Source organism: Balaenoptera borealis, assembly GCF_965194805.1.
Source record: "Balaenoptera borealis genome assembly, chromosome: 7".
NCBI lineage: Eukaryota > Metazoa > Chordata > Mammalia > Artiodactyla > Balaenopteridae > Balaenoptera > Balaenoptera borealis.
This window is the reverse complement of record NC_138864.1, coordinates 39,025,420-39,097,508: the sequence shown is the minus strand read 5'-3', so window position 1 is coordinate 39,097,508 and position 72,089 is coordinate 39,025,420.

Sequence of the window (72,089 nt, the reverse complement as noted above, 5' to 3'; positions counted from 1 at the left end):
AATCGAAAAGTCACAGCCTGGCAATCCTGCACTCCAACAATATTTACCATAGCCAACACTTGGAAGCAATGAAAATGTCCATCAACCGAGGAATGCACAAAGTAGAAGTGGTCCACGTACACAGTGGAAAATTACTCCAATAAAAAATAAAAATTAAATGTAAAAATCCAACAAAAGTAAGGAGACATCAGCTTGTGTGGGTTTGTCCGGGCACACTCCACTCTAATTTATAACCGAGAAACACCACAGGCCGCAAGGGCTTTTCCCTAGTTACCAGGGTGGGGGACCTAGAAAGGCTGCCGCCCTCTGGCAGTTACCTGCAAAAGCAGCTTTAAAGCCTGTGCTAATGGTCACTTCATAGGAACAAGTACTGCAGAACTGTAAATGAAACAGGCCCTCAAAATGTCTTGAGGGAGGTAAAGGCCAAAACATTTCAAAATGTGACACATACTTAAAGAGAACACTTTGAAGAACTAAGGGGTAATCACAGCTTGAAAAATAGCAAAGGACATGCCTTAAAGCTCAATTTCAACAGATTATGTGGCACATTCGAATTCAACCACAGAGAGGTATCAGCTCACACTTGTCAGAATAACCATCAGCAAGAAAACTACAAACAATAAATGCTGAAAGTGTTGTGGAGAAATGCATACCCTCAACTTCAAAGGGGACGTAACTTGGAAAGGGCCACGAATGAGAACAGAATGGAGGTGCCTTAAAAAGGTAAACATTGAGCTACTATATGATCCAGCAGACCCACTCCTCGACGTAAAACCTAAGAAGAGAGAATTGGAAAGACACAGGCAGGCAAATCTGCACTGCACAGTATTACAATAGCCAAGATATGGAAGTAACCAAAAAGTCCACCAACAGATGGATGGACAAAGAAGAACTCCTCCATGTACAGATGGAATATTCGCTAGTGAAAAAAATGAAACAATGCCGTTTGCAGCACCATAGATGAGTCTAGACGTAATCACGCCACGTGTAGTAAGTGAGAAAGCAAAAGACACATATCCTATCATATCACTTGTAAGAGTTACTTAAAAATTGATACCAATGAAGATATTTCCACAGAGAAAGGCAATCACAGATTCATTAAAAAACTTATGGTTCACCAAATAGAAAGGGATGAGGATTGGATACATTGCCACATTGGGGTTAACAGAGATATACAAACCATGTGAAATATATAACCACCAAAGACGTACGGAAGACCAGGAGAAGACTACTCAACATTGTGTCATAACCTACATGGGAAAAGGATGCGAGGAACAATAGATACATGTATATGTGTGAAAGAACCACATCTTGCACACCTAGAACAAACAAACCATTGTAATCATATTTACTGGGATAAAAAATAAAAAGTAAACTACAAATATGAACAAGAAGTAATGAGACATAAACTTAAAGGGCTTTTCCCTGGCACATTCCATTCTAATTTACAACCTACAACACCACTTCCATTAAGGCTCTGTTTCCCTAGTAACCAAATATGGTAAAGGGGAAATGCTGCCACCTTGTGGCCGTTTCCTGCAAGAACAGCTTTAAACTCACAGCTAATGGTCACTTAACATTCCCAAGGACTCAGGGCTGTAAAGGACACCTGCCCTAAAAAATTGTGCTGAAGGAGGGAATGGACAAAACAATTCAAAACAGGCAAATGTTTCAAGAAGAGAGTATGAAGAGTTAAGTTTTACTCACGCTCTTTTAAAAAAAAAGGAAAATGGATAAAAGCTCAACCTCAGGGAGTGTTAGACCCATGCAATCTAATCTAGAAAAAGTTTCAACTTACACCAGTCGACTGAACATGAGCAAAAAGTCTACAAACAATAAATGCTGAAGGGGTTTTAGGGAACTGTGTACCCTCTACCTACTGGTGAGACGTGAAGGGGTAACAGCCAATAATGAGAACAGAAAGGAGCTGTGTTTAAAAGTAAAACTGCAGGCACCATTCAATGCAGCAGGCGCACCATTGGACCTCTCACCTGAGAAGACAAGAATCGAGAAGACACAGGCCGCAAAAGCTGCAGTGCAGCCTTATTCACAATAGCCAAGACAGTGGAGCAATCAAAATGTCCAACAACAGGTGAATGGATAAAGAAGAAGTGGTCCATGTACACAATGGAATAGTAGCCATGGAAAACAATGAACCACTGCTCTCTGAGGCACCACAAATGAGTCTGGAGATAATCACGAAACATGAGGTAAGTCGGAAAGCAAAAGACCTATATTCTATGATATCCCTTATAGGCGTTATCTAATAACTGACACAAAGGAACATATTTCCACAGAGAAAGACACTCACAGACTTAGAAAACAAACTATGCTCATCTAAAAGGAAAGGTGGGGGGAGTGGATAAATTAAGATTAGTGTTACTATATGTATACAAACACATATTATATCCATATCTCAAAAAGACCAACCATATAGCAAGGGAGGTCTGCGGAACCGTCAGTAACATTTTACATGGGAAGAGGATCTGTACTTGAATAGACATCTATAATGTACAAACGAACCAGATGGTGTACACCTAGGACAAACAATATTCTCAGCTTTACCCCAATTAAAAAAAAACTTTAAAACCAAGAAGAAATAATGAGACATATACTTATGGGGCTTTCTCCATGCACATTCCAATGTAATTTACAAACTAGGAACACGACTTCCAGAAAGGCTCTGCTGCCCTAGTACCCAGATATGGGAATGGAGATATGCTGCCTGCTTGAGGCCACTTCCCACAACAGCAGATTTAAACCCATTGCTAAAGGTCACTAAATATTCACCAAACTTGCAGTTCGGTAAAAGACACCTGCTTTCTAAAAAAATTCTGGAGTGGAAAATCGACCAAAAATTTCAAAGGAGGGCAACCTTCCAAGAACACAATTTCAAGAGTTCTATTGTACTCCCAATTGTTTCCTTTTTTTTTAACAGAAAAGAAAACGGTGGAGAAAAATGATGAGTTTTACGAATTTTCAAAGACATGCAAACCCAAATTACAAAAACCTATCAGCTCACAGCAGGCAGAAGGGCCATTAGCATAAAAGCTGCAAACAATATATGCTGAAGCGATTGTGGAGAAATGCGTACCCTCGATTCTAAGGGGGACGTGGTAAGAGCCACTAATGAAAACACAAAGAAGGTGCTTTGAAAAGGGAAACACGGTGCTACCAGTCAATCAATCACACCCACTGCTGGGCCTATCACCTGAGAAAAAATGAGAATCGAAAAGTCACAGCCTGGCAATCCTGCACTCCAACAATATTTACCATAGCCAACACTTGGAAGCAATGAAAATGTCCATCAACCGAGGAATGCACAAAGTAGAAGTGGTCCACGTACACAGTGGAAAATTACTCCAATAAAAAATAAAAATTAAATGTAAAAATCCAACAAAAGTAAGGAGACATCAGCTTGTGTGGGTTTGTCCGGGCACACTCCACTCTAATTTATAACCGAGAAACACCACAGGCCGCAAGGGCTTTTCCCTAGTTACCAGGGTGGGGGACCTAGAAAGGCTGCCGCCCTCTGGCAGTTACCTGCAAAAGCAGCTTTAAAGCCTGTGCTAATGGTCACTTCATAGGAACAAGTACTGCAGAACTGTAAATGAAACAGGCCCTCAAAATGTCTTGAGGGAGGTAAAGGCCAAAACATTTCAAAATGTGACACATACTTAAAGAGAACACTTTGAAGAACTAAGGGGTAATCACAGCTTGAAAAATAGCAAAGGACATGCCTTAAAGCTCAATTTCAACAGATTATGTGGCACATTCGAATTCAACCACAGAGAGGTATCAGCTCACACTTGTCAGAATAACCATCAGCAAGAAAACTACAAACAATAAATGCTGAAAGTGTTGTGGAGAAATGCATACCCTCAACTTCAAAGGGGACGTAACTTGGAAAGGGCCACGAATGAGAACAGAATGGAGGTGCCTTAAAAAGGTAAACATTGAGCTACTATATGATCCAGCAGACCCACTCCTCGACGTAAAACCTAAGAAGAGAGAATTGGAAAGACACAGGCAGGCAAATCTGCACTGCACAGTATTACAATAGCCAAGATATGGAAGTAACCAAAAAGTCCACCAACAGATGGATGGACAAAGAAGAACTCCTCCATGTACAGATGGAATATTCGCTAGTGAAAAAAATGAAACAATGCCGTTTGCAGCACCATAGATGAGTCTAGACGTAATCACGCCACGTGTAGTAAGTGAGAAAGCAAAAGACACATATCCTATCATATCACTTGTAAGAGTTACTTAAAAATTGATACCAATGAAGATATTTCCACAGAGAAAGGCAATCACAGATTCATTAAAAAACTTATGGTTCACCAAATAGAAAGGGATGAGGATTGGATACATTGCCACATTGGGGTTAACAGAGATATACAAACCATGTGAAATATATAACCACCAAAGACGTACGGAAGACCAGGAGAAGACTACTCAACATTGTGTCATAACCTACATGGGAAAAGGATGCGAGGAACAATAGATACATGTATATGTGTGAAAGAACCACATCTTGCACACCTAGAACAAACAAACCATTGTAATCATATTTACTGGGATAAAAAATAAAAAGTAAACTACAAATATGAACAAGAAGTAATGAGACATAAACTTAAAGGGCTTTTCTCTGGCACATTCCATTCTAATTTACAACCTACAACACCACTTCCATTAAGGCTCTGTTTCCCTAGTAACCAAATATGGTAAAGGGGAAATGCTGCCACCTTGTGGCCGTTTCCTGCAAGAACAGCTTTAAACTCACAGCTAATGGTCACGTAACATTCCCAAGGACTCAGGGCTGTAAAGGACACCTGCCCTAAAAAATTGTGCTGAAGGAGGGAATGGACAAAACAATTCAAAACAGGCAAATGTTTCAAGAAGAGAGTATGAAGAGTTAAGTTTTACTCACGCTCTTTTAAAAAAAAAGGAAAATGGATAAAAGCTCAACCTCAGGGAGTGTTAGACCCATGCAATCTAATCTAGAAAAAGTTTCAACTTACACCAGTCGACTGAACATGAGCAAAAAGTCTACAAACAATAAATGCTGAAGGGGTTTTAGGGAACTGTGTACCCTCTACCTACTGGTGAGACGTGAAGGGGTAACAGCCAATAATGAGAACAGAAAGGAGCTGTGTTTAAAAGTAAAACTGCAGGCACCATTCAATGCAGCAGGCGCACCATTGGACCTCTCACCTGAGAAGACAAGAATCGAGAAGACACAGGCCGCAAAAGCTGCAGTGCAGCCTTATTCACAATAGCCAAGACAGTGGAGCAATCAAAATGTCCAACAACAGGTGAATGGATAAAGAAGAAGTGGTCCATGTACACAATGGAATAATAGCCATGGAAAACAATGAACCACTGCTCTCTGAGGCACCACAAATGAGTCTGGAGATAATCACGAAACATGAGGTAAGTCGGAAAGCAAAAGACCTATATTCTATGATATCCCTTATAGGCGTTATCTAATAACTGACACAAAGGAACATATTTCCACAGAGAAAGACACTCACAGACTTAGAAAACAAACTATGCTCATCTAAAAGGAAAGGTGGGGGGAGTGGATAAATTAAGATTAGTGTTACTATATGTATACAAACACATATTATATCCATATCTCAAAAAGACCAACCATATAGCAAGGGAGGTCTGCGGAACCGTCAGTAACATTTTACATGGGAAGAGGATCTGTACTTGAATAGACATCTATAATGTACAAACGAACCAGATGGTGTACACCTAGGACAAACAATATTCTCAGCTTTACCCCAATTAAAAAAAAACTTTAAAACCAAGAAGAAATAATGAGACATATACTTATGGGGCTTTCTCCATGCACATTCCAATGTAATTTACAAACTAGGAACACGACTTCCAGAAAGGCTCTGCTGCCCTAGTACCCAGATATGGGAATGGAGATATGCTGCCTGCTTGAGGCCACTTCCCACAACAGCAGATTTAAACCCATTGCTAAAGGTCACTAAATATTCACCAAACTTGCAGTTCGGTAAAAGACACCTGCTTTCTAAAAAAATTCTGGAGTGGAAAATCGACCAAAAATTTCAAAGGAGGGCAACCTTCCAAGAACACAATTTCAAGAGTTCTATTGTACTCCCAATTGTTTCCTTTTTTTTTAACAGAAAAGAAAACGGTGGAGAAAAATGATGAGTTTTACGAATTTTCAAAGACATGCAAACCCAAATTACAAAAACCTATCAGCTCACAGCAGCCAGAAGGGCCATTAGCATAAATGCTGCAAACAATATATGCTGAAGCGATTGTGGAGAAATGCGTACCCTCGATTCTAAGGGGGACGTGGTAAGAGCCACTAATGAAAACACAAAGAAGGTGCTTTGAAAAGGGAAACACGGTGCTACCAGTCAATCAATCACACCCACTGCTGGGCCTATCACCTGAGAAAAAATGAGAATCGAAAAGTCACAGCCTGGCAATCCTGCACTCCAACAATATTTACCATAGCCAACACTTGGAAGCAATGAAAATGTCCATCAACCGAGGAATGCACAAAGTAGAAGTGGTCCACGTACACAGTGGAAAATTACTCCAATAAAAAATAAAAATTAAATGTAAAAATCCAACAAAAGTAAGGAGACATCAGCTTGTGTGGGTTTGTCCGGGCACACTCCACTCTAATTTATAACCGAGAAACACCACAGGCCGCAAGGGCTTTTCCCTAGTTACCAGGGTGGGGGACCTAGAAAGGCTGCCGCCCTCTGGCAGTTACCTGCAAAAGCAGCTTTAAAGCCTGTGCTAATGGTCACTTCATAGGAACAAGTACTGCAGAACTGTAAATGAAACAGGCCCTCAAAATGTCTTGAGGGAGGTAAAGGCCAAAACATTTCAAAATGTGACACATACTTAAAGAGAACACTTTGAAGAACTAAGGGGTAATCACAGCTTGAAAAATAGCAAAGGACATGCCTTAAAGCTCAATTTCAACAGATTATGTGGCACATTCGAATTCAACCACAGAGAGGTATCAGCTCACACTTGTCAGAATAACCATCAGCAAGAAAACTACAAACAATAAATGCTGAAAGTGTTGTGGAGAAATGCATACCCTCAACTTCAAAGGGGACGTAACTTGGAAAGGGCCACGAATGAGAACAGAATGGAGGTGCCTTAAAAAGGTAAACATTGAGCTACTATATGATCCAGCAGACCCACTCCTCGACGTAAAACCTAAGAAGAGAGAATTGGAAAGACACAGGCAGGCAAATCTGCACTGCACAGTATTACAATAGCCAAGATATGGAAGTAACCAAAAAGTCCACCAACAGATGGATGGACAAAGAAGAACTCCTCCATGTACAGATGGAATATTCGCTAGTGAAAAAAATGAAACAATGCCGTTTGCAGCACCATAGATGAGTCTAGACGTAATCACGCCACGTGTAGTAAGTGAGAAAGCAAAAGACACATATCCTATCATATCACTTGTAAGAGTTACTTAAAAATTGATACCAATGAAGATATTTCCACAGAGAAAGGCAATCACAGATTCATTAAAAAACTTATGGTTCACCAAATAGAAAGGGATGAGGATTGGATACATTGCCACATTGGGGTTAACAGAGATATACAAACCATGTGAAATATATAACCACCAAAGACGTACGGAAGACCAGGAGAAGACTACTCAACATTGTGTCATAACCTACATGGGAAAAGGATGCGAGGAACAATAGATACATGTATATGTGTGAAAGAACCACATCTTGCACACCTAGAACAAACAAACCATTGTAATCATATTTACTGGGATAAAAAATAAAAAGTAAACTACAAATATGAACAAGAAGTAATGAGACATAAACTTAAAGGGCTTTTCCCTGGCACATTCCATTCTAATTTACAACCTACAACACCACTTCCATTAAGGCTCTGTTTCCCTAGTAACCAAATATGGTAAAGGGGAAATGCTGCCACCTTGTGGCCGTTTCCTGCAAGAACAGCTTTAAACTCACAGCTAATGGTCACTTAACATTCCCAAGGACTCAGGGCTGTAAAGGACACCTGCCCTAAAAAATTGTGCTGAAGGAGGGAATGGACAAAACAATTCAAAACAGGCAAATGTTTCAAGAAGAGAGTATGAAGAGTTAAGTTTTACTCACGCTCTTTTAAAAAAAAAGGAAAATGGATAAAAGCTCAACCTCAGGGAGTGTTAGACCCATGCAATCTAATCTAGAAAAAGTTTCAACTTACACCAGTCGACTGAACATGAGCAAAAAGTCTACAAACAATAAATGCTGAAGGGGTTTTAGGGAACTGTGTACCCTCTACCTACTGGTGAGACGTGAAGGGGTAACAGCCAATAATGAGAACAGAAAGGAGCTGTGTTTAAAAGTAAAACTGCAGGCACCATTCAATGCAGCAGGCGCACCATTGGACCTCTCACCTGAGAAGACAAGAATCGAGAAGACACAGGCCGCAAAAGCTGCAGTGCAGCCTTATTCACAATAGCCAAGACAGTGGAGCAATCAAAATGTCCAACAACAGGTGAATGGATAAAGAAGAAGTGGTCCATGTACACAATGGAATAGTAGCCATGGAAAACAATGAACCACTGCTCTCTGAGGCACCACAAATGAGTCTGGAGATAATCACGAAACATGAGGTAAGTCGGAAAGCAAAAGACCTATATTCTATGATATCCCTTATAGGCGTTATCTAATAACTGACACAAAGGAACATATTTCCACAGAGAAAGACACTCACAGACTTAGAAAACAAACTATGCTCATCTAAAAGGAAAGGTGGGGGGAGTGGATAAATTAAGATTAGTGTTACTATATGTATACAAACACATATTATATCCATATCTCAAAAAGACCAACCATATAGCAAGGGAGGTCTGCGGAACCGTCAGTAACATTTTACATGGGAAGAGGATCTGTACTTGAATAGACATCTATAATGTACAAACGAACCAGATGGTGTACACCTAGGACAAACAATATTCTCAGCTTTACCCCAATTAAAAAAAAACTTTAAAACCAAGAAGAAATAATGAGACATATACTTATGGGGCTTTCTCCATGCACATTCCAATGTAATTTACAAACTAGGAACACGACTTCCAGAAAGGCTCTGCTGCCCTAGTACCCAGATATGGGAATGGAGATATGCTGCCTGCTTGAGGCCACTTCCCACAACAGCAGATTTAAACCCATTGCTAAAGGTCACTAAATATTCACCAAACTTGCAGTTCGGTAAAAGACACCTGCTTTCTAAAAAAATTCTGGAGTGGAAAATCGACCAAAAATTTCAAAGGAGGGCAACCTTCCAAGAACACAATTTCAAGAGTTCTATTGTACTCCCAATTGTTTCCTTTTTTTTTAACAGAAAAGAAAACGGTGGAGAAAAATGATGAGTTTTACGAATTTTCAAAGACATGCAAACCCAAATTACAAAAACCTATCAGCTCACAGCAGGCAGAAGGGCCATTAGCATAAAAGCTGCAAACAATATATGCTGAAGCGATTGTGGAGAAATGCGTACCCTCGATTCTAAGGGGGACGTGGTAAGAGCCACTAATGAAAACACAAAGAAGGTGCTTTGAAAAGGGAAACACGGTGCTACCAGTCAATCAATCACACCCACTGCTGGGCCTATCACCTGAGAAAAAATGAGAATCGAAAAGTCACAGCCTGGCAATCCTGCACTCCAACAATATTTACCATAGCCAACACTTGGAAGCAATGAAAATGTCCATCAACCGAGGAATGCACAAAGTAGAAGTGGTCCACGTACACAGTGGAAAATTACTCCAATAAAAAATAAAAATTAAATGTAAAAATCCAACAAAAGTAAGGAGACATCAGCTTGTGTGGGTTTGTCCGGGCACACTCCACTCTAATTTATAACCGAGAAACACCACAGGCCGCAAGGGCTTTTCCCTAGTTACCAGGGTGGGGGACCTAGAAAGGCTGCCGCCCTCTGGCAGTTACCTGCAAAAGCAGCTTTAAAGCCTGTGCTAATGGTCACTTCATAGGAACAAGTACTGCAGAACTGTAAATGAAACAGGCCCTCAAAATGTCTTGAGGGAGGTAAAGGCCAAAACATTTCAAAATGTGACACATACTTAAAGAGAACACTTTGAAGAACTAAGGGGTAATCACAGCTTGAAAAATAGCAAAGGACATGCCTTAAAGCTCAATTTCAACAGATTATGTGGCACATTCGAATTCAACCACAGAGAGGTATCAGCTCACACTTGTCAGAATAACCATCAGCAAGAAAACTACAAACAATAAATGCTGAAAGTGTTGTGGAGAAATGCATACCCTCAACTTCAAAGGGGACGTAACTTGGAAAGGGCCACGAATGAGAACAGAATGGAGGTGCCTTAAAAAGGTAAACATTGAGCTACTATATGATCCAGCAGACCCACTCCTCGACGTAAAACCTAAGAAGAGAGAATTGGAAAGACACAGGCAGGCAAATCTGCACTGCACAGTATTACAATAGCCAAGATATGGAAGTAACCAAAAAGTCCACCAACAGATGGATGGACAAAGAAGAACTCCTCCATGTACAGATGGAATATTCGCTAGTGAAAAAAATGAAACAATGCCGTTTGCAGCACCATAGATGAGTCTAGACGTAATCACGCCACGTGTAGTAAGTGAGAAAGCAAAAGACACATATCCTATCATATCACTTGTAAGAGTTACTTAAAAATTGATACCAATGAAGATATTTCCACAGAGAAAGGCAATCACAGATTCATTAAAAAACTTATGGTTCACCAAATAGAAAGGGATGAGGATTGGATACATTGCCACATTGGGGTTAACAGAGATATACAAACCATGTGAAATATATAACCACCAAAGACGTACGGAAGACCAGGAGAAGACTACTCAACATTGTGTCATAACCTACATGGGAAAAGGATGCGAGGAACAATAGATACATGTATATGTGTGAAAGAACCACATCTTGCACACCTAGAACAAACAAACCATTGTAATCATATTTACTGGGATAAAAAATAAAAAGTAAACTACAAATATGAACAAGAAGTAATGAGACATAAACTTAAAGGGCTTTTCTCTGGCACATTCCATTCTAATTTACAACCTACAACACCACTTCCATTAAGGCTCTGTTTCCCTAGTAACCAAATATGGTAAAGGGGAAATGCTGCCACCTTGTGGCCGTTTCCTGCAAGAACAGCTTTAAACTCACAGCTAATGGTCACGTAACATTCCCAAGGACTCAGGGCTGTAAAGGACACCTGCCCTAAAAAATTGTGCTGAAGGAGGGAATGGACAAAACAATTCAAAACAGGCAAATGTTTCAAGAAGAGAGTATGAAGAGTTAAGTTTTACTCACGCTCTTTTAAAAAAAAAGGAAAATGGATAAAAGCTCAACCTCAGGGAGTGTTAGACCCATGCAATCTAATCTAGAAAAAGTTTCAACTTACACCAGTCGACTGAACATGAGCAAAAAGTCTACAAACAATAAATGCTGAAGGGGTTTTAGGGAACTGTGTACCCTCTACCTACTGGTGAGACGTGAAGGGGTAACAGCCAATAATGAGAACAGAAAGGAGCTGTGTTTAAAAGTAAAACTGCAGGCACCATTCAATGCAGCAGGCGCACCATTGGACCTCTCACCTGAGAAGACAAGAATCGAGAAGACACAGGCCGCAAAAGCTGCAGTGCAGCCTTATTCACAATAGCCAAGACAGTGGAGCAATCAAAATGTCCAACAACAGGTGAATGGATAAAGAAGAAGTGGTCCATGTACACAATGGAATAATAGCCATGGAAAACAATGAACCACTGCTCTCTGAGGCACCACAAATGAGTCTGGAGATAATCACGAAACATGAGGTAAGTCGGAAAGCAAAAGACCTATATTCTATGATATCCCTTATAGGCGTTATCTAATAACTGACACAAAGGAACATATTTCCACAGAGAAAGACACTCACAGACTTAGAAAACAAACTATGCTCATCTAAAAGGAAAGGTGGGGGGAGTGGATAAATTAAGATTAGTGTTACTATATGTATACAAACACATATTATATCCATATCTCAAAAAGACCAACCATATAGCAAGGGAGGTCTGCGGAACCGTCAGTAACATTTTACATGGGAAGAGGATCTGTACTTGAATAGACATCTATAATGTACAAACGAACCAGATGGTGTACACCTAGGACAAACAATATTCTCAGCTTTACCCCAATTAAAAAAAAACTTTAAAACCAAGAAGAAATAATGAGACATATACTTATGGGGCTTTCTCCATGCACATTCCAATGTAATTTACAAACTAGGAACACGACTTCCAGAAAGGCTCTGCTGCCCTAGTACCCAGATATGGGAATGGAGATATGCTGCCTGCTTGAGGCCACTTCCCACAACAGCAGATTTAAACCCATTGCTAAAGGTCACTAAATATTCACCAAACTTGCAGTTCGGTAAAAGACACCTGCTTTCTAAAAAAATTCTGGAGTGGAAAATCGACCAAAAATTTCAAAGGAGGGCAACCTTCCAAGAACACAATTTCAAGAGTTCTATTGTACTCCCAATTGTTTCCTTTTTTTTTAACAGAAAAGAAAACGGTGGAGAAAAATGATGAGTTTTACGAATTTTCAAAGACATGCAAACCCAAATTACAAAAACCTATCAGCTCACAGCAGCCAGAAGGGCCATTAGCATAAATGCTGCAAACAATATATGCTGAAGCGATTGTGGAGAAATGCGTACCCTCGATTCTAAGGGGGACGTGGTAAGAGCCACTAATGAAAACACAAAGAAGGTGCTTTGAAAAGGGAAACACGGTGCTACCAGTCAATCAATCACACCCACTGCTGGGCCTATCACCTGAGAAAAAATGAGAATCGAAAAGTCACAGCCTGGCAATCCTGCACTCCAACAATATTTACCATAGCCAACACTTGGAAGCAATGAAAATGTCCATCAACCGAGGAATGCACAAAGTAGAAGTGGTCCACGTACACAGTGGAAAATTACTCCAATAAAAAATAAAAATTAAATGTAAAAATCCAACAAAAGTAAGGAGACATCAGCTTGTGTGGGTTTGTCCGGGCACACTCCACTCTAATTTATAACCGAGAAACACCACAGGCCGCAAGGGCTTTTCCCTAGTTACCAGGGTGGGGGACCTAGAAAGGCTGCCGCCCTCTGGCAGTTACCTGCAAAAGCAGCTTTAAAGCCTGTGCTAATGGTCACTTCATAGGAACAAGTACTGCAGAACTGTAAATGAAACAGGCCCTCAAAATGTCTTGAGGGAGGTAAAGGCCAAAACATTTCAAAATGTGACACATACTTAAAGAGAACACTTTGAAGAACTAAGGGGTAATCACAGCTTGAAAAATAGCAAAGGACATGCCTTAAAGCTCAATTTCAACAGATTATGTGGCACATTCGAATTCAACCACAGAGAGGTATCAGCTCACACTTGTCAGAATAACCATCAGCAAGAAAACTACAAACAATAAATGCTGAAAGTGTTGTGGAGAAATGCATACCCTCAACTTCAAAGGGGACGTAACTTGGAAAGGGCCACGAATGAGAACAGAATGGAGGTGCCTTAAAAAGGTAAACATTGAGCTACTATATGATCCAGCAGACCCACTCCTCGACGTAAAACCTAAGAAGAGAGAATTGGAAAGACACAGGCAGGCAAATCTGCACTGCACAGTATTACAATAGCCAAGATATGGAAGTAACCAAAAAGTCCACCAACAGATGGATGGACAAAGAAGAACTCCTCCATGTACAGATGGAATATTCGCTAGTGAAAAAAATGAAACAATGCCGTTTGCAGCACCATAGATGAGTCTAGACGTAATCACGCCACGTGTAGTAAGTGAGAAAGCAAAAGACACATATCCTATCATATCACTTGTAAGAGTTACTTAAAAATTGATACCAATGAAGATATTTCCACAGAGAAAGGCAATCACAGATTCATTAAAAAACTTATGGTTCACCAAATAGAAAGGGATGAGGATTGGATACATTGCCACATTGGGGTTAACAGAGATATACAAACCATGTGAAATATATAACCACCAAAGACGTACGGAAGACCAGGAGAAGACTACTCAACATTGTGTCATAACCTACATGGGAAAAGGATGCGAGGAACAATAGATACATGTATATGTGTGAAAGAACCACATCTTGCACACCTAGAACAAACAAACCATTGTAATCATATTTACTGGGATAAAAAATAAAAAGTAAACTACAAATATGAACAAGAAGTAATGAGACATAAACTTAAAGGGCTTTTCCCTGGCACATTCCATTCTAATTTACAACCTACAACACCACTTCCATTAAGGCTCTGTTTCCCTAGTAACCAAATATGGTAAAGGGGAAATGCTGCCACCTTGTGGCCGTTTCCTGCAAGAACAGCTTTAAACTCACAGCTAATGGTCACGTAACATTCCCAAGGACTCAGGGCTGTAAAGGACACCTGCCCTAAAAAATTGTGCTGAAGGAGGGAATGGACAAAACAATTCAAAACAGGCAAATGTTTCAAGAAGAGAGTATGAAGAGTTAAGTTTTACTCACGCTCTTTTAAAAAAAAAGGAAAATGGATAAAAGCTCAACCTCAGGGAGTGTTAGACCCATGCAATCTAATCTAGAAAAAGTTTCAACTTACACCAGTCGACTGAACATGAGCAAAAAGTCTACAAACAATAAATGCTGAAGGGGTTTTAGGGAACTGTGTACCCTCTACCTACTGGTGAGACGTGAAGGGGTAACAGCCAATAATGAGAACAGAAAGGAGCTGTGTTTAAAAGTAAAACTGCAGGCACCATTCAATGCAGCAGGCGCACCATTGGACCTCTCACCTGAGAAGACAAGAATCGAGAAGACACAGGCCGCAAAAGCTGCAGTGCAGCCTTATTCACAATAGCCAAGACAGTGGAGCAATCAAAATGTCCAACAACAGGTGAATGGATAAAGAAGAAGTGGTCCATGTACACAATGGAATAATAGCCATGGAAAACAATGAACCACTGCTCTCTGAGGCACCACAAATGAGTCTGGAGATAATCACGAAACATGAGGTAAGTCGGAAAGCAAAAGACCTATATTCTATGATATCCCTTATAGGCGTTATCTAATAACTGACACAAAGGAACATATTTCCACAGAGAAAGACACTCACAGACTTAGAAAACAAACTATGCTCATCTAAAAGGAAAGGTGGGGGGAGTGGATAAATTAAGATTAGTGTTACTATATGTATACAAACACATATTATATCCATATCTCAAAAAGACCAACCATATAGCAAGGGAGGTCTGCGGAACCGTCAGTAACATTTTACATGGGAAGAGGATCTGTACTTGAATAGACATCTATAATGTACAAACGAACCAGATGGTGTACACCTAGGACAAACAATATTCTCAGCTTTACCCCAATTAAAAAAAAACTTTAAAACCAAGAAGAAATAATGAGACATATACTTATGGGGCTTTCTCCATGCACATTCCAATGTAATTTACAAACTAGGAACACGACTTCCAGAAAGGCTCTGCTGCCCTAGTACCCAGATATGGGAATGGAGATATGCTGCCTGCTTGAGGCCACTTCCCACAACAGCAGATTTAAACCCATTGCTAAAGGTCACTAAATATTCACCAAACTTGCAGTTCGGTAAAAGACACCTGCTTTCTAAAAAAATTCTGGAGTGGAAAATCGACCAAAAATTTCAAAAGAGGGCAACCTTCCAAGAACACAATTTCAAGAGTTCTATTGTACTCCCAATTGTTTCCTTTTTTTTTAACAGAAAAGAAAACGGTGGAGAAAAATGATGAGTTTTACGAATTTTCAAAGACATGCAAACCCAAATTACAAAAACCTATCAGCTCACAGCAGCCAGAAGGGCCATTAGCATAAATGCTGCAAACAATATATGCTGAAGCGATTGTGGAGAAATGCGTACCCTCGATTCTAAGGGGGACGTGGTAAGAGCCACTAATGAAAACACAAAGAAGGTGCTTTGAAAAGGGAAACACGGTGCTACCAGTCAATCAATCACACCCACTGCTGGGCCTATCACCTGAGAAAAAATGAGAATCGAAAAGTCACAGCCTGGCAATCCTGCACTCCAACAATATTTACCATAGCCAACACTTGGAAGCAATGAAAATGTCCATCAACCGAGGAATGCACAAAGTAGAAGTGGTCCACGTACACAGTGGAAAATTACTCCAATAAAAAATAAAAATTAAATGTAAAAATCCAACAAAAGTAAGGAGACATCAGCTTGTGTGGGTTTGTCCGGGCACACTCCACTCTAATTTATAACCGAGAAACACCACAGGCCGCAAGGGCTTTTCCCTAGTTACCAGGGTGGGGGACCTAGAAAGGCTGCCGCCCTCTGGCAGTTACCTGCAAAAGCAGCTTTAAAGCCTGTGCTAATGGTCACTTCATAGGAACAAGTACTGCAGAACTGTAAATGAAACAGGCCCTCAAAATGTCTTGAGGGAGGTAAAGGCCAAAACATTTCAAAATGTGACACATACTTAAAGAGAACACTTTGAAGAACTAAGGGGTAATCACAGCTTGAAAAATAGCAAAGGACATGCCTTAAAGCTCAATTTCAACGGATTATGTGGCACATTCGAATTCAACCACAGAGAGGTATCAGCTCACACTTGTCAGAATAACCATCAGCAAGAAAACTACAAACAATAAATGCTGAAAGTGTTGTGGAGAAATGCATACCCTCAACTTCAAAGGGGACGTAACTTGGAAAGGGCCACGAATGAGAACAGAATGGAGGTGCCTTAAAAAGGTAAACATTGAGCTACTATATGATCCAGCAGGCCCACTCCTCGACGTAAAACCTAAGAAGAGAGAATTGGAAAGACACAGGCAGGCAAATCTGCACTGCACAGTATTACAATAGCCAAGATATGGAAGTAACCAAAAAGTCCACCAACAGATGGATGGACAAAGAAGAACTCCTCCATGTACAGATGGAATATTCGCTAGTGAAAAAAATGAAACAATGCCGTTTGCAGCACCATAGATGAGTCTAGACGTAATCACGCCACGTGTAGTAAGTGAGAAAGCAAAAGACACATATCCTATCATATCACTTTTAAGAGTTACTTAAAAATTGATACCAATGAAGATATTTCCACAGAGAAAGGCAATCACAGATTCATTAAAAAACTTATAGTTCACCAAATAGAAAGGGATGAGGATTGGATACATTGCCACATTGGGGTTAACAGAGATATACAAACCATGTGAAATATATAACCACCAAAGACGTACGGAAGACCAGGAGAAGACTACTCAACATTGTGTCATAACCTACATGGGAAAAGGATGCGAGGAACAATAGATACATGTATATGTGTGAAAGAACCACATCTTGCACACCTAGAACAAACAAACCATTGTAATCATATTTACTGGGATAAAAAATAAAAAGTAAACTACAAATATGAACAAGAAGTAATGAGACATAAACTTAAAGGGCTTTTCCCTGGCACATTCCATTCTAATTTACAACCTACAACACCACTTCCATTAAGGCTCTGTTTCCCTAGTAACCAAATATGGTAAAGGGGAAATGCTGCCACCTTGTGGCCGTTTCCTGCAAGAACAGCTTTAAACTCACAGCTAATGGTCACTTAACATTCCCAAGGACTCAGGGCTGTAAAGGACACCTGCCCTAAAAAATTGTGCTGAAGGAGGGAATGGACAAAACAATTCAAAACAGGCAAATGTTTCAAGAAGAGAGTATGAAGAGTTAAGTTTTACTCACGCTCTTTTAAAAAAAAAGGAAAATGGATAAAAGCTCAACCTCAGGGAGTGTTAGACCCATGCAATCTAATCTAGAAAAAGTTTCAACTTACACCAGTCGACTGAACATGAGCAAAAAGTCTACAAACAATAAATGCTGAAGGGGTTTTAGGGAACTGTGTACCCTCTACCTGCTGGTGAGACGTAAAGGGGTAACAGCCAATAATGAGAACAGAAAGGAGCTGTGTTTAAAAGTAAAACTGCAGGCACCATTCAATGCAGCAGGCGCACCATTGGACCTCTCACCTGAGAAGACAAGAATCGAGAAGACACAGGCCGCAAAAGCTGCAGTGCAGCCTTATTCACAATAGCCAAGACAGTGGAGCAATCAAAATGTCCAACAACAGGTGAATGGATAAAGAAGAAGTGGTCCATGTACACAATGGAATAATAGCCATGGAAAACAATGAACCACTGCTCTCTGAGGCACCACAAATGAGTCTGGAGATAATCACGAAACATGAGGTAAGTCGGAAAGCAAAAGACCTATATTCTATGATATCCCTTATAGGCGTTATCTAATAACTGACACAAAGGAACATATTTCCACAGAGAAAGACACTCACAGACTTAGAAAACAAACTATGCTCATCTAAAAGGAAAGGTGGGGGGAGTGGATAAATTAAGATTAGTGTTACTATATGTATACAAACACATATTATATCCATATCTCAAAAAGACCAACCATATAGCAAGGGAGGTCTGTGGAACCGTCAGTAACATTTTACATGGGAAGAGGATCTGTACTTGAATAGACATCTATAATGTACAAACGAACCAGATGGTGTACACCTAGGACAAACAATATTCTAAGCTTTACCCCAATTAAAAAAAAACTTTAAAACCAAGAAGAAATAATGAGACATATACTTATGGGGCTTTCTCCATGCACATTCCAATGTAATTTACAAACTAGGAACACGACTTCCAGAAAGGCTCTGCTGCCCTAGTACCCAGATATGGGAATGGAGATATGCTGCCTGCTTGAGGCCACTTCCCACAACAGCAGATTTAAACCCATTGCTAAAGGTCACTAAATATTCACCAAACTTGCAGTTCGGTAAAAGACACCTGCTTTCTAAAAAAATTCTGGAGTGGAAAATCGACCAAAAATTTCAAAAGAGGGCAACCTTCCAAGAACACAATTTCAAGAGTTCTATTGTACTCCCAATTGTTTCCTTTTTTTTTAACAGAAAAGAAAACGGTGGAGAAAAATGATGAGTTTTACGAATTTTCAAAGACATGCAAACCCAAATTACAAAAACCTATCAGCTCACAGCAGCCAGAAGGGCCATTAGCATAAATGCTGCAAACAATATATGCTGAAGCGATTGTGGAGAAATGCGTACCCTCGATTCTAAGGGGGACGTGGTAAGAGCCACTAATGAAAACACAAAGAAGGTGCTTTGAAAAGGGAAACACGGTGCTACCAGTCAATCAATCACACCCACTGCTGGGCCTATCACCTGAGAAAAAATGAGAATCGAAAAGTCACAGCCTGGCAATCCTGCACTCCAACAATATTTACCATAGCCAACACTTGGAAGCAATGAAAATGTCCATCAACCGAGGAATGCACAAAGTAGAAGTGGTCCACGTACACAGTGGAAAATTACTCCAATAAAAAATAAAAATTAAATGTAAAAATCCAACAAAAGTAAGGAGACATCAGCTTGTGTGGGTTTGTCCGGGCACACTCCACTCTAATTTATAACCGAGAAACACCACAGGCCGCAAGGGCTTTTCCCTAGTTACCAGGGTGGGGGACATAGAAAGGCTGCCGCCCTCTGGCAGTTACCTGCAAAAGCAGCTTTAAAGCCTGTGCTAATGGTCACTTCATAGGAACAAGTACTGCAGAACTGTAAATGAAACAGGCCCTCAAAATGTCTTGAGGGAGGTAAAGGCCAAAACATTTCAAAATGTGACACATACTTAAAGAGAACACTTTGAAGAACTAAGGGGTAATCACAGCTTGAAAAATAGCAAAGGACATGCCTTAAAGCTCAATTTCAACGGATTATGTGGCACATTCGAATTCAACCACAGAGAGGTATCAGCTCACACTTGTCAGAATAACCATCAGCAAGAAAACTACAAACAATAAATGCTGAAAGTGTTGTGGAGAAATGCATACCCTCAACTTCAAAGGGGACGTAACTTGGAAAGGGCCACGAATGAGAACAGAATGGAGGTGCCTTAAAAAGGTAAACATTGAGCTACTATATGATCCAGCAGGCCCACTCCTCGACGTAAAACCTAAGAAGAGAGAATTGGAAAGACACAGGCAGGCAAATCTGCACTGCACAGTATTACAATAGCCAAGATATGGAAGTAACCAAAAAGTCCACCAACAGATGGATGGACAAAGAAGAACTCCTCCATGTACAGATGGAATATTCGCTAGTGAAAAAAATGAAACAATGCCGTTTGCAGCACCATAGATGAGTCTAGACGTAATCACGCCACGTGTAGTAAGTGAGAAAGCAAAAGACACATATCCTATCATATCACTTGTAAGAGTTACTTAAAAATTGATACCAATGAAGATATTTCCACAGAGAAAGGCAATCACAGATTCATTAAAAAACTTATGGTTCACCAAATAGAAAGGGATGAGGATTGGATACATTGCCACATTGGGGTTAACAGAGATATACAAACCATGTGAAATATATAACCACCAAAGACGTACGGAAGACCAGGAGAAGACTACTCAACATTGTGTCATAACCTACATGGGAAAAGGATGCGAGGAACAATAGATACATGTATATGTGTGAAAGAACCACATCTTGCACACCTAGAACAAACAAACCATTGTAATCATATTTACTGGGATAAAAAATAAAAAGTAAACTACAAATATGAACAAGAAGTAATGAGACATAAACTTAAAGGGCTTTTCCCTGGCACATTCCATTCTAATTTACAACCTACAACACCACTTCCATTAAGGCTCTGTTTCCCTAGTAACCAAATATGGTAAAGGGGAAATGCTGCCACCTTGTGGCCGTTTCCTGCAAGAACAGCTTTAAACTCACAGCTAATGGTCACTTAACATTCCCAAGGACTCAGGGCTGTAAAGGACACCTGCCCTAAAAAATTGTGCTGAAGGAGGGAATGGACAAAACAATTCAAAACAGGCAAATGTTTCAAGAAGAGAGTATGAAGAGTTAAGTTTTACTCACGCTCTTTTAAAAAAAAAGGAAAATGGATAAAAGCACAACCTCAGGGAGTGTTAGACCCATGCAATCTAATCTAGAAAAAGTTTCAACTTACACCAGTCGACTGAACATGAGCAAAAAGTCTACAAACAATAAATGCTGAAGGGGTTTTAGGGAACTGTGTACCCTCTACCTGCTGGTGAGACGTAAAGGGGTAACAGCCAATAATGAGAACAGAAAGGAGCTGTGTTTAAAAGTAAAACTGCAGGCACCATTCAATGCAGCAGGCGCACCATTGGACCTCTCACCTGAGAAGACAAGAATCGAGAAGACACAGGCCGCAAAAGCTGCAGTGCAGCCTTATTCACAATAGCCAAGACAGTGGAGCAATCAAAATGTCCAACAACAGGTGAATGGATAAAGAAGAAGTGGTCCATGTACACAATGGAATAATAGCCATGGAAAACAATGAACCACTGCTCTCTGAGGCACCACAAATGAGTCTGGAGATAATCACGAAACATGAGGTAAGTCGGAAAGCAAAAGACCTATATTCTATGATATCACTTATAGGCGTTATCTAATAACTGACACAAAGGAACATATTTCCACAGAGAAAGACACTCACAGACTTAGAAAACAAACTATGCTCATCTAAAAGGAAAGGTGGGGGGAATGGATAAATTAAGATTAGTGTTACTATATGTATACAAACACATATTATATCCATATCTCAAAAAGACCAACCATATAGCAAGGGAGGTCTGCGGAACCGTCAGTAACATTTTACATGGGAAGAGGATCTGTACTTGAATAGACATCTATAATGTACAAACGAACCAGATGGTGTACACCTAGGACAAACAATATTCTAAGCTTTACCCCAATTAAAAAAAACTTTAAAACCAAGAAGAAATAATGAGACATATACTTATGGGGCTTTCTCCATGCACATTCCAATGTAATTTACAAACTAGGAACACGACTTCCAGAAAGGCTCTGCTGCCCTAGTACCCAGATATGGGAATGGAGATATGCTGCCTGCTTGAGGCCACTTCCCACAACAGCAGATTTAAACCCATTGCTAAAGGTCACTAAATATTCACCAAACTTGCAGTTCGGTAAAAGACACCTGCTTTCTAAAAAAATTCTGGAGTGGAAAATCGACCAAAAATTTCAAAAGAGGGCAACCTTCCAAGAACACAATTTCAAGAGTTCTATTGTACTCCCAATTGTTTCCTTTTTTTTTAACAGAAAAGAAAACGGTGGAGAAAAATGATGAGTTTTACGAATTTTCAAAGACATGCAAACCCAAATTACAAAAACCTATCAGCTCACAGCAGCCAGAAGGGCCATTAGCATAAATGCTGCAAACAATATATGCTAAAGCGATTGTGGAGAAATGCGTACCCTCGATTCTAAGGGGGACGTGGTAAGAGCCACTAATGAAAACACAAAGAAGGTGCTTTGAAAAGGGAAACACGGTGCTACCAGTCAATCAATCACACCCACTGCTGGGCCTATCACCTGAGAAAAAATGAGAATCGAAAAGTCACAGCCTGGCAATCCTGCACTCCAACAATATTTACCATAGCCAACACTTGGAAGCAATGAAAATGTCCATCAACCGAGGAATGCACAAAGTAGAAGTGGTCCACGTACACAGTGGAAAATTACTCCAATAAAAAATAAAAATTAAATGTAAAAATCCAACAAAAGTAAGGAGACATCAGCTTGTGTGGGTTTGTCCGGGCACACTCCACTCTAATTTATAACCGAGAAACACCACAGGCCGCAAGGGCTTTTCCCTAGTTACCAGGGTGGGGGACATAGAAAGGCTGCCGCCCTCTGGCACTTACCTGCAAAAGCAGCTTTAAAGCCTGTGCTAATGGTCACTTCATAGGAACAAGTACTGCAGAACTGTAAATGAAACAGGCCCTCAAAATGTCTTGAGGGAGGTAAAGGCCAAAACATTTCAAAATGTGACACATACTTAAAGAGAACACTTTGAAGAACTAAGGGGTAATCACAGCTTGAAAAATAGCAAAGGACATGCCTTAAAGCTCAATTTCAACGGATTATGTGGCACATTCGAATTCAACCACAGAGAGGTATCAGCTCACACTTGTCAGAATAACCATCAGCAAGAAAACTACAAACAATAAATGCTGAAAGTGTTGTGGAGAAATGCATACCCTCAACTTCAAAGGGGACGTAACTTGGAAAGGGCCACGAATGAGAACAGAATGGAGGTGCCTTAAAAAGGTAAACATTGAGCTACTATATGATCCAGCAGGCCCACTCCTCGACGTAAAACCTAAGAAGAGAGAATTGGAAAGACACAGGCAGGCAAATCTGCACTGCACAGTATTACAATAGCCAAGATATGGAAGTAACCAAAAAGTCCACCAACAGATGGATGGACAAAGAAGAACTCCTCCATGTACAGATGGAATATTCGCTAGTGAAAAAAATGAAACAATGCCGTTTGCAGCACCATAGATGAGTCTAGACGTAATCACGCCACGTGTAGTGAGAAAGCAAAAGACACATATCCTATCATATCACTTTTAAGAGTTACTTAAAAATTGATACCAATGAAGATATTTCCACAGAGAAAGGCAATCACAGATTCATTAAAAAACTTATGGTTCACCAAATAGAAAGGGATGAGGATTGGATACATTGCCACATTGGGGTTAACAGAGATATACAAACCATGTGAAATATATAACCACCAAAGACGTACGGAAGACCAGGAGAAGACTACTCAACATTGTGTCATAACCTACATGGGAAAAGGATGCGAGGAACAATAGATACATGTATATGTGTGAAAGAACCACATCTTGCACACCTAGAACAAACAAACCATTGTAATCATATTTACTGGGATAAAAAATAAAAAGTAAACTACAAATATGAACAAGAAGTAATGAGACATAAACTTAAAGGGCTTTTCCCTGGCACATTCCATTCTAATTTACAACCTACAACACCACTTCCATTAAGGCTCTGTTTCCCTAGTAACCAAATATGGTAAAGGGGAAATGCTGCCACCTTGTGGCCGTTTCCTGCAAGAACAGCTTTAAACTCACAGCTAATGGTCACTTAACATTCCCAAGGACTCAGGGCTGTAAAGGACACCTGCCCTAAAAAATTGTGCTGAAGGAGGGAATGGACAAAACAATTCAAAACAGGCAAATGTTTCAAGAAGAGAGTATGAAGAGTTAAGTTTTACTCACGCTCTTTTAAAAAAAAAGGAAAATGGATAAAAGCTCAACCTCAGGGAGTGTTAGACCCATGCAATCTAATCTAGAAAAAGTTTCAACTTACACCAGTCGACTGAACATGAGCAAAAAGTCTACAAACAATAAATGCTGAAGGGGTTTTAGGGAACTGTGTACCCTCTACCTGCTGGTGAGACGTAAAGGGGTAACAGCCAATAATGAGAACAGAAAGGAGCTGTGTTTAAAAGTAAAACTGCAGGCACCATTCAATGCAGCAGGCGCACCATTGGACCTCTCACCTGAGAAGACAAGAATCGAGAAGACACAGGCCGCAAAAGCTGCAGTGCAGCCTTATTCACAATAGCCAAGACAGTGGAGCAATCAAAATGTCCAACAACAGGTGAATGGATAAAGAAGAAGTGGTCCATGTACACAATGGAATAATAGCCATGGAAAACAATGAACCACTGCTCTCTGAGGCACCACAAATGAGTCTGGAGATAATCACGAAACATGAGGTAAGTCGGAAAGCAAAAGACCTATATTCTATGATATCACTTATAGGCGTTATCTAATAACTGACACAAAGGAACATATTTCCACAGAGAAAGACACTCACAGACTTAGAAAACAAACTATGCTCATCTAAAAGGAAAGGTGGGGGGAATGGATAAATTAAGATTAGTGTTACTATATGTATACAAACACATATTATATCCATATCTCAAAAAGACCAACCATATAGCAAGGGAGGTCTGCGGAACCGTCAGTAACATTTTACATGGGAAGAGGATCTGTACTTGAATAGACATCTATAATGTACAAACGAACCAGATGGTGTACACCTAGGACAAACAATATTCTAAGCTTTACCCCAATTAAAAAAAAACTTTAAAACCAAGAAGAAATAATGAGACATATACTTATGGGGCTTTCTCCATGCACATTCCAATGTAATTTACAAACTAGGAACACGACTTCCAGAAAGGCTCTGCTGCCCTAGTACCCAGATATGGGAATGGAGATATGCTGCCTGCTTGAGGCCACTTCCCACAACAGCAGATTTAAACCCATTGCTAAAGGTCACTAAATATTCACCAAACTTGCAGTTCGGTAAAAGACACCTGCTTTCTAAAAAAATTCTGGAGTGGAAAATCGACCAAAAATTTCAAAAGAGGGCAACCTTCCAAGAACACAATTTCAAGAGTTCTATTGTACTCCCAATTGTTTCCTTTTTTTTTAACAGAAAAGAAAACGGTGGAGAAAAATGATGAGTTTTACGAATTTTCAAAGACATGCAAACCCAAATTACAAAAACCTATCAGCTCACAGCAGCCAGAAGGGCCATTAGCATAAATGCTGCAAACAATATATGCTGAAGCGATTGTGGAGAAATGCGTACCCTCGATTCTAAGGGGGACGTGGTAAGAGCCACTAATGAAAACACAAAGAAGGTGCTTTGAAAAGGGAAACACGGTGCTACCAGTCAATCAATCACACCCACTGCTGGGCCTATCACCTGAGAAAAAATGAGAATCGAAAAGTCACAGCCTGGCAATCCTGCACTCCAACAATATTTACCATAGCCAACACTTGGAAGCAATGAAAATGTCCATCAACCGAGGAATGCACAAAGTAGAAGTGGTCCACGTACACAGTGGAAAATTACTCCAATAAAAAATAAAAATTAAATGTAAAAATCCAACAAAAGTAAGGAGACATCAGCTTGTGTGGGTTTGTCCGGGCACACTCCACTCTAATTTATAACCGAGAAACACCACAGGCCGCAAGGGCTTTTCCCTAGTTACCAGGGTGGGGGACATAGAAAGGCTGCCGCCCTCTGGCAGTTACCTGCAAAAGCAGCTTTAAAGCCTGTGCTAATGGTCACTTCATAGGAACAAGTACTGCAGAACTGTAAATGAAACAGGCCCTCAAAATGTCTTGAGGGAGGTAAAGGCCAAAACATTTCAAAATGTGACACATACTTAAAGAGAACACTTTGAAGAACTAAGGGGTAATCACAGCTTGAAAAATAGCAAAGGACATGCCTTAAAGCTCAATTTCAACGGATTATGTGGCACATTCGAATTCAACCACAGAGAGGTATCAGCTCACACTTGTCAGAATAACCATCAGCAAGAAAACTACAAACAATAAATGCTGAAAGTGTTGTGGAGAAATGCATACCCTCAACTTCAAAGGGGACGTAACTTGGAAAGGGCCACGAATGAGAACAGAATGGAGGTGCCTTAAAAAGGTAAACATTGAGCTACTATATGATCCAGCAGGCCCACTCCTCGACGTAAAACCTAAGAAGAGAGAATTGGAAAGACACAGGCAGGCAAATCTGCACTGCACAGTATTACAATAGCCAAGATATGGAAGTAACCAAAAAGTCCACCAACAGATGGATGGACAAAGAAGAACTCCTCCATGTACAGATGGAATATTCGCTAGTGAAAAAAATGAAACAATGCCGTTTGCAGCACCATAGATGAGTCTAGACGTAATCACGCCACGTGTAGTAAGTGAGAAAGCAAAAGACACATATCCTATCATATCACTTGTAAGAGTTACTTAAAAATTGATACCAATGAAGATATTTCCACAGAGAAAGGCAATCACAGATTCATTAAAAAACTTATGGTTCACCAAATAGAAAGGGATGAGGATTGGATACATTGCCACATTGGGGTTAACAGAGATATACAAACCATGTGAAATATATAACCACCAAAGACGTACGGAAGACCAGGAGAAGACTACTCAACATTGTGTCATAACCTACATGGGAAAAGGATGCGAGGAACAATAGATACATGTATATGTGTGAAAGAACCACATCTTGCACACCTAGAACAAACAAACCATTGTAATCATATTTACTGGGATAAAAAATAAAAAGTAAACTACAAATATGAACAAGAAGTAATGAGACATAAACTTAAAGGGCTTTTCCCTGGCACATTCCATTCTAATTTACAACCTACAACACCACTTCCATTAAGGCTCTGTTTCCCTAGTAACCAAATATGGTAAAGGGGAAATGCTGCCACCTTGTGGCCGTTTCCTGCAAGAACAGCTTTAAACTCACAGCTAATGGTCACTTAACATTCCCAAGGACTCAGGGCTGTAAAGGACACCTGCCCTAAAAAATTGTGCTGAAGGAGGGAATGGACAAAACAATTCAAAACAGGCAAATGTTTCAAGAAGAGAGTATGAAGAGTTAAGTTTTACTCACGCTCTTTTAAAAAAAAAGGAAAATGGATAAAAGCTCAACCTCAGGGAGTGTTAGACCCATGCAATCTAATCTAGAAAAAGTTTCAACTTACACCAGTCGACTGAACATGAGCAAAAAGTCTACAAACAATAAATGCTGAAGGGGTTTTAGGGAACTGTGTACCCTCTACCTGCTGGTGAGACGTAAAGGGGTAACAGCCAATAATGAGAACAGAAAGGAGCTGTGTTTAAAAGTAAAACTGCAGGCACCATTCAATGCAGCAGGCGCACCATTGGACCTCTCACCTGAGAAGACAAGAATCGAGAAGACACAGGCCGCAAAAGCTGCAGTGCAGCCTTATTCACAATAGCCAAGACAGTGGAGCAATCAAAATGTCCAACAACAGGTGAATGGATAAAGAAGAAGTGGTCCATGTACACAATGGAATAATAGCCATGGAAAACAATGAACCACTGCTCTCTGAGGCACCACAAATGAGTCTGGAGATAATCACGAAACATGAGGTAAGTCGGAAAGCAAAAGACCTATATTCTATGATATCACTTATAGGCGTTATCTAATAACTGACACAAAGGAACATATTTCCACAGAGAAAGACACTCACAGACTTAGAAAACAAACTATGCTCATCTAAAAGGAAAGGTGGGGGGAATGGATAAATTAAGATTAGTGTTACTATATGTATACAAACACATATTATATCCATATCTCAAAAAGACCAACCATATAGCAAGGGAGGTCTGCGGAACCGTCAGTAACATTTTACATGGGAAGAGGATCTGTACTTGAATAGACATCTATAATGTACAAACGAACCAGATGGTGTACACCTAGGACAAACAATATTCTAAGCTTTACCCCAATTAAAAAAAACTTTAAAACCAAGAAGAAATAATGAGACATATACTTATGGGGCTTTCTCCATGCACATTCCAATGTAATTTACAAACTAGGAACACGACTTCCAGAAAGGCTCTGCTGCCCTAGTACCCAGATATGGGAATGGAGATATGCTGCCTGCTTGAGGCCACTTCCCACAACAGCAGATTTAAACCCATTGCTAAAGGTCACTAAATATTCACCAAACTTGCAGTTCGGTAAAAGACACCTGCTTTCTAAAAAAATTCTGGAGTGGAAAATCGACCAAAAATTTCAAAAGAGGGCAACCTTCCAAGAACACAATTTCAAGAGTTCTATTGTACTCCCAATTGTTTCCTTTTTTTTTAACAGAAAAGAAAACGGTGGAGAAAAATGATGAGTTTTACGAATTTTCAAAGACATGCAAACCCAAATTACAAAAACCTATCAGCTCACAGCAGCCAGAAGGGCCATTAGCATAAATGCTGCAAACAATATATGCTAAAGCGATTGTGGAGAAATGCGTACCCTCGATTCTAAGGGGGACGTGGTAAGAGCCACTAATGAAAACACAAAGAAGGTGCTTTGAAAAGGGAAACACGGTGCTACCAGTCAATCAATCACACCCACTGCTGGGCCTATCACCTGAGAAAAAATGAGAATCGAAAAGTCACAGCCTGGCAATCCTGCACTCCAACAATATTTACCATAGCCAACACTTGGAAGCAATGAAAATGTCCATCAACCGAGGAATGCACAAAGTAGAAGTGGTCCACGTACACAGTGGAAAATTACTCCAATAAAAAATAAAAATTAAATGTAAAAATCCAACAAAAGTAAGGAGACATCAGCTTGTGTGGGTTTGTCCGGGCACACTCCACTCTAATTTATAACCGAGAAACACCACAGGCCGCAAGGGCTTTTCCCTAGTTACCAGGGTGGGGGACATAGAAAGGCTGCCGCCCTCTGGCACTTACCTGCAAAAGCAGCTTTAAAGCCTGTGCTAATGGTCACTTCATAGGAACAAGTACTGCAGAACTGTAAATGAAACAGGCCCTCAAAATGTCTTGAGGGAGGTAAAGGCCAAAACATTTCAAAATGTGACACATACTTAAAGAGAACACTTTGAAGAACTAAGGGGTAATCACAGCTTGAAAAATAGCAAAGGACATGCCTTAAAGCTCAATTTCAACGGATTATGTGGCACATTCGAATTCAACCACAGAGAGGTATCAGCTCACACTTGTCAGAATAACCATCAGCAAGAAAACTACAAACAATAAATGCTGAAAGTGTTGTGGAGAAATGCATACCCTCAACTTCAAAGGGGACGTAACTTGGAAAGGGCCACGAATGAGAACAGAATGGAGGTGCCTTAAAAAGGTAAACATTGAGCTACTATATGATCCAGCAGGCCCACTCCTCGACGTAAAACCTAAGAAGAGAGAATTGGAAAGACACAGGCAGGCAAATCTGCACTGCACAGTATTACAATAGCCAAGATATGGAAGTAACCAAAAAGTCCACCAACAGATGGATGGACAAAGAAGAACTCCTCCATGTACAGATGGAATATTCGCTAGTGAAAAAAATGAAACAATGCCGTTTGCAGCACCATAGATGAGTCTAGACGTAATCACGCCACGTGTAGTGAGAAAGCAAAAGACACATATCCTATCATATCACTTTTAAGAGTTACTTAAAAATTGATACCAATGAAGATATTTCCACAGAGAAAGGCAATCACAGATTCATTAAAAAACTTATGGTTCACCAAATAGAAAGGGATGAGGATTGGATACATTGCCACATTGGGGTTAACAGAGATATACAAACCATGTGAAATATATAACCACCAAAGACGTACGGAAGACCAGGAGAAGACTACTCAACATTGTGTCATAACCTACATGGGAAAAGGATGCGAGGAACAATAGATACATGTATATGTGTGAAAGAACCACATCTTGCACACCTAGAACAAACAAACCATTGTAATCATATTTACTGGGATAAAAAATAAAAAGTAAACTACAAATATGAACAAGAAGTAATGAGACATAAACTTAAAGGGCTTTTCCCTGGCACATTCCATTCTAATTTACAACCTACAACACCACTTCCATTAAGGCTCTGTTTCCCTAGTAACCAAATATGGTAAAGGGGAAATGCTGCCACCTTGTGGCCGTTTCCTGCAAGAACAGCTTTAAACTCACAGCTAATGGTCACTTAACATTCCCAAGGACTCAGGGCTGTAAAGGACACCTGCCCTAAAAAATTGTGCTGAAGGAGGGAATGGACAAAACAATTCAAAACAGGCAAATGTTTCAAGAAGAGAGTATGAAGAGTTAAGTTTTACTCACGCTCTTTTAAAAAAAAAGGAAAATGGATAAAAGCTCAACCTCAGGGAGTGTTAGACCCATGCAATCTAATCTAGAAAAAGTTTCAACTTACACCAGTCGACTGAACATGAGCAAAAAGTCTACAAACAATAAATGCTGAAGGGGTTTTAGGGAACTGTGTACCCTCTACCTGCTGGTGAGACGTAAAGGGGTAACAGCCAATAATGAGAACAGAAAGGAGCTGTGTTTAAAAGTAAAACTGCAGGCACCATTCAATGCAGCAGGCGCACCATTGGACCTCTCACCTGAGAAGACAAGAATCGAGAAGACACAGGCCGCAAAAGCTGCAGTGCAGCCTTATTCACAATAGCCAAGACAGTGGAGCAATCAAAATGTCCAACAACAGGTGAATGGATAAAGAAGAAGTGGTCCATGTACACAATGGAATAATAGCCATGGAAAACAATGAACCACTGCTCTCTGAGGCACCACAAATGAGTCTGGAGATAATCACGAAACATGAGGTAAGTCGGAAAGCAAAAGACCTATATTCTATGATATCACTTATAGGCGTTATCTAATAACTGACACAAAGGAACATATTTCCACAGAGAAAGACACTCACAGACTTAGAAAACAAACTATGCTCATCTAAAAGGAAAGGTGGGGGGAATGGATAAATTAAGATTAGTGTTACTATATGTATACAAACACATATTATATCCATATCTCAAAAAGACCAACCATATAGCAAGGGAGGTCTGCGGAACCGTCAGTAACATTTTACATGGGAAGAGGATCTGTACTTGAATAGACATCTATAATGTACAAACGAACCAGATGGTGTACACCTAGGACAAACAATATTCTAAGCTTTACCCCAATTAAAAAAAAACTTTAAAACCAAGAAGAAATAATGAGACATATACTTATGGGGCTTTCTCCATGCACATTCCAATGTAATTTACAAACTAGGAACACGACTTCCAGAAAGGCTCTGCTGCCCTAGTACCCAGATATGGGAATGGAGATATGCTGCCTGCTTGAGGCCACTTCCCACAACAGCAGATTTAAACCCATTGCTAAAGGTCACTAAATATTCACCAAACTTGCAGTTCGGTAAAAGACACCTGCTTTCTAAAAAAATTCTGGAGTGGAAAATCGACCAAAAATTTCAAAAGAGGGCAACCTTCCAAGAACACAATTTCAAGAGTTCTATTGTACTCCCAATTGTTTCCTTTTTTTTTAACAGAAAAGAAAACGGTGGAGAAAAATGATGAGTTTTACGAATTTTCAAAGACATGCAAACCCAAATTACAAAAACCTATCAGCTCACAGCAGCCAGAAGGGCCATTAGCATAAATGCTGCAAACAATATATGCTGAAGCGATTGTGGAGAAATGCGTACCCTCGATTCTAAGGGGGACGTGGTAAGAGCCACTAATGAAAACACAAAGAAGGTGCTTTGAAAAGGGAAACACGGTGCTACCAGTCAATCAATCACACCCACTGCTGGGCCTATCACCTGAGAAAAAATGAGAATCGAAAAGTCACAGCCTGGCAATCCTGCACTCCAACAATATTTACCATAGCCAACACTTGGAAGCAATGAAAATGTCCATCAACCGAGGAATGCACAAAGTAGAAGTGGTCCACGTACACAGTGGAAAATTACTCCAATAAAAAATAAAAATTAAATGTAAAAATCCAACAAAAGTAAGGAGACATCAGCTTGTGTGGGTTTGTCCGGGCACACTCCACTCTAATTTATAACCGAGAAACACCACAGGCCGCAAGGGCTTTTCCCTAGTTACCAGGGTGGGGGACATAGAAAGGCTGCCGCCCTCTGGCACTTACCTGCAAAAGCAGCTTTAAAGCCTGTGCTAATGGTCACTTCATAGGAACAAGTACTGCAGAACTGTAAATGAAACAGGCCCTCAAAATGTCTTGAGGGAGGTAAAGGCCAAAACATTTCAAAATGTGACACATACTTAAAGAGAACACTTTGAAGAACTAAGGGGTAATCACAGCTTGAAAAATAGCAAAGGACATGCCTTAAAGCTCAATTTCAACGGATTATGTGGCACATTCGAATTCAACCACAGAGAGGTATCAGCTCACACTTGTCAGAATAACCATCAGCAAGAAAACTACAAACAATAAATGCTGAAAGTGTTGTGGAGAAATGCATACCCTCAACTTCAAAGGGGACGTAACTTGGAAAGGGCCACGAATGAGAACAGAATGGAGGTGCCTTAAAAAGGTAAACATTGAGCTACTATATGATCCAGCAGGCCCACTCCTCGACGTAAAACCTAAGAAGAGAGAATTGGAAAGACACAGGCAGGCAAATCTGCACTGCACAGTATTACAATAGCCAAGATATGGAAGTAACCAAAAAGTCCACCAACAGATGGATGGACAAAGAAGAACTCCTCCATGTACAGATGGAATATTCGCTAGTGAAAAAAATGAAACAATGCCGTTTGCAGCACCATAGATGAGTCTAGACGTAATCACGCCACGTGTAGTAAGTGAGAAAGCAAAAGACACATATCCTATCATATCACTTGTAAGAGTTACTTAAAAATTGATACCAATGAAGATATTTCCACAGAGAAAGGCAATCACAGATTCATTAAAAAACTTATGGTTCACCAAATAGAAAGGGATGAGGATTGGATACATTGCCACATTGGGGTTAACAGAGATATACAAACCATGTGAAATATATAACCACCAAAGACGTACGGAAGACCAGGAGAAGACTACTCAACATTGTGTCATAACCTACATGGGAAAAGGATGCGAGGAAGAATAGATACATGTATATGTGTGAAAGAACCACATCTTGCACACCTAGAACAAACAAACCATTGTAATCATATTTACTGGGATAAAAAATAAAAAGTAAACTACAAATATGAACAAGAAGTAATGAGACATAAACTTAAAGGGCTTTTCCCTGGCACATTCCATTCTAATTTACAACCTACAACACCACTTCCATTAAGGCTCTGTTTCCCTAGTAACCAAATATGGTAAAGGGGAAATGCTGCCACCTTGTGGCCGTTTCCTGCAAGAACAGCTTTAAACTCACAGCTAATGGTCACGTAACATTCCCAAGGACTCAGGGCTGTAAAGGACACCTGCCCTAAAAAATTGTGCTGAAGGAGGGAATGGACAAAACAATTCAAAACAGGCAAATGTTTCAAGAAGAGAGTATGAAGAGTTAAGTTTTACTCACGCTCTTTTAAAAAAAAAGGAAAATGGATAAAAGCTCAACCTCAGGGAGTGTTAGACCCATGCAATCTAATCTAGAAAAAGTTTCAACTTACACCAGTCGCCTGAACATGAGCAAAAAGTCTACAAACAATAAATGCTGAAGGGGTTTTAGGGAACTGTGTACCCTCTACCTGCTGGTGAGACGTAAAGGGGTAACAGCCAATAATGAGAACAGAAAGGAGCTGTGTTTAAAAGTAAAAATGGAGGTATCATTCAATCCAGCAGGCGCACCAATGGACCTCTCACCTGAGAAGACAAGAATCGAGAAGACACAGGCCGCAAAAGCTGCAGTGCAGCCTTATTCACAATAGCCAAGACAGTGGAGCAATCAAAATGTCCAACAACAGGTGAATGGATAAAGAAGAAGTGGTCCATGTACACAATGGAATAATAGCCATGGAAAACAATGAACCACTGCTCTCTGAGGCACCACAAATGAGTCTGGAGATAATCACGAAACATGAGGTAAGTCGGAAAGCAAAAGACCTATATTCTATGATATCACTTATAGGCGTTATCTAATAACTGACACAAAGGAACATATTTCCACAGAGAAAGACACTCACAGACTTAGAAAACAAACTATGCTCATCTAAAAGGAAAGGTGGGGGGAATGGATAAATTAAGATTAGTGTTACTATATGTATACAAACACATATTATATCCATATCTCAAAAAGACCAACCATATAGCAAGGGAGGTCTGCGGAACCGTCAGTAACATTTTACATGGGAAGAGGATCTGTACTTGAATAGACATCTATAATGTACAAACGAACCAGATGGTGTACACCTAGGACAAACAATATTCTAAGCTTTACCCCAATTAAAAAAAAACTTTAAAACCAAGAAGAAATAATGAGACATATACTTATGGGGCTTTCTCCATGCACATTCCAATGTAATTTACAAACTAGGAACACGACTTCCAGAAAGGCTCTGCTGCCCTAGTACCCAGATATGGGAATGGAGATATGCTGCCTGCTTGAGGCCACTTCCCACAACAGCAGATTTAAACCCATTGCTAAAGGTCACTAAATATTCACCAAACTTGCAGTTCGGTAAAAGACACCTGCTTTCTAAAAAAATTCTGGAGTGGAAAATCGACCAAAAATTTCAAAAGAGGGCAACCTTCCAAGAACACAATTTCAAGAGTTCTATTGTACTCCCAATTGTTTCCTTTTTTTTTAACAGAAAAGAAAACGGTGGAGAAAAATGATGAGTTTTACGAATTTTCAAAGACATGCAAACCCAAATTACAAAAACCTATCAGCTCACAGCAGCCAGAAGGGCCATTAGCATAAATGCTGCAAACAATATATGCTGAAGCGATTGTGGAGAAATGCGTACCCTCGATTCTAAGGGGGACGTGGTAAGAGCCACTAATGAAAACACAAAGAAGGTGCTTTGAAAAGGGAAACACGGTGCTACCAGTCAATCAATCACACCCACTGCTGGGCCTATCACCTGAGAAAAAATGAGAATCGAAAAGTCACAGCCTGGCAATCCTGCACTCCAACAATATTTACCATAGCCAACACTTGGAAGCAATGAAAATGTCCATCAACCGAGGAATGCACAAAGTAGAAGTGGTCCACGTACACAGTGGAAAATTACTCCAATAAAAAATAAAAATTAAATGTAAAAATCCAACAAAAGTAAGGAGACATCAGCTTGTGTGGGTTTGTCCGGGCACACTCCACTCTAATTTATAACCGAGAAACACCACAGGCCGCAAGGGCTTTTCCCTAGTTACCAGGGTGGGGGACATAGAAAGGCTGCCGCCCTCTGGCACTTACCTGCAAAAGCAGCTTTAAAGCCTGTGCTAATGGTCACTTCATAGGAACAAGTACTGCAGAACTGTAAATGAAACAGGCCCTCAAAATGTCTTGAGGGAGGTAAAGGCCAAAACATTTCAAAATGTGACACATACTTAAAGAGAACACTTTGAAGAACTAAGGGGTAATCACAGCTTGAAAAATAGCAAAGGACATGCCTTAAAGCTCAATTTCAACGGATTATGTGGCACATTCGAATTCAACCACAGAGAGGTATCAGCTCACACTTGTCAGAATAACCATCAGCAAGAAAACTACAAACAATAAATGCTGAAAGTGTTGTGGAGAAATGCATACCCTCAACTTCAAAGGGGACGTAACTTGGAAAGGGCCACGAATGAGAACAGAATGGAGGTGCCTTAAAAAGGTAAACATTGAGCTACTATATGATCCAGCAGGCCCACTCCTCGACGTAAAACCTAAGAAGAGAGAATTGGAAAGACACAGGCAGGCAAATCTGCACTGCACAGTATTACAATAGCCAAGATATGGAAGTAACCAAAAAGTCCACCAACAGATGGATGGACAAAGAAGAACTCCTCCATGTACAGATGGAATATTCGCTAGTGAAAAAAATGAAACAATGCCGTTTGCAGCACCATAGATGAGTCTAGACGTAATCACGCCACGTGTAGTAAGTGAGAAAGCAAAAGACACATATCCTATCATATCACTTGTAAGAGTTACTTAAAAATTGATACCAATGAAGATATTTCCACAGAGAAAGGCAATCACAGATTCATTAAAAAACTTATGGTTCACCAAATAGAAAGGGATGAGGATTGGATACATTGCCACATTGGGGTTAACAGAGATATACAAACCATGTGAAATATATAACCACCAAAGACGTACGGAAGACCAGGAGAAGACTACTCAACATTGTGTCATAACCTACATGGGAAAAGGATGCGAGGAAGAATAGATACATGTATATGTGTGAAAGAACCACATCTTGCACACCTAGAACAAACAAACCATTGTAATCATATTTACTGGGATAAAAAATAAAAAGTAAACTACAAATATGAACAAGAAGTAATGAGACATAAACTTAAAGGGCTTTTCCCTGGCACATTCCATTCTAATTTACAACCTACAACACCACTTCCATTAAGGCTCTGTTTCCCTAGTAACCAAATATGGTAAAGGGGAAATGCTGCCACCTTGTGGCCGTTTCCTGCAAGAACAGCTTTAAACTCACAGCTAATGGTCACGTAACATTCCCAAGGACTCAGGGCTGTAAAGGACACCTGCCCTAAAAAATTGTGCTGAAGGAGGGAATGGACAAAACAATTCAAAACAGGCAAATGTTTCAAGAAGAGAGTATGAAGAGTTAAGTTTTACTCACGCTCTTTTAAAAAAAAAGGAAAATGGATAAAAGCTCAACCTCAGGGAGTGTTAGACCCATGCAATCTAATCTAGAAAAAGTTTCAACTTACACCAGTCGCCTGAACATGAGCAAAAAGTCTACAAACAATAAATGCTGAAGGGGTTTTAGGGAACTGTGTACCCTCTACCTGCTGGTGAGACGTAAAGGGGTAACAGCCAATAATGAGAACAGAAAGGAGCTGTGTTTAAAAGTAAAAATGGAGGTATCATTCAATCCAGCAGGCGCACCAATGGACCTCTCACCTGAGAAGACAAGAATCGAGAAGACACAGGCCGCAAAAGCTGCAGTGCAGCCTTATTCACAATAGCCAAGACAGTGAAGCAATCAAAATGTCCAACAACAGGTGAATGGATAAAGAAGAAGTGGTCCATGTACACAATGGAATAATAGCCATGGAAAACAATGAACCACTGCTCTCTGAGGCACCACAAATGAGTCTGGAGATAATCACGAAACATGAGGTAAGTCGGAAAGCAAAAGACCTATATTCTATGATATCACTTATAGGCGTTATCTAATAACTGACACAAAGGAACATATTTCCACAGAGAAAGACACTCACAGACTTAGAAAACAAACTATGCTCATCTAAAAGGAAAGGTGGGGGGAATGGATAAATTAAGATTAGTGTTACTATATGTATACAAACACATATTATATCCATATCTCAAAAAGACCAACCATATAGCAAGGGAGGTCTGCGGAACCGTCAGTAACATTTTACATGGGAAGAGGATCTGTACTTGAATAGACATCTATAATGTACAAACGAACCAGATGGTGTACACCTAGGACAAACAATATTCTAAGCTTTACCCCAATTAAAAAAAAATTTTAAAACCAAGAAGAAATAATGAGACATATACTTATGGGGCTTTCTCCATGCACATTCCAATGTAATTTACAAACTAGGAACACGACTTCCAGAAAGGCTCTGCTGCCCTAGTACCCAGATATGGGAATGGAGATATGCTGCCTGCTTGAGGCCACTTCCCACAACAGCAGATTTAAACCCATTGCTAAAGGTCACTAAATATTCACCAAACTTGCAGTTCGGTAAAAGACACCTGCTTTCTAAAAAAATTCTGGAGTGGAAAATCGACCAAAAATTTCAAAAGAGGGCAACCTTCCAAGAACACAATTTCAAGAGTTCTATTGTACTCCCAATTGTTTCCTTTTTTTTTAACAGAAAAGAAAACGGTGGAGAAAAATGATGAGTTTTACGAATTTTCAAAGACATGCAAACCCAAATTACAAAAACCTATCAGCTCACAGCAGCCAGAAGGGCCATTAGCATAAATGCTGCAAACAATATATGCTGAAGCGATTGTGGAGAAATGCGTACCCTCGATTCTAAGGGGGACGTGGTAAGAGCCACTAATGAAAACACAAAGAAGGTGCTTTGAAAAGGGAAACACGGTGCTACCAGTCAATCAATCACACCCACTGCTGGGCCTATCACCTGAGAAAAAATGAGAATCGAAAAGTCACAGCCTGGCAATCCTGCACTCCAACAATATTTACCATAGCCAACACTTGGAAGCAATGAAAATGTCCATCAACCGAGGAATGCACAAAGTAGAAGTGGTCCACGTACACAGTGGAAAATTACTCCAATAAAAAATAAAAATTAAATGTAAAAATCCAACAAAAGTAAGGAGACATCAGCTTGTGTGGGTTTGTCCGGGCACACTCCACTCTAATTTATAACCGAGAAACACCACAGGCCGCAAGGGCTTTTCCCTAGTTACCAGGGTGGGGGACATAGAAAGGCTGCCGCCCTCTGGCACTTACCTGCAAAAGCAGCTTTAAAGCCTGTGCTAATGGTCACTTCATAGGAACAAGTACTGCAGAACTGTAAATGAAACAGGCCCTCAAAATGTCTTGAGGGAGGTAAAGGCCAAAACATTTCAAAATGTGACACATACTTAAAGAGAACACTTTGAAGAACTAAGGGGTAATCACAGCTTGAAAAATAGCAAAGGACATGCCTTAAAGCTCAATTTCAACGGATTATGTGGCACATTCGAATTCAACCACAGAGAGGTATCAGCTCACACTTGTCAGAATAACCATCAGCAAGAAAACTACAAACAATAAATGCTGAAAGTGTTGTGGAGAAATGCATACCCTCAACTTCAAAGGGGACGTAACTTGGAAAGGGCCACGAATGAGAACAGAATGGAGGTGCCTTAAAAAGGTAAACATTGAGCTACTATATGATCCAGCAGGCCCACTCCTCGACGTAAAACCTAAGAAGAGAGAATTGGAAAGACACAGGCAGGCAAATCTGCACTGCACAGTATTACAATAGCCAAGATATGGAAGTAACCAAAAAGTCCACCAACAGATGGATGGACAAAGAAGAACTCCTCCATGTACAGATGGAATATTCGCTAGTGAAAAAAATGAAACAATGCCGTTTGCAGCACCATAGATGAGTCTAGACGTAATCACGCCACGTGTAGTAAGTGAGAAAGCAAAAGACACATATCCTATCATATCACTTTTAAGAGTTACTTAAAAATTGATACCAATGAAGATATTTCCACAGAGAAAGGCAATCACAGATTCATTAAAAAACTTATGGTTCACCAAATAGAAAGGGATGAGGATTGGATACATTGCCACATTGGGGTTAACAGAGATATACAAACCATGTGAAATATATAACCACCAAAGACGTACGGAAGACCAGGAGAAGACTACTCAACATTGTGTCATAACCTACATGGGAAAAGGATGCGAGGAAGAATAGATACATGTATATGTGTGAAAGAACCACATCTTGCACACCTAGAACAAACAAACCATTGTAATCATATTTACTGGGATAAAAAATTAAAAAGTAAACTACAAATATGAACAAGAAGTAATGAGACATAAACTTAAAGGGCTTTTCCCTGGCACATTCCATTCTAATTTACAACCTACAACACCACTTCCATTAAGGCTCTGTTTCCCTAGTAACCAAATATGGTAAAGGGGAAATGCTGCCACCTTGTGGCCGTTTCCTGCAAGAACAGCTTTAAACTCACAGCTAATGGTCACGTAACATTCCCAAGGACTCAGGGCTGTAAAGGACACCTGCCCTAAAAAATTGTGCTGAAGGAGGGAATGGACAAAACAATTCAAAACAGGCAAATGTTTCAAGAAGAGAGTATGAAGAGTTAAGTTTTACTCATGCTCTTTTAAAAAAAAAGGAAAATGAATAAAAGCTCAACCTCAGGGAGTGTTAGACCCATGCAATCTAATCTACAAAAAGTTTCAACTTACACCAGTCGACTGAACATGAGCAAAAAGTCTACAAACAATAAATGCTGAAGGGGTTTTAGGGAACTCTGTACACTCTACCTGCTGGTGAGACGTGAAGGGGTAACAGCCAATAATGAGAACAGAAAGGAGCTGTGTTTAAAAGTAAAACTGCAGGCACCATTCAATGCAGCAGGCGCACCATTGGACCTCTCACCTGAGAAGACAAGAATCGAGAAGACACAGGCCGCAAAAGCTGCAGTGCAGCCTTATTCACAATAGCCAAGACAGTGGAGCAATCAAAATGTCCAACAACAGGTGAATGGATAAAGAAGAAGTGGTCCATGTACACAATGGAATAATAGCCATGGAAAACAATGAACCACTGCTCTCTGAGGCACCACAAATGAGTCTGGAGATAATCACGAAACATGAGGTAAGTCGGAAAGCAAAAGACCTATATTCTATGATATCACTTATAGGCGTTATCTAATAACTGACACAAAGGAACATATTTCCACAGAGAAAGACACTCACAGACTTAGAAAACAAACTATGCTCATCTAAAAGGAAAGGTGGGGGGAATGGATAAATTAAGATTAGTGTTACTATATGTATACAAACACATATTATATCCATATCTCAAAAAGACCAACCATATAGCAAGGGAGGTCTGCGGAACCGTCAGTAACATTTTACATGGGAAGAGGATCTGTACTTGAATAGACATCTATAATGTACAAACGAACCAGATGGTGTACACCTAGGACAAACAATATTCTAAGCTTTACCCCAATTAAAAAAAAAATTTAAAACCAAGAAGAAATAATGAGACATAAACTTATGGGGCTTTCTCCATGCACATTCCAATGTAATTTACAAACTAGGAACACGACTTCCAGAAAGGCTCTGCTGCCCTAGTACCCAGATATGGGAATGGAGATATGCTGCCTGCTTGAGGCCACTTCCCACAACAGCAGATTTAAACCCATTGCTAAAGGTCACTAAATATTCACCAAACTTGCAGTTCGCTAAAAGACACCTGCTTTCTAAAAAAATTCTGGAGTGGAAAATCGACCAAAAATTTCAAAAGAGGGCAACCTTCCAAGAACACAATTTCAAGAGTTCTATTGTACTCCCAATTGTTTCCTTTTTTTTTAACAGAAAAGAAAACGGTGGAGAAAAATGATGAGTTTTACGAATTTTCAAAGACATGCAAACCCAAATTACAAAAACCTATCAGCTCACAGCAGCCAGAAGGGCCATTAGCATAAATGCTGCAAACAATATATGCTGAAGCGATTGTGGAGAAATGCGTACCCTCGATTCTAAGGGGGACGTGGTAAGAGCCACTAATGAAAACACAAAGAAGGTGCTTTGAAAAGGGAAACACGGTGCTACCAGTCAATCAATCACACCCACTGCTGGGCCTATCACCTGAGAAAAAATGAGAATCGAAAAGTCACAGCCTGGCAATCCTGCACTCCAACAATATTTACCATAGCCAGCACTTGGAAGCAATGAAAATGTCCATCAACCGAGGAATGCACAAAGTAGAAGTGGTCCACGTACACAGTGGAAAATTACTCCAATAAAAAATAAAAATTAAATGTAAAAATCCAACAAAAGTAAGGAGACATCAGCTTGTGTGGGTTTGTCCGGGCACACTCCACTCTAATTTATAACCGAGAAACACCACAGGCCGCAAGGGCTTTTCCCTAGTTACCAGGGTGGGGGACATAGAAAGGCTGCCGCCCTCTGGCACTTACCTGCAAAAGCAGCTTTAAAGCCTGTGCTAATGGTCACTTCATAGGAACAAGTACTGCAGAACTGTAAATGAAACAGGCCCTCAAAATGTCTTGAGGGAGGTAAAGGCCAAAACATTTCAAAATGTGACACATACTTAAAGAGAACACTTTGAAGAACTAAGGGGTAATCACAGCTTGAAAAATAGCAAAGGACATGCCTTAAAGCTCAATTTCAACAGATTATGTGGCACATTCGAATTCAACCACAGAGAGGTATCAGCTCACACTTGTCAGAATAACCATCAGCAAGAAAACTACAAACAATAAATGCTGAAAGTGTTGTGGAGAAATGCATACCCTCAACTTCAAAGGGGACGTAACTTGGAAAGGGCCACGAATGAGAACAGAATGGAGGTGCCTTAAAAAGGTAAACATTGAGCTACTATATGATCCAGCAGGCCCACTCCTCGACGTAAAACCTAAGAAGAGAGAATTGGAAAGACACAGGCAGGCAAATCTGCACTGCACAGTATTACAATAGCCAAGATATGGAAGTAACCAAAAAGTCCACCAACAGATGGATGGACAAAGAAGAACTCCTCCATGTACAGATGGAATATTCGCTAGTGAAAAAAATGAAACAATGCCGTTTGCAGCACCATAGATGAGTCTAGACGTAATCACGCCACGTGTAGTAAGTGAGAAAGCAAAAGACACATATCCTATCATATCACTTTTAAGAGTTACTTAAAAATTGATACCAATGAAGATATTTCCACAGAGAAAGGCAATCACAGATTCATTAAAAAACTTATGGTTCACCAAATAGAAAGGGATGAGGATTGGATACATTGCCACATTGGGGTTAACAGAGATATACAAACCATGTGAAATATATAACCACCAAAGACGTACGGAAGACCAGGAGAAGACTACTCAACATTGTGTCATAACCTACATGGGAAAAGGATGCGAGGAACAATAGATACATGTATATGTGTGAAAGAACCACATCTTGCACACCTAGAACAAACAAACCATTGTAATCATATTTACTGGGATAAAAAATTAAAAAGTAAACTACAAATATGAACAAGAAGTAATGAGACATAAACTTAAAGGGCTTTTCCCTGGCACATTCCATTCTAATTTACAACCTACAACACCACTTCCATTAAGGCTCTGTTTCCCTAGTAACCAAATATGGTAAAGGGGAAATGCTGCCACCTTGTGGCCGTTTCCTGCAAGAACAGCTTTAAACTCACAGCTAATGGTCACTTAACATTCCCAAGGACTCAGGGCTGTAAAGGACACCTGCCCTAAAAAATTGTGCTGAAGGAGGGAATGGACAAAACAATTCAAAACAGGCAAATGTTTCAAGAAGAGAGTATGAAGAGTTAAGTTTTACTCACGCTCTTTTAAAAAAAAAGGAAAATGGATAAAAGCTCAACCTCAGGGAGTGTTAGACCCATGCAATCTAATCTACAAAAAGTTTCAACTTACACCAGTCGACTGAACATGAGCAAAAAGTCTACAAACAATAAATGCTGAAGGGGTTTTAGGGAACTCTGTACACTCTACCTGCTGGTGAGACGTGAAGGGGTAACAGCCAATAATGAGAACAGAAAGGAGCTGTGTTTAAAAGTAAAACTGCAGGCACCATTCAATGCAGCAGGCGCACCATTGGACCTCTCACCTGAGAAGACAAGAATCGAGAAGACACAGGCCGCAAAAGCTGCAGTGCAGCCTTATTCACAATAGCCAAGACAGTGGAGCAATCAAAATGTCCAACAACAGGTGAATGGATAAAGAAGAAGTGGTCCATGTACACAATGGAATAATAGCCATGGAAAACAATGAACCACTGCTCTCTGAGGCACCACAAATGAGTCTGGAGATAATCACGAAACATGAGGTAAGTCGGAAAGCAAAAGACCTATATTCTATGATATCACTTATAGGCGTTATCTAATAACTGACACAAAGGAACATATTTCCACAGAGAAAGACACTCACAGACTTAGAAAACAAACTATGCTCATCTAAAAGGAAAGGTGGGGGGAATGGATAAATTAAGATTAGTGTTACTATATGTATACAAACACATATTATATCCATATCTCAAAAAGACCAACCATATAGCAAGGGAGGTCTGCGGAACCGTCAGTAACATTTTACATGGGAAGAGGATCTGTACTTGAATAGACATCTATAATGTACAAACGAACCAGATGGTGTACACCTAGGACAAACAATATTCTAAGCTTTACCCCAATTAAAAAAAAAATTTAAAACCAAGAAGAAATAATGAGACATAAACTTATGGGGCTTTCTCCATGCACATTCCAATGTAATTTACAAACTAGGAACACGACTTCCAGAAAGGCTCTGCTGCCCTAGTACCCAGATATGGGAATGGAGATATGCTGCCTGCTTGAGGCCACTTCCCACAACAGCAGATTTAAACCCATTGCTAAAGGTCACTAAATATTCACCAAACTTGCAGTTCGCTAAAAGACACCTGCTTTCTAAAAAAATTCTGGAGTGGAAAATCGACCAAAAATTTCAAAAGAGGGCAACCTTCCAAGAACACAATTTCAAGAGTTCTATTGTACTCCCAATTGTTTCCTTTTTTTAACAGAAAAGAAAACGGTGGAGAAAAATGATGAGGTTTACGAATTTTCAAAGACATGCAAACCCAAATTACAAAAACCTATCAGCTCACAGCAGCCAGAAGGGCCATTAGCATAAATGCTGCAAACAATATATGCTGAAGCGATTGTGGAGAAATGCGTACCCTCGATTCTAAGGGGGACGTGGTAAGAGCCACTAATGAAAACACAAAGAAGGTGCTTTGAAAAGGGAAACACGGTGCTACCAGTCAATCAATCACACCCACTGCTGGGCCTATCACCTGAGAAAAAATGAGAATCGAAAAGTTACAGCCTGGCAATCCTGCACTCCAACAATATTTACCATAGCCAGCACTTGGAAGCAATGAAAATGTCCATCAACCGAGGAATGCACAAAGTAGAAGTGGTCCACGTACACAGTGGAAAATTACTCCAATAAAAAATAAAAATTAAATGTAAAAATCCAACAAAAGTAAGGAGACATCAGCTTGTGTGGGTTTGTCCGGGCACACTCCACTCTAATTTATAACCGAGAAACACCACAGGCCGCAAGGGCTTTTCCCTAGTTACCAGGGTGGGGGACATAGAAAGGCTGCCGCCCTCTGGCACTTACCTGCAAAAGCAGCTTTAAAGCCTGTGCTAATGGTCACTTCATAGGAACAAGTACTGCAGAACTGTAAATGAAACAGGCCCTCAAAATGTCTTGAGGGAGGTAAAGGCCAAAACATTTCAAAATGTGACACATACTTAAAGAGAACACTTTGAAGAACTAAGGGGTAATCACAGCTTGAAAAATAGCAAAGGACATGCCTTAAAGCTCAATTTCAACAGATTATGTGGCACATTCGAATTCAACCACAGAGAGGTATCAGCTCACACTTGTCAGAATAACCATCAGCAAGAAAACTACAAACAATAAATGCTGAAAGTGTTGTGGAGAAATGCATACCCTCAACTTCAAAGGGGACGTAACTTGGAAAGGGCCACGAATGAGAACAGAATGGAGGTGCCTTAAAAAGGTAAACATTGAGCTACTATATGATCCAGCAGGCCCACTCCTCGACGTAAAACCTAAGAAGAGAGAATTGGAAAGACACAGGCAGGCAAATCTGCACTGCACAGTATTACAATAGCCAAGATATGGAAGTAACCAAAAAGTCCACCAACAGATGGATGGACAAAGAAGAACTCCTCCATGTACAGATGGAATATTCGCTAGTGAAAAAAATGAAACAATGCCGTTTGCAGCACCATAGATGAGTCTAGACGTAATCACGCCACGTGTAGTAAGTGAGAAAGCAAAAGACACATATCCTATCATATCACTTTTAAGAGTTACTTAAAAATTGATACCAATGAAGATATTTCCACAGAGAAAGGCAATCACAGATTCATTAAAAAACTTATGGTTCACCAAATAGAAAGGGATGAGGATTGGATACATTGCCACATTGGGGTTAACAGAGATATACAAACCATGTGAAATATATAACCACCAAAGACGTACGGAAGACCAGGAGAAGACTACTCAACATTGTGTCATAACCTACATGGGAAAAGGATGCGAGGAACAATAGATACATGTATATGTGTGAAAGAACCACATCTTGCACACCTAGAACAAACAAACCATTGTAATCATATTTACTGGGATAAAAAATTAAAAAGTAAACTACAAATATGAACAAGAAGTAATGAGACATAAACTTAAAGGGCTTTTCCCTGGCACATTCCATTCTAATTTACAACCTACAACACCACTTCCATTAAGGCTCTGTTTCCCTAGTAACCAAATATGGTAAAGGGGAAATGCTGCCACCTTGTGGCCGTTTCCTGCAAGAACAGCTTTAAACTCACAGCGAATGGTCACTTAACATTCCCAAGGACTCAGGGCTGTAAAGGACACCTGCCCTAAAAAATTGTGCTGAAGGAGGGAATGGACAAAACAATTCAAAACAGGCAAATGTTTCAAGAAGAGAGTATGAAGAGTTAAGTTTTACTCACGCTCTTTTAAAAAAAAAGGAAAATGGATAAAAGCTCAACCTCAGGGAGTGTTAGACCCATGCAATCTAATCTACAAAAAGTTTCAACTTACACCAGTCGACTGAACATGAGCAAAAAGTCTACAAACAATAAATGCTGAAGGGGTTTTAGGGAACTCTGTACACTCTACCTGCTGGTGAGACGTGAAGGGGTAACAGCCAATAATGAGAACAGAAAGGAGCTGTGTTTAAAAGTAAAACTGCAGGCACCATTCAATGCAGCAGGCGCACCATTGGACCTCTCACCTGAGAAGACAAGAATCGAGAAGACACAGGCCGCAAAAGCTGCAGTGCAGCCTTATTCACAATAGCCAAGACAGTGGAGCAATCAAAATGTCCAACAACAGGTGAATGGATAAAGAAGAAGTGGTCCATGTACACAATGGAATAATAGCCATGGAAAACAATGAACCACTGCTCTCTGAGGCACCACAAATGAGTCTGGAGATAATCACGAAACATGAGGTAAGTCGGAAAGCAAAAGACCTATATTCTATGATATCACTTATAGGCGTTATCTAATAACTGACACAAAGGAACATATTTCCACAGAGAAAGACACTCACAGACTTAGAAAACAAACTATGCTCATCTAAAAGGAAAGGTGGGGGGAATGGATAAATTAAGATTAGTGTTACTATATGTATACAAACACATATTATATACATATCTCAAAAAGACCAACCATATAGCAAGGGAGGTCTGTGGAACCCTCAGTAACATTTTACATGGGAAGAGGATCTGTACTTGAATAGACATCTATAATGTACAAACGAACCAGATGGTGTACACCTAGGACAAACAATATTCTAAGCTTTACCCCAATTAAAAAAAAAATTTAAAACCAAGAAGAAATAATGAGACATAAACTTATGGGGCTTTCTCCATGCACATTCCAATGTAATTTACAAACTAGGAACACGACTTCCAGAAAGGCTCTGCTGCCCTAGTACCCAGATATGGGAATGGAGATATGCTGCCTGCTTGAGGCCACTTCCCACAACAGCAGATTTAAACCCATTGCTAAAGGTCACTAAATATTCACCAAACTTGCAGTTCGCTAAAAGACACCTGCTTTCTAAAAAAATTCTGGGGTGGAAAATCGACCAAAAATTTCAAAAGAGGGCAACCTTCCAAGAACACAATTTCAAGAGTTCTATTGTACTCCCAATTGTTTCCTTTTTTTAACAGAAAAGAAAACGGTGGAGAAAAATGATGAGTTTTACGAATTTTCAAAGACATGCAAACCCAAATTACAAAAACCTATCAGCTCACAGCAGCCAGAAGGGCCATTAGCATAAATGCTGCAAACAATAAATGCTGAAGCGATTGTGGAGAAATGCATACCGTCGATTCTAAGGGGGACGTGGTAAGAGCCACTAATGAAAACACAAAGAAGTTGCTTTGAAAAGGGTAACACGGTGCTACCAGTCAATCAATCACACCCACTGCTGGGCCTATCACCTGAGAAAATGAGAATCAAAAAGTCACAGGCTGGCAATCCTGCACTCCAACAATATTTACCATAGCCAACACTTGGAAGCAATGAAAATGTCCATCAACCGAGGAATGCACAAAGTAGAAGTGGTCCACGTACACAGTGGAAAATTAGTCCAATAAAAAATAAAAATTAAAATTAAAAATCCAACAAAACTAATGAGACATCAGCTTGTGTGGGTTTGTCCGGGCACACTCCACTCTAATTTATAACCGAGAAACACCACAGGCCACAAGGGCTTTTCCCTATTTACCAGGGTGGGGGACATAGAAAGGCTGCCGCCCTCTGGCAGTTACCTGCAAAAGCAGCTTTAAAGCCTGTGCTAATGGTCACTTCATAGGAACAAGTACTGCAGAACTGTAAATGAAACAGGCCCTCAAAATGTCTTGAGGGAGGTAAAGGCCAAAATATTTCAAAATGTGACACATACTTAAAGAGAACACTTTGAAGAACTAAGGGGTAATCACAGCTTGAAAAATAGAAAAGGACATGCCTTAAAGCTCAATTTCAACCGATTATGTGGCACATTCGAATTCAACCACAGAGAGGTATCAGCTCACTCTTGTCAGAATAACCATCAGCAAGAAAACTACAAACAATAAATGCTGAAGGTGTTGTGGAGAAATGCATACCCTCAACATCAAAGGGGACGTAACTTGGAAAGGGCCACGAATGAGAACAGAATGGAGGTGCCTTAAAAAGGTAAACATTGAGCTACCATATGATCCAGCAGGCCCACTCCTCGACGTATAACCTAAGAAGAGAGAATTGGAAAGACACAGGCAGGCAAATCTGCACTGCACAGTATTACAATAGCCAAGATATGGAAGTAACCAAAATGTCCACCAACAGATGGATGGACAAAGAAGAACTCCTCCATGTACAGATGGAATATTCGCTAGTGAAAAAAATGAAACAATGCTATTTGAAGCACCATAGATGAGTCTAGACGTAATCACGCCACGTGTAGTAAGTGAGAAAGCAAAAGGCACATATCCTATCATATCACTTTTAAGAGTTACTTAAAAATTGATACCAATGAAGATATTTCCACAGAGAAAGGCAATCACAGATTCATTAAAAAACTTATGGTTCACCAAATAGAAAGGGATGAGGATTGGATACATTGCCACATTGGGGTTAACAGAGATATACAAACCATGTGAAATATATAATCACCAAAGACGTACGGAAGACCAGGAGAAGACTACTCAACATTGTGTCATAACCTACATGGGAAAAGGATGCGAGGAAGAATAGATACATGTATATGTGTGAAAGAACCACATCTTGCACACCTAGAACAAACAAACCATTGTAATCATATTTACTGGGATAAAAAATAAAAAGTAAACTACAAATATGAACAAGAAGTAATGAGACATAAACTTAAAGGGCTTTTCCCTGGCACATTCCATTCTAATTTACAACCTACAACACCACTTCCATTAAGGCTCTGTTTCCCTAGTAACCAAATATGGTAAAGGGGAAATGCTGCCACCTTGTGGCCGTTTCCTGCAAGAACAGCTTTAAACTCACAGCTAATGGTCACGTAACATTCCCAAGGACTCAGGGCTGTAAAGGACACCTGCCCTAAAAAATTGTGCTGAAGGAGGGAATGGACAAAACAATTCAAAACAGGCAAATGTTTCAAGAAGAGAGTATGAAGAGTTAAGTTTTACTCACGCTCTTTTAAAAAAAAAGGAAAATGGATAAAAGCTCAACCTCAGGGAGTGTTAGACCCATGCAATCTAATCTACAAAAAGTTTCAACTTACACCAGTTGACTTACCATCAGCAAAAAGTCAACAAACAATAAATGCTGAAGGGGTTTTAGAGAACTGTGTACACTCTACCTGCTGGTGAGACGTGAAGGAGTAACAGCCAATAATGAGAACAGAAAGGAGCTGTGTTTAAAAGTAAAACTGCAGGCACCATTCAATGCAGCAGGCGCACCATTGGACCTCTCACCTGAGAAGACAAGAATCGAGAAGACACAGGCCACAAAAGCTGCAGTGCAGCCTTATTCACAATAGCCAAGACAGTGGAGCAATCAAAATGTCCAACAACAGGTGAATGGATAAAGAAGTGGTCCATGTACACAATGGAATAATAGCCATGGAAAACAATGAACCACTGCTCTCTGAGGCACCACAAATGAGTCTGGAGATAATCACGAAACATGAGGTAAGTCGGAAAGCAAAAGACCTATATTCTATGATATCACTTATAGGCGTTATCTAATAACTGACACAAAGGAACATATTTCCACAGAGAAAGACACTCACAGACTTAGAAAACAAACTATGCTCATCTAAAAGGAAAGGTGGGGGGAATGGATAAATTAAGATTAGTGTTACTATATGTATACAAACACATATTATATCCATATCTCAAAAAGACCAACCATATAGCAAGGGAGGTCTGCGGAACCGACAGTAACATTTTACATGGGAAGAGGATCTGTACTTGAATAGACATATATAATGTACAAACGAACCAGATTGTGTACACCTAGGACAAACAATATTCTCAGCTTTACCCCAATTAAAAACAACTTTAAAACCAAGAAGAAATAATGAGACATATACTTATGGGGCTTTCTCCATGCACATTCCAATGTAATTTACAAACTAGGAACACGACTTCCAGAAAGGCTCTGCTGCCCTAGTACCCAGATATGGGAATGGAGATATGCTGCCTGCCTGAGGCCACTTCCCACAACAGCAGCTTTAAACCCATTGCTAAAGGTCACTAAATATTCACCAAACTTGCAGTTCGGTAAAAGACACCTGCTTTCTAAAAAAATTCTGGAGTGGAAAATCGACCAAAAATTTCAAAAGAGGGCAACCTTCCAAGAACACAATTTCAAGAGTTCTATTGTACTCCCAATTGTTTCCTTTTTTTTAACAGAAAAGAAAACGGTGGAGAAAAATGATGAGTTTTACGAATTTTCAAAGACATGCAAACCCAAATTACAAAAACCTATCAGCTCACAGCAGCCAGAAGGGCCATTAGCATAAATGCTGCAAACAATATATGCTGAAGCGATTGTGGAGAAATGCGTACCCTCGATTCTAAGGGGGACGTGGTAAGAGCCACTAATGAAAACACAAAGAAAGTGCTTTGAAAAGGGAAACACGGTGCTACCAGTCAATCAATTACACCCACTGCTGGGCCTATCACCTGAGAAAATGAGAATCGAAAAGTCACAGCCTGGCAATCCTGCACTCCAACAATATTTACCATAGCCAACACTTGGAAGCAATGAAAATGTCCATCAACCGAGGAATGCACAAAGTAGAAGTGGTCCACGTACACAGTGGAAAATTACTCCAATAAAAAATAAAAATTAAATGTAAAAATCCAACAAAAGTAAGGAGACATCAGCTTGTGTGGGTTTGTCCGGGCACACTCCACTCTAATTTATAACCGAGAAACACCACAGGCCGCAAGGGCTTTTCCCTAGTTACCAGGGTGGGGGACATAGAAAGGCTGCCGCCCTCTGGCAGTTACCTGCAAAAGCAGCTTTAAAGCCTGTGCTAATGGTCACTTCATAGGAACAAGTACTGCAGAATTGTAAATGAAACAGGCCCTCAAAATGTCTTGAGGGAGGTAAAGGCCAAAACATTTCAAAATGTGACACATACTTAAAGAGAACACTTTGAAGAACTAAGGGGTAATCACAGCTTGAAAAATAGAAAAGGACATGCCTTAAAGCTCAATTTCAACAGATTATGTGGCACATTCGAATTCAACCACAGAGAGGTATCAGCTCACACTTGTCAGAATAACCATCAGCAAGAAAACTACAAACAATAAATGCTGAAAGTGTTGTGGAGAAATGCATACCCTCAACTTCAAAGGGGACGTAACTTGGAAAGGGCCACGAATGAGAACAGAATGGAGGTGCCTTAAAAAGGTAAACATTGAGCTACTATATGATCCAGCAGGCCCACTCCTCGACGTATAACCTAAGAAGAGAGAATTGGAAAGACACAGGCAGGCAAATCTGCACTGCACAGTATTACAATAGCCAAGATATGGAAGTAACCAAAAAGTCCACCAACAGATGGAGGGACAAAGAAGAACTCCTCCATGTACAGATGGAATATTCGCTAGTGAAAAAAATGAAACAATGCCGTTTGCAGCACCATAGATGAGTCTAGACGTAATCACGCCACGTGTAGTAAGTGAGAAAGCAGAAGACACATATCCTATCATATCACTTTTAAGAGTTACTTAAAAATTGATACCAATGAAGATATTTCCACAGAGAAAGGCAATCACAGATTCATTAAAAAACTTATGGTTCACCAAATAGAAAGGGATGAGGATTGGATACACTGCCACTTTGGGGTTAACAGAGATATACAAACCATGTGAAATATATAACCACCAAAGACGTACGGAAGACCAGGAGAAGACTACTCAACATTGTGTCATAACCTACATGGGAAAAGGATGCGAGGAACAATAGATACATGTATATGTGTGAAAGAACCACATCTTGCACACCTAGAACAAACAAACCATTGTAATCATATTTACTGGGATAAAAAATAAAAAGTAAACTACAAATATGAACAAGAAGTAATGAGACATAAACTTAAAGGGCTTTTCCCTGGCACATTCCATTCTAATTTACAACCTACAACACCACTTCCATTAAGGCTCTGTTTCCCTAGTAACCAAATATGGTAAAGGGGAAATGCTGCCACCTTGTGGCCGTTTCCTGCAAGAACAGCTTTAAACTCACAGCGAATGGTCACTTAACATTCCCAAGGACTCAGGGCTGTAAAGGACACCTGCCCTAAAAAATTGTGCTGAAGGAGGGAATGGACAAAACAATTCAAAACAGGCAAATGTTTCAAGAAGAGAGTATGAAGAGTTAAGTTTTACTCACGTTCTTTTAAAAAAAAGGAAAATGGATAAAAGCTCAACCTCAGGGAGTGTTAGACCCATGCAATCTAATCTACAAAAAGTTTCAACTTACACCAGTCGACTGACCATGAGCAAAAAGTCTACAAACAATAAATGCTGAAGGGGTTTTAGGGAACTGTGTATCCTCTACCTGCTGGTGAGACGTAAAGGGGTAACAGCCAATAATGAGAACAGAAAGGAGCTGTGTTTAAAAGTAAAAATGGAGGTACCATTCAATCCAGCAGGCGCACCAATGGACCTCTCACTTGAGAAGACAAGAATCGAGAAGACACAGGCCACAAAAGCTGCAGTGCAGCCTTATTCACAATAGCCAAGACAGTGAAGCAATCAAAATGTCCAACAACCAGTAAATGGTTAAAGAAGAAGTGGTCCATGTACACAATGGAATAATAGCCATGGAAAACAATGAACCACTGCTCTCTGAGGCACCACAAATGAGTCTGGAGATAATCACGAAACATGAGGTAAGTCGGAAAGCAAAAGACCTATATTCTATGATATCACTTATAGGCGTTATCTAATAACTGACACAAAGGAACATATTTCCACAGAGAAAGACACTCACAGACTTAGAAAACAAACTATGCTCATCTAAAAGGAAAGGTGGGGGGAATGGATAAATTAAGATTAGTGTTACTATATGTATGCAAACACATATTATATACTTATCTCAAGAAGACCAAGCATATAACAAGGGAGGTCTGCGGAACCCTCAGTAACATTTTACATGGGAAGAGTATCTGTACTTGAATAGACATATATAATGTACAAACGAACCAGATTGTGTACACCTAGGACAAACAATATTCTAAGCTTTACCCCAATTTAAAAAAATTTTAAAACCAAGAAGAAATAATGAGACATAAACTTATGGGGCTTTCTCCATGCACATTCCAATGTAATTTACAAACTAGGAACACGACTTCCAGAAAGGCTCTGCTGCCCTAGTACCCAGATATGGGAATGGAGATATGCTGCCTGCTTGAGGCCACTTCCTACAACAGCAGCTTTAAACCCATTGCTAAAGGTCACAAAATATTCACCAAACTTGCAGTTCGGTAAAAGACACCTGCTTTCTAAAAAAATTCTGGGGTGGAAAATCGACCAAAAATTTCAAAAGAGGGCAACCTTCCAAGAACACAATTTCAAGAGTTCTATTGTACTCCCAATTGTTTCCTTTTTTTTAACAGAAAAGAAAACGGTGGAAAAAAATGATGAGTTTTACGAATTTTCAAAGACATGCAAACCCAAATTACAAAAACCTATCAGCTCACAGCAGCCAGAAGGGCCATTAGCATAAATGCTGCAAACAATAAATGCTGAAGCGATTGTGGAGAAATGCGTACCCTCGATTCTAAGGGGGACGTGGTAAGAGCCACTAATGAAAACACAAAGAAGGTGCTTTGAAAAGGGTAACACGGTGCTACCAGTCAATCAATCACACCCACTGCTGGGCCTATCACCTGAGAAAATGAGAATCGAAAAGTCTCAGGCTGGCAATCCTGCACTCCAACAATATTTACCATAGCCAACACTTGGAAGCAATGAAAATGTCCATCAACCGAGGAATGCACAAAGTAGAAGTGGTCCACGTACACAGTGGAAAATTATTCCAATAAAAAATAATAATTAAATGTAAAAATCTAACAAAAGTAAGGAGACATCAGCTTGTGTGGGTTTGTCCGGGCACACTCCACTCTAATTTATAACCGAGAAACACCACAGGCCGCAAGGGCTTTTCCCTAGTTACCAGGGTGGGGGACATAGAAAGGCTGCCGCCCTCTGGCAGTTACCTGCAAAAGCAGCTTTTAAGCCTGTGTTAATGGTCACTTCATAGGAACAAGTACTGCAGAACTGTAAATGAAACAGGCCCTCAAAATGTCTTGAGGGAGGTAAAGGCCAAAACATTTCAAAATATGACACATACTTAAAGAGAACACTTTGAAGAACTAAGGGGTAATCACAGCTTGAAAAATAGAAAAGGACATGCCTTAAAGCTCAATTTCAACAGATTATGTGGCACATTCGAATTCAACCACAGAGAGGTATCAGCTCACACTTGTCAGAATAAACATCAGCAAGAAAACTACAAACAATAAATGCTGAAAGTGTTGTGGAGAAATGCATACCCTCAACTTCAAAGGGGACGTAACTTGGAAAGGGCCACGAATGAGAACAGAATGGAGGTGCCTTAAAAAGGTAAACATTGAGCTACTATATGATCCAGCAGGCCCACTCCTCGACGTAAAACCTAAGAAGAGAGAATTGGAAAGACACAGGCAGGCAAATCTGCACTGCACAGTATTACAATAGCCAAGATATGGAAGTAACCAAAAAGTCCACCAACAGATGGATGGACAAAGAAGAACTCCTCCATGTACAGATGGAATATTCGCTAGTGAAAAAAATGAAACAATGCCGTTTGCAGCACCATAGATGAGTCTAGACGTAATCACGCCACGTGTAGTAAGTGAGAAAGCAAACGACACATATCCTATCATATCACTTTTAAGAGTTACTTAAAAATTGATACCAATGAAGATATTTCCACAGAGAAAGGCAATCACAGATTCATTAAAAAACTTATGGTTCACCAAATAGAAAGGGATGAGGATTGGATACATTGCCACATTGGGGTTAACAGAGATATACAAACCATGTGAAATATATAACCACCAAAGACGTACGGAAGACCAGGAGAAGACTACTCAACATTGTGTCATAACCTACATGGGAAAAGGATGCGAGGAAGAACAGATACATGTATATGTGTGAAAGAACCACATCTTGCACACCTAGAACAAACAAACCATTGTAATCATATTTACTGGGATAAAAAATAAAAAGTAAACTACAAATATGAACAAGAAGTAATGAGACATAAACTTAAAGGGCTTTTCCCTGGCACATTCCATTCTAATTTACAACCTACAACACCACTTCCATTAAGGCTCTGTTTCCCTAGTAACCAAATATGGTAAAGGGGAAATGCTGCCACCTTGTGGCCGTTTCCTGCAAGAACAGCTTTAAACTCACAGCTAATGGTCACTTAACATTCCCAAGGACTCAGGGCTGTAAAGGACACCTGCCCTAAAAAATTGTGCTGAAGGAGGGAATGGACAAAACAATTCAAAACAGGCAAATGTTTCAAGAAGAGAGTATGAAGAGTTAAGTTTTACTCCCGCTCTTTTAAAAAAAAGGAAAATGGATAAAAGCTCAACCTCAGGGAGTGTTAGACCCATGCAATCTAATCTACAAAAAGTTTCAACTTACACCAGTCGACTGACCATGAGCAAAAAGTCTACAAACAATAAATGCTGAAGGGGTTTTAGGGAACTGTGTACCCTCTACCTGCTGGTGAGACGTAAAGGGGTAACAGCCAATAATGAGAACAGAAAGGAGCTGTGTTTAAAAGTAAAAATGGAGGTACCATTCAATCCAGCAGGCGCACCAATGGACCTCTCACTTGAGAAGACAAGAATCGAGAAGACACAGGCCGCAAAAGCTGCAGTGCAGCCTTATTCACAATAGCCAAGACAGTGAAGCAATCAAAATGTCCAACAACCGGTAAATGGATAAAGAAGAAGTGGTCCATGTACACAATGGAATAATAGCCATGGAAAACAATGAACCACTGCTCTCTGAGGCACCACAAATGAGTCTGGAGATAATCACGAAACATGAGGTAAGTCGGAAAGCAAAACACCTATATTCTATGATATCACTTATAGGCGTTATCTAATAACTGACACAAAGGAACATATTTCCACAGAGAAAGACACTCACAGACTTAGAAAACAAACTATGCTCATCTAAAAGGAAAGGTGGGGGGAATAGATAAATTAAGATTAGTGTTACTATATGTATACAAACACATATTATATACATATCTCAAAAAGACCAACCATATAGCAAGGGAGGTCTGCGGAACCCTCAGTAACATTTTACATGGGAAGAGGATCTGTACTTGAATAGACATATATAATGTACAAACGAACCAGATGGTGTACACCTAGGACAAACAATATTCTAAGCTTTACCCCAATTTAAAAAAATTTTAAAACCAAGAAGAAATAATGAGATATAAACTTATGGGGCTTTCTTCATGCACATTCCAATGTAATTTACAAACTAGGAACACGACTTCCAGAAAGGCTCTGCTGCCCTAGTACCCACATATTGGAATGGAGACATGCTTCCTGCTTGAGGCCACTTCCTACAACAGCAGCTTTAAACCCATTGCTAAAGGTCACTAAATATTCACCAAACTTGCAGATCGCTAAAAGACACCTGCTTTCTAAAAAAATTCTGGGGTGGAAAATCGACCAAAAATTTCAAAAGAGGGCAACCTTCCAAGAACACAATTTCAAGAGTTCTATTGTACTCCCAATTGTTTCCTTTTTTTAACAGAAAAGAAAACGGTGGAGAAAAATGATGAGTTTTACGAATTTTCAAAGACATGCAAACCCAAATTACAAAAACCTATCAGCTCACAGCAGCCAGAAGGGCCATTAGCATAAATGCTGCAAACAATAAATGCTGAAGCGATTGTGGAGAAATGCATACCGTCGATTCTAAGGGGGACGTGGTAAGAGCCACTAATGAAAACACAAAGAAGTTGCTTTGAAAAGGGTAACACGGTGCTACCAGTCAATCAATCACACACACTGCTGGGCCTATCACCTGAGAAAATGAGAATCAAAAAGTCACAGGCTGGCAATCCTGCACTCCAACAATATTTACCATAGCCAACACTTGGAAGCAATGAAAATGTCCATCAACCGATTAATGCACAAAGTAGAAGTGGTCCACGTACACAGTGGAAAATTACTCCAATAAAAAATAAAAATTAAATTTAAAAATCCAACAAAAGTAATGAGACATCAGCTTGTGTGGGTTTGTCCGGGCACACTCCACTCTAATTTATAACCGAGAAACACCACAGGCCACAAGGGCTTTTCCCTATTTACCAGGGTGGGGGACATAGAAAGGCTGCCGCCCTCTGGCAGTTACCTGCAAAAGCCTCTTTAAAGCCTGTGCTAATGGTCACTTCATAGGAACAAGTACTGCAGAACTGTAAATGAAACAGGCCCTCAAAATGTCTTGAGGGAGGTAAAGGCCAAAATATTTCAAAATGTGACACATACTTAAAGAGAACACTTTGAAGAACTAAGGGGTTATCACAGCTTGAAAAATAGAAAAGGACATGCCTTAAAGCTCAATTTCAACAGATTATGTGGCACATTCGAATTCAACCACAGAGAGGTATCAGCTCACTCTTGTCAGAATAACCATCAGCAAGAAAACTACAAACAATAAATGCTGAAGGTGTTGTGGAGAAATGCATACCCTCAACATCAAAGGGGACGTAACTTGGAAAGGGCCACGAATGAGAACAGAATGGAGGTGCCTTAAAAAGGTAAACATTGAGCTACCATATGATCCAGCAGGCCCACTCCTCGACGTATAACCTAAGAAGAGAGAATTGGAAAGACACAGGCAGGCAAATCTGCACTGCACAGTATTACAATAGCCAAGATATGGAAGTAACCAAAATGTCCACCAACAGATGGATGGACAAAGAAGAACTCCTCCATGTACAGATGGAATATTCGCTAGTGAAAAAAATGAAACAATGCTATTTGAAGCACCATAGATGAGTCTAGACGTAATCACGCCACGTGTAGTAAGTGAGAAAGCAAAAGGCACATATCCTATCATATCACTTTTAAGAGTTACTTAAAAATTGATACCAATGAAGATATTTCCACAGAGAAAGGCAATCACAGATTCATTAAAAAACTTATGGTTCACCAAATAGAAAGGGATGAGGATTGGATACATTGCCACATTGGGGTTAACAGAGATATACAAACCATGTGAAATATATAATCACCAAAGACGTACGGAAGACCAGGAGAAGACTACTCAACATTGTGTCATAACCTACATGGGAAAAGGATGCGAGGAAGAATAGATACATGTGTATGTGTGAAAGAACCACATCTTGCACACCTAGAACAAACAAACCATTGTAATCATATTTACTGGGATAAAAAATAAAAAGTAAACTACAAATATGAACAAGAAGTAATGAGACATAAACTTAAAGGGCTTTTCCCTGGCACATTCCATTCTAATTTACAACCTACAACACCACTTCCATTAAGGCTCTGTTTCCCTAGTAACCAAATATGGTAAAGGGGAAATGCTGCCACCTTGTGGCCGTTTCCTGCAAGAACAGCTTTAAACTCACAGCTAATGGTCACTTAACATTCCCAAGGACTCAGGGCTGTAAAGGACACCTGCCCTAAAAAATTGTGCTGAAGGAAGGAATGGACAAAAAAATTCAAAACAGGCAAATGTTTCAAGAAGAGAGTATGAAGAGTTAAGTTTTACTCACGTTCTTTTAAAAAAAAGGAAAATGGATAAAAGCTCAACCTCAGGGAGTGTTAGACCCATGCAATCTAATCTACAAAAAGTTTCAACTTACACCAGTTGACTTACCATCAGCAAAAAGTCAACAAACAATAAATGCTGAAGGGGTTTTAGAGAACTGTGTACACTCTACCTGCTGGTGAGACGTGAAGGAGTAACAGCCAATTATGAGAACAGAAAGGAGCTGTGTTTAAAAGTAAAACTGCAGGCACCATTCAATGCAGCAGGCGCACCATTGGACCTCTCACCTGAGAAGACAAGAATCGAGAAGACACAGGCCGCAAAAGCTGCAGTGCAGCCTTATTCACAATAGCCAAGACAGTGGAGCAATCAAAATGTCCAACAACAGGTGAATGGATAAAGAAGTAGTCCATGTACACAATGGAATAATAGCCATGGAAAACAATGAACCACTGCTCTCTGAGGCACCACAAATGAGTCTGGAGATAATCACGAAACATGAGGTAAGTCGGAAAGCAAAAGACCTATATTCTATGATATCACTTATAGGCGTTATCTAATAACTGACACAAAGGAACATATTTCCACAGAGAAAGACACTCACAGACTTAGAAAACAAACTATGCTCATCTAAAAGGAAAGGTGGGGGGAATGGATAAATTAAGATTAGTGTTACTATATGTATACAAACACATATTATATCCATATCTCAAAAAGACCAACCATATAGCAAGGGAGGTCTGCGGAACCGTCAGTAACATTTTACATGGGAAGAGGATCTGTACTTGAATAGACATCTATAATGTACAAACGAACCAGATGGTGTACACCTAGGACAAACAATATTCTAAGCTTTACCCCAATTAAAAAAAAATTTTAAAACCAAGAAGAAATAATGAGACATATACTTATGGGGCTTTCTCCATGCACATTCCAATGTAATTTACAAACTAGGAACACGACTTCCAGAAAGGCTCTGCTGCCCTAGTACCCAGATATGGGAATGGAGATATGCTGCCTGCTTGAGGCCACTTTCCACAACAGCAGATTTAAACCCATTGCTAAAGGTCACTAAATATTCACCAAACTTGCAGTTCGGTAAAAGACACCTGCTTTCTAAAAAAATTCTGGAGTGGAAAATCGACCAAAAATTTCAAAAGAGGGCAACCTTCCAAGAACACAATTTCAAGAGTTCTATTGTACTCCCAATTGTTTCCTTTTTTTTAACAGAAAAGAAAACGGTGGAGAAAAATGATGAGTTTTACGAATTTTCAAAGACATGCAAACCCAAATTACAAAAACCTATCAGCTCACAGCAGCCAGAAGGGCCATTAGCATAAATGCTGCAAACAATATATGCTGAAGCGATTGTGGAGAAATGCGTACCCTCGATTCTAAGGGGGACGTGGTAAGAGCCACTAATGAAAACACAAAGAAGGTGCTTTGAAAAGGGAAACACGGTGCTACCAGTCAATCAATCACACCCACTGCTGGGCCTATCACCTGAGAAAAAATGAGAATCGAAAAGTCACAGCCTGGCAATCCTGCACTCCAACAATATTTACCATAGCCAACACTTGGAAGCAATGAAAATGTCCATCAACCGAGGAATGCACAAAGTAGAAGTGGTCCACGTACACAGTGGAAAATTACTCCAATAAAAAATAAAAATTAAATGTAAAAATCCAACAAAAGTAAGGAGACATCAGCTTGTGTGGGTTTGTCCGGGCACACTCCACTCTAATTTATAACCGAGAAACACCACAGGCCGCAAGGGCTTTTCCCTAGTTACCAGGGTGGGGGACCTAGAAAGGCTGCCGCCCTCTGGCAGTTACCTGCAAAAGCAGCTTTAAAGCCTGTGCTAATGGTCACTTCATAGGAACAAGTACTGCAGAACTGTAAATGAAACAGGCCCTCAAAATGTCTTGAGGGAGGTAAAGGCCAAAACATTTCAAAATGTGACACATACTTAAAGAGAACACTTTGAAGAACTAAGGGGTAATCACAGCTTGAAAAATAGCAAAGGACATGCCTTAAAGCTCAATTTCAACAGATTATGTGGCACATTCGAATTCAACCACAGAGAGGTATCAGCTCACACTTGTCAGAATAACCATCAGCAAGAAAACTACAAACAATAAATGCTGAAAGTGTTGTGGAGAAATGCATACCCTCAACTTCAAAGGGGACGTAACTTGGAAAGGGCCACGAATGAGAACAGAATGGAGGTGCCTTAAAAAGGTAAACATTGAGCTACTATATGATCCAGCAGGCCCACTCCTCGACGTATAACCTAAGAAGAGAGAATTGGAAAGACACAGGCAGGCAAATCTGCACTGCACAGTATTACAATAGCCAAGATATGGAAGTAACCAAAAAGTCCACCAACAGATGGAGGGACAAAGAAGAACTCCTCCATGTACAGATGGAATATTCGCTAGTGAAAAAAATGAAACAATGCCGTTTGCAGCACCATAGATGAGTCTAGACGTAATCACGCCACGTGTAGTAAGTGAGAAAGCAAAAGACACATATCCTATCATATCACTTTTAAGAGTTACTTAAAAATTGATACCAATGAAGATATTTCCACAGAGAAAGGCAATCACAGATTCATTAAAAAACTTATGGTTCACCAAATAGAAAGGGATGAGGATTGGATACATTGCCACATTGGGGTTAACAGAGATATACAAACCATGTGAAATATATAACCACCAAAGACGTACGGAAGACCAGGAGAAGACTACTCAACATTGTGTCATAACCTACATGGGAAAAGGATGCGAGGAACAATAGATACATGTATATGTGTGAAAGAACCACATCTTGCACACCTAGAACAAACAAACCATTGTAATCATATTTACTGGGATAAAAAATTAAAAAGTAAACTACAAATATGAACAAGAAGTAATGAGACATAAACTTAAAGGGCTTTTCCCTGGCACATTCCATTCTAATTTACAACCTACAACACCACTTCCATTAAGGCTCTGTTTCCCTAGTAACCAAATATGGTAAAGGGGAAATGCTGCCACCTTGTGGCCGTTTCCTGCAAGAACAGCTTTAAACTCACAGCGAATGGTCACTTAACATTCCCAAGGACTCAGGGCTGTAAAGGACACCTGCCCTAAAAAATTGTGCTGAAGGAGGGAATGGACAAAACAATTCAAAACAGGCAAATGTTTCAAGAAGAGAGTATGAAGAGTTAAGTTTTACTCACGCTCTTTTAAAAAAAAAGGAAAATGGATAAAAGCTCAACCTCAGGGAGTGTTAGACCCATGCAATCTAATCTACAAAAAGTTTCAACTTACACCAGTCGACTGAACATGAGCAAAAAGTCTACAAACAATAAATGCTGAAGGGGTTTTAGGGAACTCTGTACACTCTACCTGCTGGTGAGACGTGAAGGGGTAACAGCCAATAATGAGAACAGAAAGGAGCTGTGTTTAAAAGTAAAACTGCAGGCACCATTCAATGCAGCAGGCGCACCATTGGACCTCTCACCTGAGAAGACAAGAATCGAGAAGACACAGGCCGCAAAAGCTGCAGTGCAGCCTTATTCACAATAGCCAAGACAGTGGAGCAATCAAAATGTCCAACAACAGGTGAATGGATAAAGAAGAAGTGGTCCATGTACACAATGGAATAATAGCCATGGAAAACAATGAACCACTGCTCTCTGAGGCACCACAAATGAGTCTGGAGATAATCACGAAACATGAGGTAAGTCGGAAAGCAAAAGACCTATATTCTATGATATCACTTATAGGCGTTATCTAATAACTGACACAAAGGAACATATTTCCACAGAGAAAGACACTCACAGACTTAGAAAACAAACTATGCTCATCTAAAAGGAAAGGTGGGGGGAATGGATAAATTAAGATTAGTGTTACTATATGTATACAAACACATATTATATACATATCTCAAAAAGACCAACCATATAGCAAGGGAGGTCTGTGGAACCCTCAGTAACATTTTACATGGGAAGAGGATCTGTACTTGAATAGACATATATAATGTACAAACGAACCAGATGGTGTACACCTAGGACAAACAATATTCTAAGCTTTACTCCAATTAAAAAAAAAATTTAAAACCAAGAAGAAATAATGAGACATAAACTTATGGGGCTTTCTCCATGCACATTCCAATGTAATTTACAAACTAGGAACACGACTTCCAGAAAGGCTCTGCTGCCCTAGTACCCAGATATGGGAATGGAGATATGCTGCCTGCTTGAGGCCACTTCCCACAACAGCAGATTTAAACCCATTGCTAAAGGTCACTAAATATTCACCAAACTTGCAGTTCGCTAAAAGACACCTGCTTTCTAAAAAAATTCTGCGGTGGAAAATCGACCAAAAATTTCAAAAGAGGGCAACCTTCCAAGAACACAATTTCAAGAGTTCTATTGTACTCCCAATTGTTTCCTTTTTTTAACAGAAAAGAAAACGGTGGAGAAAAATGATGAGTTTTACGAATTTTCAAAGACATGCAAACCCAAATTACAAAAACCTATCAGCTCACAGCAGCCAGAAGGGCCATTAGCATAAATGCTGCAAACAATAAATGCTGAAGCGATTGTGGAGAAATGCATACCGTCGATTCTAAGGGGGACGTGGTAAGAGCCACTAATGAAAACACAAAGAAGTTGCTTTGAAAAGGGTAACACGGTGCTACCAGTCAATCAATCACACCCACTGCTGGGCCTATCACCTGAGAAAATGAGAATCAAAAAGTCACAGGCTGGCAATCCTGCACTCCAACAATATTTACCATAGCCAACACTTGGAAGCAATGAAAATGTCCATCAACCGAGGAATGCACAAAGTAGAAGTGGTCCACGTACACAGTGGAAAATTAGTCCAATAAAAAATAAAAATTAAAATTAAAAATCCAACAAAACTAATGAGACATCAGCTTGTGTGGGTTTGTCCGGGCACACTCCACTCTAATTTATAACCGAGAAACACCACAGGCCACAAGGGCTTTTCCCTATTTACCAGGGTGGGGGACATAGAAAGGCTGCCGCCCTCTGGCAGTTACCTGCAAAAGCAGCTTTAAAGCCTGTGCTAATGGTCACTTCATAGGAACAAGTACTGCAGAACTGTAAATGAAACAGGCCCTCAAAATGTCTTGAGGGAGGTAAAGGCCAAAATATTTCAAAATGTGACACATACTTAAAGAGAACACTTTGAAGAACTAAGGGGTAATCACAGCTTGAAAAATAGAAAAGGACATGCCTTAAAGCTCAATTTCAACCGATTATGTGGCACATTCGAATTCAACCACAGAGAGGTATCAGCTCACTCTTGTCAGAATAACCATCAGCAAGAAAACTACAAACAATAAATGCTGAAGGTGTTGTGGAGAAATGCATACCCTCAACATCAAAGGGGACGTAACTTGGAAAGGGCCACGAATGAGAACAGAATGGAGGTGCCTTAAAAAGGTAAACATTGAGCTACCATATGATCCAGCAGGCCCACTCCTCGACGTATAACCTAAGAAGAGAGAATTGGAAAGACACAGGCAGGCAAATCTGCACTGCACAGTATTACAATAGCCAAGATATGGAAGTAACCAAAATGTCCACCAACAGATGGATGGACAAAGAAGAACTCCTCCATGTACAGATGGAATATTCGCTAGTGAAAAAAATGAAACAATGCTATTTGAAGCACCATAGATGAGTCTAGACGTAATCACGCCACGTGTAGTAAGTGAGAAAGCAAAAGGCACATATCCTATCATATCACTTTTAAGAGTTACTTAAAAATTGATACCAATGAAGATATTTCCACAGAGAAAGGCAATCACAGATTCATTAAAAAACTTATGGTTCACCAAATAGAAAGGGATGAGGATTGGATACATTGCCACATTGGGGTTAACAGAGATATACAAACCATGTGAAATATATAATCACCAAAGACGTACGGAAGACCAGGAGAAGACTACTCAACATTGTGTCATAACCTACATGGGAAAAGGATGCGAGGAAGAATAGATACATGTATATGTGTGAAAGAACCACATCTTGCACACCTAGAACAAACAAACCATTGTAATCATATTTACTGGGATAAAAAATAAAAAGTAAACTACAAATATGAACAAGAAGTAATGAGACATAAACTTAAAGGGCTTTTCCCTGGCACATTCCATTCTAATTTACAACCTACAACACCACTTCCATTAAGGCTCTGTTTCCCTAGTAACCAAATATGGTAAAGGGGAAATGCTGCCACCTTGTGGCCGTTTCCTGCAAGAACAGCTTTAAACTCACAGCTAATGGTCACTTAACATTCCCAAGGACTCAGGGCTGTAAAGGACACCTGCCCTAAAAAATTGTGCTGAAGGAGGGAATGGACAAAACAATTCAAAACAGGCAAATGTTTCAAGAAGAGAGTATGAAGAGTTAAGTTTTACTCACGCTCTTTTAAAAAAAAGGAAAATGGATAAAAGCTCAACCTCAGGGAGTGTTAGACCCATGCAATCTAATCTACAAAAAGTTTCAACTTACACCAGTTGACTTACCATCAGCAAAAAGTCAACAAACAATAAATGCTGAAGGGGTTTTAGAGAACTGTGTACACTCTACCTGCTGGTGAGACGTGAAGGAGTAACAGCCAATAATGAGAACAGAAAGGAGCTGTGTTTAAAAGTAAAACTGCAGGCACCATTCAATGCAGCAGGCGCACCATTGGACCTCTCACCTGAGAAGACAAGAATCGAGAAGACACAGGCCACAAAAGCTGCAGTGCAGCCTTATTCACAATAGCCAAGACAGTGGAGCAATCAAAATGTCCAACAACAGGTGAATGGATAAAGAAGTGGTCCATGTACACAATGGAATAATAGCCATGGAAAACAATGAACCACTGCTCTCTGAGGCACCACAAATGAGTCTGGAGATAATCACGAAACATGAGGTAAGTCGGAAAGCAAAAGACCTATATTCTATGATATCACTTATAGGCGTTATCTAATAACTGACACAAAGGAACATATTTCCACAGAGAAAGACACTCACAGACTTAGAAAACAAACTATGCTCATCTAAAAGGAAAGGTGGGGGGAATGGATAAATTAAGATTAGTGTTACTATATGTATACAAACACATATTATATCCATATCTCAAAAAGACCAACCATATAGCAAGGGAGGTCTGCGGAACCGACAGTAACATTTTACATGGGAAGAGGATCTGTACTTGAATAGACATATATAATGTACAAACGAACCAGATTGTGTACACCTAGGACAAACAATATTCTCAGCTTTACCCCAATTAAAAAAAAATTTTAAAACCAAGAAGAAATAATGAGACATATACTTATGGGGCTTTCTCCATGCACATTCCAATGTAATTTACAAACTAGGAACACGACTTCCAGAAAGGCTCTGCTGCCCTAGTACCCAGATATGGGAATGGAGATATGCTGCCTGCTTGAGGCCACTTCCCACAACAGCAGATTTAAACCCATTGCTAAAGGTCACTAAATATTCACCAAACTTGCAGTTCGGTAAAAGACACCTGCTTTCTAAAAAAATTCTGGAGTGGAAAATCGACCAAAAATTTCAAAAGAGGGCAACCTTCCAAGAACACAATTTCAAGAGTTCTATTGTACTCCCAATTGTTTCCTTTTTTTTTAACAGAAAAGAAAACGGTGGAGAAAAATGATGAGTTTTACGAATTTTCAAAGACATGCAAACCCAAATTACAAAAACCTATCAGCTCACAGCAGCCAGAAGGGCCATTAGCATAAATGCTGCAAACAATATATGCTGAAGCGATTGTGGAGAAATGCGTACCCTCGATTCTAAGGGGGACGTGGTAAGAGCCACTAATGAAAACACAAAGAAGGTGCTTTGAAAAGGGAAACACGGTGCTACCAGTCAATCAATCACACCCACTGCTGGGCCTATCACCTGAGAAAAAATGAGAATCGAAAAGTCACAGCCTGGCAATCCTGCACTCCAACAATATTTACCATAGCCAACACTTGGAAGCAATGAAAATGTCCATCAACCGAGGAATGCACAAAGTAGAAGTGGTCCACGTACACAGTGGAAAATTACTCCAATAAAAAATAAAAATTAAATGTAAAAATCCAACAAAAGTAAGGAGACATCAGCTTGTGTGGGTTTGTCCGGGCACACTCCACTCTAATTTATAACCGAGAAACACCACAGGCCGCAAGGGCTTTTCCCTAGTTACCAGGGTGGGGGACATAGAAAGGCTGCCGCCCTCTGGCACTTACCTGCAAAAGCAGCTTTAAAGCCTGTGCTAATGGTCACTTCATAGGAACAAGTACTGCAGAACTGTAAATGAAACAGGCCCTCAAAATGTCTTGAGGGAGGTAAAGGCCAAAACATTTCAAAATGTGACACATACTTAAAGAGAACACTTTGAAGAACTAAGGGGTAATCACAGCTTGAAAAATAGCAAAGGACATGCCTTAAAGCTCAATTTCAACAGATTATGTGGCACATTCGAATTCAACCACAGAGAGGTATCAGCTCACACTTGTCAGAATAACCATCAGCAAGAAAACTACAAACAATAAATGCTGAAAGTGTTGTGGAGAAATGCATACCCTCAACTTCAAAGGGGACGTAACTTGGAAAGGGCCACGAATGAGAACAGAATGGAGGTGCCTTAAAAAGGTAAACATTGAGCTACTATATGATCCAGCAGGCCCACTCCTCGACGTAAAACCTAAGAAGAGAGAATTGGAAAGACACAGGCAGGCAAATCTGCACTGCACAGTATTACAATAGCCAAGATATGGAAGTAACCAAAAAGTCCACCAACAGATGGATGGACAAAGAAGAACTCCTCCATGTACAGATGGAATATTCGCTAGTGAAAAAAATGAAACAATGCCGTTTGCAGCACCATAGATGAGTCTAGACGTAATCACGCCACGTGTAGTAAGTGAGAAAGCAAAAGACACATATCCTATCATATCACTTTTAAGAGTTACTTAAAAATTGATACCAATGAAGATATTTCCACAGAGAAAGGCAATCACAGATTCATTAAAAAACTTATGGTTCACCAAATAGAAAGGGATGAGGATTGGATACATTGCCACATTGGGGTTAACAGAGATATACAAACCATGTGAAATATATAACCACCAAAGACGTACGGAAGACCAGGAGAAGACTACTCAACATTGTGTCATAACCTACATGGGAAAAGGATGCGAGGAACAATAGATACATGTATATGTGTGAAAGAACCACATCTTGCACACCTAGAACAAACAAACCATTGTAATCATATTTACTGGGATAAAAAATTAAAAAGTAAACTACAAATATGAACAAGAAGTAATGAGACATAAACTTAAAGGGCTTTTCCCTGGCACATTCCATTCTAATTTACAACCTACAACACCACTTCCATTAAGGCTCTGTTTCCCTAGTAACCAAATATGGTAAAGGGGAAATGCTGCCACCTTGTGGCCGTTTCCTGCAAGAACAGCTTTAAACTCACAGCGAATGGTCACTTAACATTCCCAAGGACTCAGGGCTGTAAAGGACACCTGCCCTAAAAAATTGTGCTGAAGGAGGGAATGGACAAAACAATTCAAAACAGGCAAATGTTTCAAGAAGAGAGTATGAAGAGTTAAGTTTTACTCACGCTCTTTTAAAAAAAAAGGAAAATGGATAAAAGCTCAACCTCAGGGAGTGTTAGACCCATGCAATCTAATCTACAAAAAGTTTCAACTTACACCAGTCGACTGAACATGAGCAAAAAGTCTACAAACAATAAATGCTGAAGGGGTTTTAGGGAACTCTGTACACTCTACCTGCTGGTGAGACGTGAAGGGGTAACAGCCAATAATGAGAACAGAAAGGAGCTGTGTTTAAAAGTAAAACTGCAGGCACCATTCAATGCAGCAGGCGCACCATTGGACCTCTCACCTGAGAAGACAAGAATCGAGAAGACACAGGCCGCAAAAGCTGCAGTGCAGCCTTATTCACAATAGCCAAGACAGTGGAGCAATCAAAATGTCCAACAACAGGTGAATGGATAAAGAAGAAGTGGTCCATGTACACAATGGAATAATAGCCATGGAAAACAATGAACCACTGCTCTCTGAGGCACCACAAATGAGTCTGGAGATAATCACGAAACATGAGGTAAGTCGGAAAGCAAAAGACCTATATTCTATGATATCACTTATAGGCGTTATCTAATAACTGACACAAAGGAACATATTTCCACAGAGAAAGACACTCACAGACTTAGAAAACAAACTATGCTCATCTAAAAGGAAAGGTGGGGGGAATGGATAAATTAAGATTAGTGTTACTATATGTATACAAACACATATTATATACATATCTCAAAAAGACCAACCATATAGCAAGGGAGGTCTGTGGAACCCTCAGTAACATTTTACATGGGAAGAGGATCTGTACTTGAATAGACATCTATAATGTACAAACGAACCAGATGGTGTACACCTAGGACAAACAATATTCTAAGCTTTACCCCAATTAAAAAAAAAATTTAAAACCAAGAAGAAATAATGAGACATAAACTTATGGGGCTTTCTCCATGCACATTCCAATGTAATTTACAAACTAGGAACACGACTTCCAGAAAGGCTCTGCTGCCCTAGTACCCAGATATGGGAATGGAGATATGCTGCCTGCTTGAGGCCACTTCCCACAACAGCAGATTTAAACCCATTGCTAAAGGTCACTAAATATTCACCAAACTTGCAGTTCGCTAAAAGACACCTGCTTTCTAAAAAAATTCTGCGGTGGAAAATCGACCAAAAATTTCAAAAGAGGGCAACCTTCCAAGAACACAATTTCAAGAGTTCTATTGTACTCCCAATTGTTTCCTTTTTTTAACAGAAAAGAAAACGGTGGAGAAAAATGATGAGTTTTACGAATTTTCAAAGACATGCAAACCCAAATTACAAAAACCTATCAGCTCACAGCAGCCAGAAGGGCCATTAGCATAAATGCTGCAAACAATATATGCTGAAGCGATTGTGGAGAAATGCGTACCCTCGATTCTAAGGGGGACGTGGTAAGAGCCACTAATGAAAACACAAAGAAGGTGCTTTGAAAAGGGAAACACGGTGCTACCAGTCAATCAATCACACCCACTGCTGGGCCTATCACCTGAGAAAAAATGAGAATCGAAAAGTTACAGCCTGGCAATCCTGCACTCCAACAATATTTACCATAGCCAGCACTTGGAAGCAATGAAAATGTCCATCAACCGAGGAATGCACAAAGTAGAAGTGGTCCACGTACACAGTGGAAAATTACTCCAATAAAAAATAAAAATTAAATGTAAAAATCCAACAAAAGTAAGGAGACATCAGCTTGTGTGGGTTTGTCCGGGCACACTCCACTCTAATTTATAACCGAGAAACACCACAGGCCGCAAGGGCTTTTCCCTAGTTACCAGGGTGGGGGACATAGAAAGGCTGCCGCCCTCTGGCACTTACCTGCAAAAGCAGCTTTAAAGCCTGTGCTAATGGTCACTTCATAGGAACAAGTACTGCAGAACTGTAAATGAAACAGGCCCTCAAAATGTCTTGAGGGAGGTAAAGGCCAAAACATTTCAAAATGTGACACATACTTAAAGAGAACACTTTGAAGAACTAAGGGGTAATCACAGCTTGAAAAATAGCAAAGGACATGCCTTAAAGCTCAATTTCAACAGATTATGTGGCACATTCGAATTCAACCACAGAGAGGTATCAGCTCACACTTGTCAGAATAACCATCAGCAAGAAAACTACAAACAATAAATGCTGAAAGTGTTGTGGAGAAATGCATACCCTCAACTTCAAAGGGGACGTAACTTGGAAAGGGCCACGAATGAGAACAGAATGGAGGTGCCTTAAAAAGGTAAACATTGAGCTACTATATGATCCAGCAGGCCCACTCCTCGACGTAAAACCTAAGAAGAGAGAATTGGAAAGACACAGGCAGGCAAATCTGCACTGCACAGTATTACAATAGCCAAGATATGGAAGTAACCAAAAAGTCCACCAACAGATGGATGGACAAAGAAGAACTCCTCCATGTACAGATGGAATATTCGCTAGTGAAAAAAATGAAACAATGCCGTTTGCAGCACCATAGATGAGTCTAGACGTAATCACGCCACGTGTAGTAAGTGAGAAAGCAAAAGACACATATCCTATCATATCACTTTTAAGAGTTACTTAAAAATTGATACCAATGAAGATATTTCCACAGAGAAAGGCAATCACAGATTCATTAAAAAACTTATGGTTCACCAAATAGAAAGGGATGAGGATTGGATACATTGCCACATTGGGG